Source organism: Equus caballus, chromosome 29 (genome assembly GCF_041296265.1).
Source record: "Equus caballus isolate H_3958 breed thoroughbred chromosome 29, TB-T2T, whole genome shotgun sequence".
Classification (NCBI taxonomy): domain Eukaryota; kingdom Metazoa; phylum Chordata; class Mammalia; order Perissodactyla; family Equidae; genus Equus; species Equus caballus.
This window is the reverse complement of record NC_091712.1, coordinates 11,478,715-11,550,803: the sequence shown is the minus strand read 5'-3', so window position 1 is coordinate 11,550,803 and position 72,089 is coordinate 11,478,715. Positions and strand designations below refer to the sequence as shown.

General features: G+C 43.5%; 1 protein-coding gene and 1 pseudogene across 6 annotated transcripts; one reads left to right on the top strand and one right to left on the bottom strand.

The window, feature by feature from the left end:
* Positions 1 to 13,951: 13,951 nt before the first annotated feature.
* Positions 13,952 to 25,685, bottom strand: LOC111771226 (ral guanine nucleotide dissociation stimulator-like). Of its 6 annotated transcripts, XM_070254867.1 has the most exons (14): positions 25,519 to 25,685; positions 22,759 to 22,869; positions 21,788 to 21,893; positions 21,008 to 21,115; positions 19,822 to 20,012; positions 19,365 to 19,675; positions 18,379 to 18,594; positions 17,926 to 18,012; positions 17,370 to 17,415; positions 16,506 to 16,574; positions 15,992 to 16,068; positions 15,395 to 15,421; positions 14,903 to 15,024; positions 13,952 to 14,697 (listed from the first exon to the last, which is right to left on the bottom strand). In XM_070254867.1, the coding sequence occupies exons 5-7, from the start codon at positions 19,997 to 19,999 to the stop codon at positions 18,517 to 18,519; spliced, it is 567 nt and encodes a 188-aa protein (XP_070110968.1). In that variant the 5' UTR covers positions 20,000 to 20,012; positions 21,008 to 21,115; positions 21,788 to 21,893; positions 22,759 to 22,869; positions 25,519 to 25,685; the 3' UTR covers positions 13,952 to 14,697; positions 14,903 to 15,024; positions 15,395 to 15,421; positions 15,992 to 16,068; positions 16,506 to 16,574; positions 17,370 to 17,415; positions 17,926 to 18,012; positions 18,379 to 18,516. The 6 variants fall into 6 exon arrangements, with proteins under 6 accessions (XP_070110968.1, XP_070110966.1, XP_070110965.1 ...); XM_070254865.1 differs by lacking the exon at positions 21,008 to 21,115; XM_070254864.1 differs by lacking the exon at positions 25,519 to 25,685 and adding an exon at positions 23,271 to 23,474 and having other exon boundaries at positions 15,992 to 16,574.
* Positions 25,686 to 30,633: 4,948 nt separating this feature from the next.
* Positions 30,634 to 33,587, top strand: LOC100146859 (lon protease homolog 2, peroxisomal-like; annotated as a pseudogene).
* Positions 33,588 to 72,089: the final 38,502 nt, after the last annotated feature.

Here is a 72,089-nt window from a genome sequence, read left to right as displayed (position 1 = left end):
GTGAGAAAACATTGGAGAGAATGACTTCAACACTCAACAGACTGATTTTGAAAGAAAGAATAGATCTGATTATTTCCTACAACGTGAACAGCCTTTGTTTGTCTCCTATGGCTTGGCTGACTCCCAAAGTTGTCCTTTCTTTCCCTCCAATACCAGAAGTTGGAAGGAAAACCCTCCCAGCTACTGTAACATATAAGGACGTTACTCATTGTCTAAACACTGTATTCGTGGAGGACATTCAAACTTGGCAAAGTAGAGAAGATTGTTCTGTGCCATGCATTATGAGGTCATGATCATCAATGAAGACTGTCAGAGCCCTCAGTGGCCAAATGGTCCGCGTGGTGTCACTGAGTTGGAGATCTCTCCTTGTGTTCCAGGAGCAAACACATGAAAGATGTCGTAGACATACAGAAGGGAATGCTGTGTGAGGTCGTAGCAAGGGCTCTCCTCTTCAGACCAGGGCAGGGAACCCAGCACACCAGAGCGATATGGCCCCTGCATAACTGCTTCAGTGTTTTTTCTTCTTGTTGTTGTTTTTTTATCAAAATAAAGCATTGTTTGCTTTGATTCTCATTCAGAATTTTCTTGAAGATACATTCCATCCTTTGAATTATAGGAAATTCCTGTATTCCAATGAGGCGAGGACATGTTCACAGGAAAATGGAGCTCCCTTGTACCTATGAGCCTTCTTGTGCCCATCGAGAGGATATGGCAAGACAAGGATTTCCTCAGCACCCTCCACAGAGATCCACTGTTAACTCTTCCCACTCCCAATGTCCGATTTCAGCATGTCAGTTCTGGCACTCCAAAAATAAGTAACAGTTCTTCTAAGTGATCTAGGATCAACAGAAAAATTTTTCTGCTCAGGACATTATCCCTATAGTGGAAGCCTAGGCTGAGAAACCCTGAAATCCATCTTAATAAAGTTTCTGTCTGTTGTCTTATTCATTCCACTGCAGTAGAGATTTTTAAAAAGTTCTGGAACCTACCCAATATGTCCTTTCGGTCTCGGGTCATTTTCTCCAAATGGAGAAATTAAATCAGGGAAGGAGTAATTAAATCAGCTCAACGTGATATTCGTGATCATGTTGTTTAACACAGCCTGATCTTATGCACCCTTCCCAGAAAAGAGAGACAAATGATTCAGCAATCTATGAATATCTTTGGGGAGGCCAATGGCTCCCCAACTTGATGTTGGATCTTTCTTTTGCAAAAGGGGTAAAAAAGAAAAAATAAAATTCATATAAAATAAGAGAAGATCTGGATTCCATTTGCTTTAGGCAGAGTTCTTAAAATCTATATAGGAAGGAAACTCAGACTTCCTGTCCTGCAATGGTTGCCTTTGTGATTGCATTCCAAGTCTCCCTTTCGAAAATTATTGTTTCAAAAAATACTAATCCGTTATGGTAACACTGTTGAGGTAAGAAACATTATGTAGTGGTGGTGGAAATATAAATTAGGAGCAATTAAAATTTTTCTCAGTTCATGCACTCTTATAAGTCTAGCATAAGAAAATAAAAAATATACAGAAGAATTTTGTAGTATGAACATGTGTTAATACCAGCATCGTTTATAATTGCATATTATAGAAAACAACTAAATTTCCCAAAGATTGAGATGGTTAAATAAGTAATGAAACACCCTCAATATAATTTTGTAGCCATTAAAATGTTTGTGTTTATTTTTTTGTATGGGGAAATTATTTTGTTACAATAGTGAATACTGAAACTGGGTTATAATTGTATATTAAGTTATACTTTAAAATGCACACACACACACACAGAATTCTATAACACGCAAACAAATGTTCACATTGCTTTTTATTATACAAGCATCTTATGGCGATTTGTCTCTCCTTTCCTGGTTTGTGTGATTTCCACATTTCCTCAGATAATATTATTAATTTTTATAATAGAATTATTGAAGAACAGGTATTTCATGTCACTTCCCTCTCTGTTCCTTTTTGAGGTTCCTGGAGCCAGGACCCTGGAGCTGCTGGCTGTCCTACAATGCAACTCAATTCAACCAACTTCTGACACTTTTTACCTGGAGACAGCGTCAGGTTCCACAGGCTGAGGGTTCAGTCCTACCAGACTGTTACCCTCTAACTTCAGATGCCAATCCCAAGCCCCGGTTGTCACTTGCACTTCTGACCCACAGGCTATAGATCAGAGGTTCCCACAACCTCCTCCTTGGGTTCACTTTAATTTGCTGCAGCAGCTCAAAGAACTCAGAGAAATGTTTGACTTTTAAGATTACCAGTTTATCATAGAAGAATATAACTCTGAAACAACCAGATGGAAGAGATGCCTAGGGCAAGGTATGGGGAACAGGCACAGAGATCCATGCACTCTCCAGGCATGCTACTCTCCCAGCACCTCCACATGTTCACCCAGAAACTCCCCAAACCCTGTACTGTTGGGGTTTTCTGGAGGCTTACTCTCGTGGGCATGATCAATTATTAATTCCATTTCTAGCCTCTCTCCCCTCTCTCGAGGATGAAGATGGTGCTCAAAATCCCAAACTTCTAATCATGACTTGGTCTTTCTGGTAACCAGCCCCCATCCTGGAGTCATCCAGGGGACCACCAGAGTCACCTGTTGGGACAAAAGATGCTCCTAGTGCTCTCACCACTTAGGCTTTTACCAGGGTTTTAGGAGCTCTGTCTCGGAACCAGGGGCAGACATCAAGATATATATTTCTTATTATTTCACACTTCCAAACTCATGTTTACTCCTATTCTATGAACTTTCAGTGTCCACACAACATAACATTTTTTTTAAAACAATTAAACTCTTTATAGAGGTACTGGATCATGTTCTCAGCCTAGTTTTTATCCATTTTCAGAGACTGAAATACCGTAAGTAATCTTAGAAATATGTGTGTGAATGAGATTTTATTTTGCTGAACCTATAAAAGGAATAATATTGCAGTGGTCTCCTGTTTGTAGTACAGATGTGGCTAAAGTGCCAAGTGTGGAATCCTCGCTGAGCCTTGACACAGAGGGAAAAGATCTCTTTGAATGATTATTTCAGGTGAGAAGAAGGTAGAGCATCAGCACAAGAAGAACGGAGATTCAGAGTAGGAACTGTGGGCTGGGGAAACAGACACTCACACATTGCTGTGAAAACGTAAAATGGTACAGTCACAATGAGAAATTTTTCAAGTGAAAAGACACACAAGTGAAAATTCATCACAAGTGAAAATGCACACAGAAAATACACTTTTGAAAATTTAACTTACATGTAAGCCTACATAGAAGAAAACTGTAGTTTATGCAGGTTTAATAATTGGAGCGTTGCTTGTAAGAATAGAGGAAAATCCTTAATGTGTGTTAGTAGAAGACGGGTTATTTAACCTAGGGTGCAGCCACACATACTGTGACCTAATTTGAAGCTGTGGGAAATGATGACGCATCTAATGTACTGATTTGGAACCACATGTGTGTGAAGAAAAAAATAAATACTTAGAAATGCATATATGTATTTGAGATTGCATATTAACATAGTATATACTTATATATTTATATACATATACAGGTAGGTGTGTGTATTTTCAGCATCTGCCTATTTGTATATGAAAGTAACTTCTCTGCAAGGATACACACCAAAATTAAAGAACTGTTCTCTCTGAAGTGAACTACTGTGTGTCTGAGTACTTGGAAGGAAAGTTTGCTGACCTCTTTTACCTTTTGAACGGTTGTGCTATGTATGCATTACATACTTAAATATGTTATAATGCTGATAACTAAAATGTGGGCCTCCTTTGAGGAGAACTTTACATTTCCCATTTGCTCAAGTTCCTCATGAATTTAACTACTGTAGGGGAGCAGAATTTGCTACCCCAAAATGTGTCTCTTTGGCTTGATCAATTTTAAGAGCAAAAGACTTTGACCTTTCCCATAACTGTCTAAAAGAATTCTAGATGGAAGGCCTGTTCCAGGAGGGAGCTCTCACAATGGAAACTACAGTGTGATATGAACGAGGTGTGACAGACAGCGAGGAACCCAGAGAGGCCCGGTGGATCACAGTCCTCTCTGTCTCCAAAGTCTCTGCCAGATACGGCAAACAATTATTTACCAAACATTTACTTTTCCATCTCCACGTGAATTGCCCCTGGATGTCTCAAACCCCCACCACCAACATCCCCTGTGTCTTCAGCTTGAGTTGGTAATTAAGGTGGTGGCTTCAGCCATTTTGGTGAGTTACTCAGTTTTCCTAGGTTTCTCCCATGCATGCATGTTATTAAACTTTGTTTTCTTTTTCTCCTTTTTTCTGTCTTATGTCAATTTAACTCTTCGAACAGCCAGAAGAACCTAGAAGAATAGAGGGAAAATTCTTTCCCTCTCTATCCTATGTAGGGATTCAACTTCTAATAGCACATTCTTTCCAGATTTTGGAACTCTGGCCGCGGTTTATCCATGCCTGCATATGTCTGAGGAGCATAGTATTTGTAGTCAGATACTCATGAACAGGCGTTACAGATTACAGATGCTTCCCTGTCTGTGGCCTCTGGGAGCGCTCAAGCCCACCCAGGCTTAATACAGTAGAGAAGGGTGCAAACATGTGCTGTATCGACAGTCAGTATCTGGAGACAGTAATGTGAAACGGAAAAAACGTTGTGAGCTATTAGGAAATATAGATAGGTCTCTGGCCACAGTTCCTGACACAGGGCTCCTGGACCACTGGTAAATTCCTAAGTGCCAAGAGCAATAGAAGCTTCTTTTGTTCTAACTAGTCAACTCTGGGTGGGCTCCTGTGTGGCTTTTGGATGCAGGATGGACACCAGAAAGACCAAGCTGTGATTAAAAGCTTGGGATTTCCATGCCCCCTTTCTCCTCCAACTTCTCTAGAGAGAGAGGAGGGGCTGGAAGTGGAGTTAATAATTGGTCATGCCTATGTGAGGGAGCCTCCATGAAATCCCAATACTATGGGGTTTGGGGTGCCTCCAGGTTGGTGAACACATCTGCCTGCAGTGGGAATGATCCATCCCGACTCCACAGGGACAAATTCTCTCATGCTCGGGACCCTCCCCAACCTCACCCTGTGTGTCTCTTCATTAGGCTGTGCATCTGTCTCGTTTATCATATCCTTCAATAAACTGGTAAACATATATAAATGTTTCCCTGAGTTCTGTGAGCTGCTCTAGAAAATTAATCGAACCTGAGGAGGAAGTTGTGGTAACCTCTGATTTGAATCTAAATTGGACAGAAAATGTGGGTAACCTGGGGACCTACTGCTTGCCATTGGCATCTGAAGTAGGGGGCGGTGTCATGGGACTGAGCCCTCAACCAGTGGGATCTGACGCTATCTCCAGCTACAGAGTGTCAGAATTAGGTTAAATTGTAGAACGCCCAGCTGGTGTCCACGGAATGGCTTGGTGTGGGGAAAACCCACATAGATTTGGTGAAGTGAGGTGTTCCGTGTGAAAATTAAGATGAGACACTGGGTAAAGGAGAACTGTGAGCTTTTTTCCTAACACGAAGGCGTTGCTTTTCGTTTTCTTTTCAAAGAACTCCTGCAATCAATGATCTTGAGAAAGCACCTGCATTCACTCTTCTCTTTTCTACAAGAAGTCATTAGAGGTTAAAAAGCTCAGCTCTGAAGGAAGCTTGTCTGACCTGGTAACATGGCTTCAGCACTTAGTAAACGTAATAACTTCGTAGATGTTATGTAATCTCTTCTGTCCTCAGAATCTTCAGCTCTAATATAGAAATATAACAGTAAGCACCTCCAGTGTTGCAAGTGAACTGAACATTAGAGAGGGGATACTGCACATGCTACATACACAAATATAAAAATGATTAGATTATGAACCCAATGTAGCCAAGAATACAGAAACTTCTCAGTAATGCAGTGTCCTCCAAGATATAAAAGAGATGTAGCTCCTCTCAGGGGTCTCTCTGGTGGGAAATGCAAAATGAAAATGCATAATGGGGGAGGCATTGGCTACCAGTGACACTGCTGGGAGAGGCAAGCCAGCGCCTGTGGTCTGTGGACCCCCACTGGGCCACTTAGGAAGGAGTCTTGGGAGGGGAACACTTCCTCACCAAGAGGTAAGGAGTCTGCACAGCCTATGCTGGACTTGTCACCTCTTCTGGGGCTATCTTTTCCCATTCCAGGCTCAATGTTTTCTCCTTCGTTCTGCTTCAGCTTGGGCATCATATGGCAGCTTGCCAACTCCACTGCTATACTTGTCCCCTGCAGAGGCGGGTCAGGCTCTTTCTTCTATGGCACGAGAGAGGTGTGTGCAGGCTAACTGCCCTGCCTCAGCTGCCAGGAAGAACCCTCTTGCCATGGGGGACCAATGCCTACCACTGAAGCTGTTCTTGCTCTGTCTCCTCTGTGTCAGTAAGGCATTGTTCCACCCAGTGCTTGGCTGCGTTGTGTTTTCCTTGGAGACTCCAATACTAAGACGCTGTGGCAGAAGTGTTTGGGTTTCTGCCTCTGGTGATAGGCAACACATGCCGCTTGCATGGCAGACACCATCCACTCAAGATAGACTGTCATCATCTCTGACATAGTCATCACCTGCTGTACAGCAATCTGTTTATACATAGGGCTTATGGCATCTTTCAGTAAAAATATATATAAAAACTCAATCCTCAATAAGATATATGTGTGCACAACCAGATACTATGGAGTTTTCACTCAAAACTCAATGTTAGGTAGACCACAATTTATCTGACAGAGGGCATAGTCAGTGCCTAGTTAGCCCTCAAGATCATCTCTGCCTCCACCTTCCTGTCATCCCAGCCATCTCTTTTCCTGCAGTCCATTCTGTTTCAGCCCTTTCATACACAGATGGCAAATGAGCACACAGAAAATGCTCAACATCCTTGCCATCAGGGAAATGCAAATTAAAAATAACAATCAGATACCAGTACATGCCTATTAAAATGGCCAAATCCCAGAACACTGACAATTGCAAATGCTGAGGAGGACATGGAGCAACAGGAACTTTCATCCATCGCTGTTGGGAATGCAAGACAGTGCAGCCACTTTGGAGAAGAGTTTGGAAGTGTCTCACAAAGCTGGACATTCTTGCCCTAAGATCCAGCAATTTCACTGCTTGGTATATACGTGAATGAATTGAAAACTTATATCCACACAAAACCTACAGACAAATGTTTATATCAGCTTTATTCATTATTGGAAAAGCTGGCAAATAAACAAGATGCCCTTCAAGAAGTAAATGGATAAACAAACCTTTGTCTATGCAAACAATGGAATATTATTCAGCAATAAAAAAGAAGTGAACTATCAAGCCATGAAAAAGAAATGGAGGAATCTTAAATTCATATTTCTTAGCAAAAGAAGTCAATTGGAAAAGGCTGCACTCTGTATGATTCCAATTATGTGCCATTTTGGAAAAGGCAAAACCAAGGAGATGGTAAAAACTTCAATAGTTACCTGGACTTGGGCAGAGGGAGGGAGGAATGAATAGAGCACAGAGGTTTTTTAGAGCAGAGAAATTATGCTGTATGATACTGTAACAGTGGATAGATGTCCCTATACATTCATCAAAGCCCAATAAAGATAAAACACACAGAGTGAACCCTAATATAAGCTGTTTAATTTATAATATTGTATCAATGTTGACTCATCAAATATAACCAATGTATCTCACAAATGCAAGATACGGATAACAAGGGAAAGTGTGTGTGAACTTGGGTATGAGGGGGGATATTGGAACTTGCGCTGTCTGCTGAATTTATATATATATATATATATAATTTTTTTTTTGGTGGGGAAGATTGCCCCTGGGCTAACATGTATTGCTAATCTTCCTCTTTTTGCTTGAGGAAGACTGCTGCTGAGCTAACATCTGTGCCAATCTTCCTATATTTTGTATGTGGGACACCACCACAGCGTGGCTTCATCAGTGGTACATAGGTCTGCACCCGGGATCGAGCCTGGGACACCCGGGCCACCAAAGTGGAACATACGAACTTAACCACTATGCCACTGGGCCAGCCCCATGCTGAATTTTTCTGTAAACTTAAAACTACTCTAAAAAGTACAGTCTATTAATAAGAAAATTAAATCCTAGAACAGGGAGTTATTTGAGTACTGATGGCTTTCTCCTTGCTAGGACCTAAGTTTGGTTTGGGTGTTTCCCATCTCATGGACTCAGGTGCCATGGCCTTTTCCTCTCATCTGAGAACAGCAGGGAAGAAATTGAATGCAATCCTGTCACTGCTCAAAGTGTAGCTTAGTCATGGGCTGGATTGCAACCCTGACCCAGAAAGTTCCCTTGGGGCTTCTGGAAGGAAAGTCCTGTCTAGTGAAAAGGGGTATGACAGGGCATATTTTCTCTCACTGTCTTTGGACATTTGGGGCCAAGAATAGAATAGTCTTGAATAGTCTTGTGACATTGGACAGAACACTCTCACTATGAGAGAAAATGAATATCTACCACTCCTGGAGTAGTCATGAGGTTGTTGATAGAGCCCTTTCATCCTTGAGCCACAGGGGCTCTTGACACTCTGTTGTGGGAGATAATGAACTCTGTATTGTTTTCTGAAATTAAGGTAAAATTCACATCACGTAAAATTCACTGTGAAAAGGTGAATCACCCACAATTCAGTGGGGTTTAGGACATTCCCAGTGCTGTGCAATCATCACTGCTGTCTATACCAGAAGATTTCATCATCCTAAAGGAAACCCTGTACAAATTAAGCAGTCGCTCCCCATTCCACCCTATGCCCAGCCTATGGCAATCAGGAAGGGACATTCTATCTATTGATCTGCCTTTTCTGGACTTTTCGTATCACTAGAAACATAGATATTTCTCCTTTTGTGTCTGCCTTCTTTCACTAGCATAATGTTTTTAAAGATTATACACACATCAGCAGTTCACTTCTTTTCATGGCTGATTCCTATCCCATTGCATGGATGTCCCCATTTTTGTTTCTCCCTTCATCTGTTGATGGACCTTGCACCTTGGACTATTATGCGAACGGCTGATGTGAATATTCCTAGACAAATTGTTGGTTGTGTACCTGTGTTCGATTTTAGGGGATAAATATCTAGGAGTGGAAGTGCCAGGTCATATGGTTATTCTATGTTTAACTATTTTAAACAAACTTCAAATTCAGGTTGAAATTTACTCCACAAAATTGAGTCTCGGCACCAAAAATAGCAGCCATATTTTCTGTACTATTGGTAGAAAAACCCAAAACAATTGCTTTGGTAGGTTTTCCAGGTTTTGCTTGTAAAGCAAGATGAGACAGTAGATATAGTCATGGAGAAAGACAGAAGAAAATAGACAAATCAGTTGCTGGTATCCATGACCTCTGACTCTGTCTTACCCTGAAATAGAGCTGTTCCGCATCCCCGCGACAAGCTTATGAAGACATAGGCTCAGCACAGGAATGTGAATAGCAACCAGCAGGCAAAATTTTCTGCAGTGACCCCTCAGTGCTTCCTCAAGGGCCCCTTCTAATCATGAAGATTTCCACTGTATGAGCCATCCTTCTTTGTTTCTTTGTATGCCCTGCAACTTCTTGCAGAAGACTGAGTATTTGGAATAGGATGATGTGACAATTGTGGATGTCAGCTTCTCCCCATCCCCAGCATTTCTTGTTTCTGCTTATTACAATAGTCCTTGTTAGTTTCTTTAGTGAATTTTCAGATCCTCTCCTGCGAGTTCTGTATTCTTTGTCATGTGTGGCCCCTGAAGTCTTTGTCCCCTTAGCCCAAGGGTCAGCTAGGTTTCTGAGTCTACCGGGTCTTCAGATGTCCTCCTTGGGAAAGAGGGTGTGTGAATTCTCTATGTGAGAGGGAGAGCAATCATATCCTTTGGTGAAAAGAAAGAGAGTGTGGTGCCAGCATCCACTTCTGCTTTCACTCTGGCACACAGAAGACTATGTTTCCTAGACCTTTTGGTTTTGGAAAGGATGTGTGGCACCTTCCGACCAGTGGCATCACTTTTAAGCCAAACAATAAAAGAGGATGTGTAAGACACTAGGTGCTCTTTCTGTCCTTTGGTGGCAACTGAAGAATGCATCAGTCTCAGGTGGTGTACCAACAAGATCGTGGGGCCTCCATCAGCCTTGCCCCACATGACTTAGGAAGCAGGGGTCCCTTCACCTCAACTATCAATGTATGATGTAAATCTGAGGAGAAATACATCTTTAGTAATGAATTTCTCAATTGTTGTGTTTATTACCAGAGCATTACCTAAGTTATCCTGGAGATTACAATGACCTACCCTCTCAGATCGTCTAACAGATAATTCTTCCAGACCAGCATTTGCCAAATCTCATGATGCTGTGTTCAGCATTAATGTCTCCTGATTGCTGCTTGTCGCAGATGGGGCCCTGGAAAGAGACTGTGACGGGGAGGATTCCATGTGTAAGGTTTAGGGAAGGGTTCTGGGGAGATATCCCCATGGAAGTTAGCAAGGCGGGGATAGTTGAAGAAGAAGCTGAAGCACAAGACAGTTGCCACTGAGTCTCTGCCAACCCTCAAGGATCTCTGGAGCTGGCACGGCCCTTTGGTGTTGTCCCAAATTGAGACCAGGCTTCTTATTCCCTTATCGGCCAGACATGGGCCTCTGGCTGTCCCTCGAGAGGGCTGTGTCCTAAGGTTAGGTGGTTCCCTATGCTGTGGGCATGTCCTGTGAGGGAAAGAGCTGTGAGCTGTCCTCAGCCAATGTTCCCAGGAGCAGTGCGGTGGATGCATTGGCCTTGAGCATGACCCTGGGCTGAGTCTCAATGTTTCCCTGGCACTTCTCCTTCACCATCATCTTCCTTCCCAACCCACTTAATAAGCTCACAAACTGAGAAATCCTTGGGATGACATACGTAGAGCTTCTGCCTTTCCCTATGATTGGATGAGAGAACTCACTGGTGAAGACCAGAATCTCTCTCTCCAGAATCCAGACCCCTTACCAAGGGGCTTTGGTAGATCTCCAGAAGTGTTCCAACCTTAGCTGCAAATGCTGAAGTTGTTCCTAAAACAGTGGCCCCAGATTTGCTCTAGTCTGGTGGTTGTAGTTAGAGAGAGTTCAATTCCCTAAGGAGAGTCAGAGTGGTCTCCAAGTTCTTGTGGTCACTGGGACAGGCCGTGTAGACATCAAAACCTAAGGGCATGTTGAGGAGTCAAGAGGGGTTCTCCTTGGTCTCCTCAATGGTGAAGGGAAGACCAGTACATCTTGGTACTTCTTCCAGAGCCACCACAACAGAGGGGGCAGCAGTCGGGTGAATGGTCCAATCATGTCATTCAGGGATAAATCCTAAGGCGAGCCAAGGGAAAGACAGTGTTTGAGAGTCAGTTTTCCCATTCAGAGATCCTCCGGTCTCGGCAATTCGAGGTGGTATGAATATGGTTCCCAGGGCTCTGGAATACTCTGACATGAATCCCTCACTGTGATGAGGCAGATCACCAAGAGAGGCTTTCAGGGCACTGTGAGTGGGGTGAGGTGGCAGTTCGCTGGATGGTATGGCTGTCAATGGGAGAGATTTTTCTTAGCTCCTGTAAATGTAAGATGCATCAATGAATGGACCACGTGGCAAGATATTCTTGAGGGATGTGAGTGAGGAATACAATCCCATGTCATGCACCACTTTGGAAAGACTGAGTTCACTGCTAATGTGATCTTGTTTTCACTTACATTGGAAGGCGAGATGCAAGCACCCATCCCCACCTTACACCTGCCACAGTTTAAACAGAGCCCGGCTTTCCAGTTCCTCAAACATTTTGAGGATTTCTCTCTGACACTATATGCACCTGAGGTATTTTAAGAGATTCACATTATTTTCTCTTCCATTTAGTTAGCTCTAAGGAAGCCAGTTTTGGTAACTCATACTTTGCTTCAAAAATAAACTTGCCATCCAGCTTTTCTAACTGCTTTACTCACGGACTTCAGCAAACAATTTCCAATTTGGAAAGCCAAAGATGGGATAACTTATCCCTCCTCTACCACAGCTGTACCCATGTGACTTACTGAATGTTGCTACCTGCCGGGTCGGCTCTCAGAAGCATCCCAGCCCTGGAGGAGACACTCGTGGGACACCCGTGCCTTCATCCTGGCCCTGGACTAGCCCTGGGACCTGCCACAACTCTTTCTCCCTTGAGGAACAGCACAGCCTTCCCCGCCTTCCTCTGGCAAGTCTCTTTCCTGGGTGGCTGTGCTGCATCAGCCAGGGCCTGGGCTGCCAGAAACCAGGATTTATCCTCAGCTTCTGGTTGTGCTGAGACGGCCTCCCTGGCAGAGTCCAGCCTGTCGAGTGTCTGAGTGACACTTGAAGCCATCAGGAAGGAGGGGATAACTCAGAAGTGACAAGCGACTCATCTGGTCCTTGCTTAGATGGTGTTTCCTGGGGATGAAGCTCAAAAGGCCAGGTGGTCACCCTTTAGCTGTTGGTTATCAGGCGGGTTCTCCGGTTGAGCCAGACCAGTGTCTGTTGGACACACACATGGGGAGCATTTCCGGATTATACTTGGTGAGGCTGTGTCCATGCACATCCACAGAACATTAGTTTGGTGGCATTGCCCGCAGGACCCCCACCTCACACCCTTCTTAGGCCTCATCTTTCCAACTTTCCAACAGGAAAGGTTCACACCTCGATGACAGAACCACCGCACAAGACTGTGGAAAAGACCCCAGTCACCCCAGGGGCTGCGTGCTTCATGGGCTCGGGCCCAGCTACCACTTCGGAAAAGCCAGTCAAATTACACCAGAGTGTGTAAACTGGTGATTGTCCAAGACCATGGACCTGAGAACCACACAGGCCCAGAGGTAACCCTGGGCAGCAAGGAACACTGTGGGGTCATTCCTGGTCAGGATGATGGTCTGTTGTCCTGGAAAACCAGAGCTCACCTGGGATCCATCAGGTCCAGCCTGAAAGGAGTGGCTTTGATGGACCTGACAGAAAGGCTAGGGACATCTAGGGACTTTCTGCCCTAAGAAATAATTGCATGCGGAAGTGCAGGAATGTTGAAAATCCTAGTTCACAGGGAGCACCAGGTTCATGGAGGGAGACCCGGCTGTGGCGCTAAAAGCTGCCTCCCCAATCTTTCCCCTTGGAGAGAAAATAAGCAAGAAATGGGAATCAGAGTCACGGACCCGAATCGCTGGAGGACCAAGCCCAGGTCAAAGGTGGACAGGGAGACCCTAGAGGGGCCCAGAGAGGGAGAGTCCTGCCTGCCCTTAGTCCATTTGCACAGGACCTTCCTCTAGTCTCGCCCTCTCCACGTGCACATTTTGAGGTTTTACAGGATTTTCCCCACTTACAGTGGATGCAATTCCAGGGGATGAATCAGAAAACAAGCTTCTCATTTGGGCAAGAGGAACTGGGAAATTGTTCCCTCGTCCTCGAAGTGCAGAAAGGCAGCCACAGTCCTGGGCAGGAATTGTGCTAGGCACAGGCCAGGGCCAGCTTTTTTCTTGTTGAGGAAGGTTAGGTCTGAGCTAACATCTGCAGCCATTTTTGCTGAGGAAGACTGACCCTGAGCTAACATCAGTGCCCATCTTCCTCTACTTTATATGCAGGACACCTGCCACAGCGTGGCTGGACAAGGGGTGCGTAGGTCCGCGCTCGGGATCTGTACCAGCAAACCTCAGGCCGCCGAAGGGGACCATGGGAACTGAACCTCTGCACCACTGGGCTGGCCCCAAGCAACTGCTACTTTTAAAGACACCCCCGTTTCCGTGGCTGTTGTTCTGCCAGAGAAAGTCCCTCCAACATCTCAGCCCCGGGAGATAGGAGGGGCCAATTCTGCTCCAGGACCAGGTGTACCACACTGCAATGATCCTGTGCTCTGAGTGAGGGGGACACGGGACTGTCCTTCAGCAGCCAGGGACGGCACTGGCACTTCTCCCTTCACCACATACCCTGAGCTGAGGACTCTGCGATGTTTCTGAATTGAAGGAGGAATGTGAGATTCTGGATCTCATTTCCATGAGCACAGAGAGCGAAAGAACCACACGCCCACTCCCAGGCTGAGAAAAAACCAGAAATTTAATAGAATACCCAAACTTAGCATTTATCATTGACAACAAAAACATGGCCCCTCTAAAGAGGGAAAATAGGCACTGGGGAACATGTGTGAGGGAGATGGTGGGATCGTCCACTCCCTTGTGGCCTTCAGGGACCCCCAGGAAATGGATCACAAAGTTTACATTCACATCAGCATCTGAGAGTTGGCCCCGTGCACCTGAGTGTCCCCGCTGTGTCCCTGGTGTAGTTCAGCTGGTCTAAGGAGCGTCATCTGCCACCACTGTTGGGCTCTTTTTTGGGGGCCTAGTGTCTGGATAGAGCGTGGAATTTCCTACAGGGCCTCCCCCAGAATCACAGCATACTCTCCCCCTTCCCTACACCCACTGTACCCTGTGACCCAGCCTCGGTGCTGAATGATCAGCCAATAGCACCCCATGTCCCTGACACAGGGGCTGATATTTAGTGTCACCCACTTCACAGAGGAACAAACCAGTCCCAGAAATGCGAGGGGAATCACCCATGACAGGACTGCTCAGCGGTGGAGCTGGGGCCCCAGCACCACAGCTGTCCGACTCCCCGGGCCCAGACTTGGCCTGAATCTGTACTGAGCCCCTGGATTCAGCCACTGCCAGTCCAGACACTCACTCAGCCCTGGGCTGGAAGATGAGTGGCTCTTCTTGTCTTTGAAGAAGAGTCGAATCTTTCTGGTCCACTGGTATTGTGGCTCCAGCTGACAGGACAGGCAGTAGCTACAGGACAGAGTGGAGTTGTGGGCTCCCAGGAGCCACACCTGAGCTGTGCCTCCCAGAGCCTCCCAGCAGCTGGAGTCCCAGGGCCCTAGGCTTCGCCATGCAGCCAGATCTGAGGCTGACCATGCATCCACGGCCATGGACACTGGAGCTGGTCTGCAGAGAGAGTTTGCCCTGACATCACCCAACTCCTGCCCCGCCTCACCGCGCCTCCTCGCTCAGGGGCTCCATGGCCTGGAACCAGGCCCCAAAGTGCTGATCGGGCCGCACGGTGTACAGATTTGCAGCCTTCTAGACCAGCTTGATGTCCTTGATGAATTTAAATTCCTGGGACAGAGGAAGGACAGGATGGAGACATGGCCTGGGTGGGGGACCCTGCAGGGCTCTTGGAGGGGGTGAGGAGGGGGACAAGGAGCCTCTGTGGGGCCTTTGCCAACTTGGGAACTCTCCTTCCCTACAATTCCAGTCAGGACATGCCTGTTCTCACAGTGGCCAGAAATAAATCCTCTACCAGGAAGGGGTCCTTGATGCCAGCCCTTCCCCACCCGCCAATGCCATAGGATCCCCAGCTCTGTATATAGAACTCTGCAAATAAATGTCAGACCCCAGGGATTGAGCTAGAGGGCTTCTTATGTAAAGGGGGGCTCTCTGATTCCCACACACCCACTCTCACCACAGTGAGGCCGCAGCTCCTTACTTCATTCCGACAGCTGAGCACATTCCCCTGGAAGGCAGACAGCCAAAGTCCATCAGAATCAGCCCCCTTAGGCCAGAACTAGCCCCCACCCTCTTCCAGTGTTGCACTGCTGCCAGTGTGCAGGCCCTTCCAGAAACCGTACTTGGACCTGGGCCAGGCTCTAGGCTCCAGACCTTGGGGCAGAGAAGCTGAGACCTTGTAATCTAACCCTCTCTGATGACACATGGGGAGACTGAGGCCTCAGGCAGGAAGGGACAGCTCAGCTGCTGATGTGCTTCCTGACTTGGAGGGGCCCAACTTCTCTTCCCTCTTGGGCAGGGCCAGAGGGAGAGGCTGAGTCCAGCTCAGACACCACCTCCTGTGGCCACACAGCCAGGCAGCTCTGAGCCTCAGCTGCCCAGGGAGCCTGGATGGTGGCCTAGGCAGAGCCTCCCATCACTGGTTGCTGAGATGGGCCTGATGCCCTGGCTTCCACAGGAGGCTGGGCGGCTCTGCAGAGGACCTTTCCAAGTGTGAGAGCTCAGGGCTCAGGCAGGACTCTCTCCTCCCAAACCCTCAGGAGCCTGGTCCCATGGCCCCACCTCCAGGCTCACTCACCTCCACATAATAATCCATCTCATCATGCAGCAGCTCCAGGTACCTGAAGATCATCTCGAGGGAGGGGATGACACCCACTCCATCAAGGTGGGGATGGTGATGAGTTCCAGCACTCAGGTGCCCCCATGAACCCTCCCCTGAAACACCTTACCCAAGCCACCTGCCCACCCCAGACTCCTACATACAGTAGCCTAGAACCCTCAGGAGCCCCCACCACACACAATTCCCTCCTCCCCTCCCCTCCAGGAACACCAAACTCCCCCAGTCATGTCCCAGGGCTGGCTGAGGGCCAATCCCATGGGGTGTGGCCCCTGCCCCTCCCAACCCCAAAACCATACTGCTCCCAGCCCTTCCAGGCCTCATCCTGCTCACTGCCAATGCAGGCACTTCAGGCTCGGCAGCCACAGCAGATGGACTGGAGAAGGAAGGCCCCTCTCCTGGGGGAGGCATCTAGCTGGGATGGGGAGTGCCCTCTCCTCTGACTCCTGGGCACCTCCCCCACAGGCACCCTCACCTGCTGACGCCACCTCTCCCAGGCTGCATGGCAGGCCCTCTGTGCAGTGGCCAACACGGAGGTCACCTCCTGTCAGTGCCGAGGACAGCGTCAGAGAGGTCCTGCTCCCTTCCACATGTTCCCCAAGGTCCCTGTCCTCAGACCCTGGCCATCTGGCTCCAGTCCTCTGCTGCCTATGCTGTTCCCACCTCCAGTGTGCTCTGATTCTAGACTAGTCCTGGCTCCAGGACTCACTCCTGTGTGACCTTGGGCCTGCCCAGGCCTCCCTGAGCCTCTTTCCTCATCAGGAAAGAGTGGGGAGAACTCTACCTTCCTCCAGCGCTCTCCTGAGGACTCCGTGTCATCTGACTGTCATCACTGCTCTCCCCTCACCTCTCGAGGAGAAGCCAGCACAAATCTCCTCCCATTCCTGTACTCCCTTGGACGGTATCACCCCACCGTGAGGCCTGCACCACGTCATCTAGCTCCATTTCCCAGAGGAGGAGACTGAGGCCCACAGAGGGGCAGAGACTTGATCAAGGACCCACTGAGGAGAGGCCACTCTCCCTCCCAACCAGATCCCTGTCCCTGCTGCCTTCACCCCTCGCCCTGCCCCACCACTGACCATGGTCCCGACCTCTGCACTCCCAGAGTGTGTCCCAACAACAGCCAAACTGAGACATGGAGGGAGAGGGCAGAGGGTGTTGGTGGGGGCCGTGCAGCATCTCCTTCCTGCCCCACCGACAGGGGTCTCTGAACCCCAGGATGGCCTTACCATAGCCTCACTTCCTAGGATGCCCTCAGGATGTTCCCGGCCCCCCCCTCCGCACCCCTCCTCTCAGATCCCCAGCCCCGGGTTACCTTCAGGAACAGTCTCTTGCTCACCTGCTGCTCTCCCATGCACCACTTCTTAAAGGTGTAGGAACTCTCCCTGGGGGAGTGGGGAAAGAAAGAAAGAAAGACTATGGGGTGGTTGAAGGGCAAATCCCGTTTGTTTGAGATCCCAGAAGATCCAAACAGCCTGGGGCCTGGATGAGGGATTTCACTGGGTTGCTCTGAGCCCCGAGGTCCCCATGGGACTGGGGAGGGGCCTCTCCTGTTGTCACCTGGGGCCTCCATTCCCATATCTACCACACAGATCTGTTTTGAACACTCTTGGTTTCAGTTGGATTGAGATTTCTGTTGCTGCAAAGGAAACACTTGAGAATCTCCAACTGGGCTCAAGTCAGGATCTGATATTGAAGGAAATGAATTCCTTGGCAGAACTGCTGGCCTAAGGGCCCTGAGAGACTCAGAGACCCAGGAACCAGATCAGTCTGTATCCCAGGTATTCACTGTCTCCCAGGTGGTCTCAGCTGACTGCGGGTGTCATGGAGACCCAAGGCCGGCTGCCAGGTCCACCTCACCCTCGTGGTGCTTGGATGGAGAGCAGCCTACCCACCTGGAAACTTGTCCCCAGGTCTCTTTGAGATGCTTAATGGCAGGGCTCTGCAGAGCAGAAAGGATCGTGTGGAAGGATGAGAAGTTTCTGAGGAAGGGAAGAGATTGAGCTGTGAGGGGGTGCTGGAGCTCTCCAACTCTGGATTCTGTACCCTCATGGACTTCTCCTGTCCTGGATGAGACAGATGCCCAGGAAACCCAGGGAGGGCACACCTGGGACCCGACGAGAAACACTGCCAGGCACAAGGATTTTTAGCTCAACACAAGGAAGGAGCACAGGAAGGAAGTGAACTTTCCACCACCAGGACCTCAAGTCAAGGTCACTGTGGCCCTGGCAGGAGGGTCTAGCGACAGTGCAGGGACTCAGACCACAGACTTCAATCTCGACAGCTGAGAAACAAGAGGCAATTCCCATGACTCCAGACAGGGCCTCCATGGGCCTCCCATGACTTACCTCGGCCACATGAATCCACATCTCCACCACCCTGGCCCTTTCCTGGGCTGACATGTCCTGGGCCCCGAGGCACGTAGCGATGACACTGTTGGTCAAGGTGTTCGTCTGTGCCACAGTGTCACGGATGGTGGGTGCCAGTTACTCGCAGTCCCTGTTGTCTCGCTGGGACCAAATGGAGCCCAGGCAGTGGGCAGGCACTAATTTCTTGAACAGCTCCTGAGGAAGATTCAGAGTGTTGCCAGCACTGCCTCACCCCAGCTCGGCATCCATGGTCCCCCACAGTCCCAGGCGGGTTGAGGACAGAGCGGGAGCTCAGGAAGCAGAGGATGTGACCTCTGAGGTGTGTGGGACTCCCTGGGTTTTGTCTGTGTCCACTGAAGGTGCCAGCACAAGATGACCCGGGATACAGTGCTGTGCAGAAGGGAGGGCATTTGCTCCCAGCCCCATCTCACTTCCTCCAAGCTCCGGAACACTGCCCTCACCAGCCCACCCCAAGGGACATCTTCCACCCATCCCAGACCCCCTAGGGTCCCAATCCCCAGTCCCATGCACATTCCCCCGAGGCAGGGAGAAGCACCGTCTTTGTGTATTGTTTCCACTGGAGTCAGTACACATCAGGTGCCTGATACATTCTGAGGATTTGAAGGCACCCTAGGCACATGCATGATCGGCCCAAGGACCTGGCAGCACTTCAGTGAGCTCCCTCCCTCACCAAAGGGCCAGAGGCTGCCCAACTTCCCCTCTGTTCCACCTCATTCATCGGCACAGCCACCCCATGCAGCAGGTGCCCTTAGTGTCTGGCTCTGCTGTGCACGTGGGAACAGTGGGTGCTTGGGGTTAAGAAAGTGCCCAAGTCACAGTGTTGGTAACGGGGGAGCAGGAATGTGGACCTAGATCATCAGGTTTTAGATCACGGAATCACAGGTGTGGGGCAGTTCATGGCACTGGAAGGCACGGCCCCCTGCCCTGCAAGCCCCGCTGCTCACTGCCTCCATCCTTGTCAACTGCTCTGCCAGCAGCTGGGGAGGGAAGTCCAAGAGGTTCGGCTTCTCCTCCCTCAGCTGGTTTTCGGTGGTCACAGCACAGGGTCCAGTGGGCTCTTGTTCAGGAGCTGGCACTGGGGCTGAAGTTGCTAGTGGCCCTTCCTCCAGCCCTGTAGGGTCTGATGCAGGGCATGCTGCCTCCAGCTCTGCCACAGGTGGTGGGGCTTGAGCTGGAGCTGGCTCTAGCCCAGGGGCTGCCTCTGGCTCTGGCTCTGGCTCTGGCTCTGGAAGTGACAGGAGCTTTGGAGCTGGCTCTGGAGTAGGATAAGGAGAAAGTGTCACCCACACACCTGAAAGTTCATGTGCCTTTCCAAAGACAGGAAAGACTCCACTGCCTTTAAGGAAATTCCAGCCCATGAAGCCCAGCACAGACAGTCTTCCCACACTGCAGTGCCCTCACCTTTCTGCTCAGGATCAATGGCCTTGAGAGGCTCCAGGTGACCGGGCAGATGGTAGGCTTGGCCCTCCGGGTCTGAGCCACCAAAGCTGATGTGACCAGTGGCCGGCCTCACCATCCAACAGGGAAACTGCAGGGGCTCCCTGAAATCCTGCCCTTGGTCCCGCCAGCTTCCCAGCATCAGATAGATAGCACTGTGGGGAGACAGATGGGCCATAGTGTCCGAGGCCCGACCTTTCCTTAAACACTGCCCTCCCAAGGCACCCTGGTTAGCATCTGGGCTCTTGTGCCAGCCCATTCCCTCTAGAGGACAGCCCAACCCCAGCTCTGATCCATGGCTGGCCGTCCTGGCAGTGGCAGGACTGCTCATCCAGCAGGTTGAACACACAGTCTGTGGGAGTCTCTTGTTCCCACTGACACTCTTCTCCCAAAGGGTCTGGACACAGCCCACCCCACCCAGCCCTCCATGCACGTGGGCAGCTGGACTGAGGACGGAGGCAGAATTTGAGCAGCTTGCTCAGGCACCTCCTGCTCTGGACCTGGTGGTGGTGGTCACAAAGAGTGGATGTGGAGAAAGGGAGTCAGAAGGAGCTGGGAGTCTGGTGGGAATGTGTCTCTAGGGGACAACTCAGCCCAGCCTCCATTCTGGTTCTGAGGGGCCCTGGGACCATCCACAGCTCTCTATGACTCCTGTCCTCCTGGAGTGGAAGCCACCAGAACTCAGCCCTCCCATGGGAATCTAAAGATGAGTGAGATGCAGGGTTCTGCCAGGCCTGCCACAGCCACAGCCTCCGTCCTCTCCCCGTACTCTGTTATCTAGAGACAGGAGGCCCTCCTTCTGGACCCAAAGATCACTCACTTTTTTTTTGGATTACTTGTGAATTGATGTTATCATAGTTTACAAAATTGTGACGTTTCAGCTGTACACTATTATTTGTCAGTCATCTTATAGGTGCACACTTCACCCTTTGTGGCCACCTCACTCCCCCTTTTCCCCGGTAACCAGTAATCTGTTCTCTTTATCCATGTGTTTGTTTATCTTCCACAACTGAGAAGAACCACACAGTTTGTCTTTTTCTCTCTGTCTTATTTTGCTTAACATGATACCCTTAAGGTCCATCCATGTTGTTGTCAATGGGACGATTTTGTCATTTTTTACAGCTGAGTAATATTCCATCAGACCACTCACTTTTTTAGTTGGTCCTGTGGAGAATCATCCCACTCACAAGGGGAGAAGGTGCTTCCAGAACTCCCATAGGGTATGAGGACATCACACGGGATGGATGGTGGACGGGACCTGCTACCAAGGCCAAATATGACTGTCTGACACTCAGACTAGACTTGAAGCCCAGGGAGAGTCTCTCCTTCATTCAGTGAGTTACACTCAGTGTCTCCAGATGTCATGCCAGAGTAGGTGCTTTATATACCTTGTTGATTGAACTCCATCCAGCACCATCCTAGATATATGAGGTGTCCTGGGACCACCCCATTGCTCCAGAGATCCATAAATTGCTACACCAAGGACAAACAGCAAGGCCAGAAGGATGGAATCTCAAACTCCTTGACAGGGTGCTCTGCATGTGCTTTCCCAAACTCAGAAAGGCCACAAGCCAGTGATGGCACAGGAAGACTACTTTTCATGGGACACAGAGAAATAATCACCAACAACAACCCCAGCATGGCCCATATCCCTCTCAGAGTCAGGCAACAGGGAAGCACCTGGATGGCTGATCCCATTCGTCCCTGGGAGAACCCTAGCAAGTTCATCTTCCCCCACCACACTGTCCACAGGAGCCAACTGAAGCTCAGAGTGATGTGGTGACATTCCCAGCTGACAGTGGGCGGAGTCACCACTGTGCTCAGTAGGAGGAGGGCAGTCACTTGGGAAACAGCTGGTCCAGGACCCGGTGGGTTGTGCCGAAGACCAAGTAGTTGCTCGTGGATGTGGTACCACTGCAGGTGACTCTACCTGGGAAGGCTGGTACCGGGGACTCTGACAGGTGCTCCATCCTGCCTGTCTGGAGGGCATGCATCCTGTAGGCCTCGGTTAGACAGAAACTGGACTCACCTTCACGCTAGGTGGGATGAGGAGAGACATAGAGTTAGTGGCACCACCGTGAACCAACAGGAGGCTCGAGGTCTGCAGCTCACCCAGGAACTCCTAGCACCCGCCAGACATGTGCCACAGGAGAGACAGGGGCTCCCACACTCAGCAAGGTTCTTGGCTTTCAAAGTACAATCTGACTTTGGGCGGGCGAAGGATTCAACATTCATCTCCCTCGAGGCCATTTGCTCACTGAGGAACAACTGACCTCCCTCTGTGAAGAGCACCAGCCCAGTGAATCCTCAACAGACACCCACTCTCTAGAGAGGAGAACAGAGGCTTAGGCATGCCAAGTGGCGTCTCAAGGTCCTGTGGGTGAGAACTGAGAACTGAGAAGGACTGAGGGACATTCCTCTAAACTACCTGAGGCTTCATCAGACCCTGACCTGGAGGGAAGTGTTATGTGGCCACCTCATCCCTCCCCAGTCTGGAAGCAGTGCACAGGGCAGTGACACACTCTGAGAATCCCTTTGACTTCAAAAACATGCTGATGGTTATTTCTCTTACATCAAAGGGAATTTGGAGACCCTCTTGATCGAGGTTCCATGTTCCAAAAAAGGCAAAATTCAAAGATACTCAGGGCCTAGTGGGAAGTGACAATGACATCAATGTTTTCTCTAATCTTCCTCAGAAAATGCAGAGTGCCCTCCTACCCTCCTACGCAGCTGGTGTGGAGAAGCGGAAGTCCAGATTCCTTTGGGAATGGGACTGTGGGACACTCAGGTGGGACAGCCCTGTTAGGGTCCCTGTAGAATGGCAGTTTGAGTTTGGATTCTAGGCCGGCCGTGGTCATCTCAGGGTCCTGGGTGGGAAGACCCCTCTGTGTCCACTCTCACCTCAGAGTAGCCCTCGTGATTGATGGTGGCGCGGTGCTGCTGACCCCTGTCTAGACAGATGGAGTACCCAAAGCCATCCTCCAGCTCTTCGAGCACCTCCTGTGTGCAGCTCTGCAAAGACAGTGCCAGAGAACTGTGCCGTGAGGTCTGAGGGGCCTGCCTTGACTTGGCCAGAGGAGGAAACCCCAGCACAGATCAGGTACCAAGCAGCATCTGCATAGACCTCCAGCCAGGGAGGGAATGAGTTCACACCCAGAGGGCTCGGGACTAACCTATGGGTAGAGGAGCTTGGTAACCAGCACTCACTCTCCCATCCTGCTAGCGACCACCTAGGCTGGGAACATGACACACTGCCAGGGTTCTAATGCCAAGCAAACGGCTCCTACCCAGGGTGGGTCCCCGCTCAGCCCCGCCATCCCTCACTCACTCCCCTCCGACACACAAGGACGCTCAAAGTGGTGTGGGGGTGGCATCCAGTTGTGGCCTAACCCGGGTGGCCTGCCCTGTGTTACCTGAGGGCTCCTCCTGACAAATGGCCAGAGGCAGTGCAGGTGAGGGCCAAGCCAGTGGCTATAGTGACTGAAAACGCTGTTTTTCTTGGGTTCCCTGAAGCCAGAGCCTCCACAACTCGGGAGAAAACAGGAGAATATGCTGTCCTCTTGAATGTGTCCATTCAAGTGAGCTCTGTAGGACACTATGTCTAGAATGTGGGCACCTGGAGACCAGTGTGCTAAGTTCTGTTGGGGTCTGTCTCCAAGGAAGTGAGGTCACTTCCTCAGGGTTCCCTTACCTTGGCCCCTTCTTCAATCACACCCACCCAAAACCCCTCTGGGATCTTGGCTACTCACTCTGGTTTCCCATGTCCTCTCCATAACTGCACACCAATACCCATCACAGCGCCCCACTCAGGACCTTGATGGAACCAGGGTTCCAGCTTGAGGACATGCAGCTGAGTTCCAACCTCTTTTTTCCTACAAACTCTGTATCCTGGAAACGCCATTGTGCCTCCCAGGGCCTCCTCAATCACCCAACCCGCACGATGGGGACGATGCCAGAAATATCTCCCTTGTGACATCCTCAGGTGTAGAAGAGACAATAGCAACAACCCCTGTGGTCTGGTTTCCACGTGTTTGATGCACACACTTAGAGATGAAAGAATGATAAGAAGGGGTGGGATGTAGTGTGGAGTACCCCTCAAAACAGGCCTGGTTTCCAGCTCTGTGACCTTGAGAAAGTCACTGCCTCTCTGGGTCTCATTTTCAGGTCTGCACAGAGGGAATGATCGGCCAACAGACAGGCAGGATCTCAGATTTTCAGCCCCTGCTTCAGAGAGACCTTGAGGCAGAAACACGCAGCCGAGCCGTGCCCCCTTCCTGGCACACAGAATTTGTGAGATGTTAAGGATTTGTACTTTTTGGGCGCAAGCTCTTGGGGCAATGTCATCAGAGAGTGATGGCAAAAAGCACAGTCTACCAGTGCCCACCACCTGGCCCTGCCGTGCCCCCATCTGCCCTCCTCTCCCTTCTCAGGCTCCTTCTGGCCACACCACCACCTTTCTGCCCTCCTCTGGTCCCACTCACTTTTTCCTGTGAGTCTCTGCACAAGTGGTACCTTCTCCCTGACACTGAAACTGTTACCAGACACAGGCAGCATGCCTCTCATCTGTCACTCTGCTCACAGCAAATGTCACCTCATTTCCAGATCTGCACCTTTAAGAGGTGGAAATTATGGGAAATTCAGATATTTCTGTTCACTGGCATGAAACCTTGCATGGTCTCCTGTTTGACTTAGAATCAGACCCAACTGCCTTTTGTCGGCCTATGTGGTGGGCAGCCTCCACCACGGCTCCCGGTGCTCACTGTCTTCTGTTGTGTGCATCCTTCTGAAACCACACAGTGGTTAGGAACTGGCTTCTGAACAACAGAATGCAGCCAAGGTGATGGGATGGCACACTACCAAGGGCTAAGAACAAAAAGCCTGGCCCTTCCTTCTTACTCATTTTCTGCAGACCCCCCTCTTTCCCTCCTCATGTTTCCATCTCCCTCTCTCTCTGCATCATATATCTCTGGAACTAGGGGAGCAAGTGTGCATGTTTTCAGTTGCCATATGTAGAGGCTCCATAGGAGAGAACGGAGGGAATGATCGGCCAAGGATGGGCAGGAGAACCTGAGTTTGAATTTGGATTCTGGGCCGGCCCTGGTCATCTCAGGGCTCTGGGTGGGAAGACCCCTTTGTGCCCACTGTCACCTCAGAGCAGCCCTGGTCACTATTGTTGGTGCGGTGGAGCTGCCCCCTGTCCAGGGAGATGGAGTACCCGAAGCCATCTGCCGGCTCTTCAACCGCCTCCTGCATGCATCTCTGCAAAGACAGTGCCCGAGAGCTGGGCCAAGAGGTCTGAGGGGCCTGCCTCAACTTGGCCAGAGGAGGAAACCCCTGCACAGATCATGTACACAGTAGCATCTGCGTAGAGCTCCAGCCAGGGAGGGAATGAGATGACACCTAGAGGGCTCGGGACTAATCTATGGGTAGAGGAGCTTGGTACCCAGCACTCACTCTCCCATCCTGCTAGCGACCACCTAGGCTGGGAACATGACACACTGCCAGGGTTCTAACGCCGAGCAAACGTCTCATGCTCAGGGTTGGTCCCCGCTCAGCCCCGCCATCCCTCATTCCACTCCCCTCCAACACACAAGGAGGCTCAAAGTGGTGTGGGGGTGGCATCCAGTTGTGGCCTAACCTGGTTGGCTTTCCCTGTGTTACCTGAGTGTTCCTCCTGCCAATTGGCCAGAGGCAGTGCAGGTGAGGGCGAAGCCAGTGCCTATAGTGACTGAAAAGGCTCTTTTTCTTGGCTTTCCTGAAGCCAGAGCCTCCACAACTCGGGAGACTACAGGAGAACATCCTCTTCTCTTCAGTGTTGCCACTCACGTGGGCTCGATAGGATGCTACGTCTAGAATGTGGGCTCCTGGAGACCACTGTGCTAAGTTCTGTTGGGGTCTGTCTCCAAGGAAGTGACGTCACTTCCTCAAGGTTCCCTTACCTGGGCCCCTTCCTTCAATCACACCCACCAAAAACCCCTCTGGGATCTTGGCTGCTGACCCTCCTTGCGCATGTCACCTCCAGATCTGTACACAAATAGCCAGCACAGATCCCGACACAGGACCTTGAGATGAAACCAGGGTTCCAGCTTGAGGACATGCAGCTGAGTTCCAACCTCTTTTTCCCTACAAGCTCTGTGTCCTGGAAATGCCATTGTGCCTCCCAGGGCCTCCTCAATCACCCAACCTGCACGAGGGGGACAATGCAGGAAATATCTCCCTTGTGACATCCTCAGGTGTAGAACAGACAATAGCGACAACACCTGTGTTCTGGTTTCCATGTGTCTGATGCACACATTTAGAGATGAAAGAATGATAAGAAGGGGTGGGATGTAGTGTGGAGTACCCCTCAAAACAGGCCTGGTTTCCAGCTCTGTGACCTTGAGAGAGTCACTGCCCCTCTGGGCCTCATTTCCAGGTCTGCACCTTTAAGAGGTGGAAATTAGGGGAAATTCAGATATTTCCTTTCACTGGCATGAACCTTGCACAGTCTCCTGTTTGACTTAGAATCAGACCCAAGTGCCTCGTGTCGGCCTATGTGGTGGGCAGCCTCCACCATGGCTCCCAGTGCTCACTGTCTTCTGTTGTGCACGTCCTTGTGGAACCACACAGTGGTTGGGAACTGGCTTCTGAACAACAGAATGCAGCCAAGGTGGCCAAGGTGATGGGATGGCACACTACCAAGGGCTAAGAACAAAAAGCCTGGCCCTTCCTTCTTACTCATTGTCTTTAGTCCCCTCCCTCTTTCCCTCCTGTTTCCATCTCTCTCTCTCTCTGCATCTTATATCTCTGGAACTGGGGGAGCAAGTGCACATGTGTTCAATTTCTCTATGAAGATGCTCCATAGGAGAGAACGGAGGGAATGATCGGCCAACAGACAGGCGGGAACTCAGACTTTCAGTCCAAACAAACCCTGTCAACATGCATGTGAGTGAACTTGGGAGCAAACCCTCCCGGAATCGAGCCACAATAGAGCCACAGCCCCTGCTTCACAGAGACCTTGAGGCAGAGGCACCCAGCTAAGCTGTGCCCCATTCCTGGCACACACACTTTGTGAGATGTTAAGGATTTGTATTTTCTAGGTGCAATGTCTTAGAGCAGTGTGATCAGAGAGCGACGGGAAAAAGCACAGTCTGCCAGTTCCTGTCTTCTGGCCCTGCCTGTCCCCATCTGCCCTCCTCTCTCTTCTCAGTCTCCTTCCAGCCACACCACCATCTTTCTGACATTGTCTGGTCAGACCCACTTCTTCCTGTGAGTCTCTGCACCAGCGGTGCCTTCTCCCTGACACTCAAACTGTTCCCAGACACAGGCTGGTGTGCCTCTCATCTGGCACTCTGCTCACAGCAAATGTCACCTCTGTGAGGCCTTTCAGAGCCTCCCAGGCACAGGTTCCATTGTCACAGATCTCTCACCTGCAAGGGCATCTCACGATGTCCTCCTTCTTGGTCTCATCTGGATAAAGTGAGTCCATGAAGGAGGGCTTTCTGCTTGGCGAACGCACAAGTAGCTTCTTCCGGTTTCCTCAGGATCATGACTGTCTCTTCTGGGCTAAATGTTTCCCCTCCCAAGTCTATTGTGAAAGGAAACTCTCATTCCCTTGCTTTCAAGGGTCTGGTTTCCCCAAGAACACAAGGAGACTCCCCTCTCCCTGGAATGCAGCACCAGCCCCTACACCCACACCCAGAAAATTAGCACCCAGCTTGAAACACCACCAGATCCTGAAGTCAGTTCCTGCTGAGGCCCCCCATCCATTTTGTAACCCCATGGTAACTCCTGAGCTCACCTTTCCCCTGAGACACAGCTCCCAGCCTGCCCTTGGCTTCTTACAGGAACAGTGGGATTTCCCAGAATCACTCCCAGCCTGGGCAAGAAATGTTTTGAAATGTTCTCTATGTATTTTCCAGGACATGGGATATGGGGAGAAGTCATTTTGGTTGTGTATGTGCAACAGTTTTGATGGGAATAGCATCTTTTTCAGACAGAGATCAAAGAGTGGGCCTACTGGGTGTAACAAGAAAATGGATACGCTGAGCCATCGTCTTCATGCTGTGAAGTCTTAGAGAGCAAAGAACATGGTTAAGAACAGAGAATATGGAGCCAACATCTTATGTTCAAATTCCACCTCAATCACTTCCTAGATATTGGTAGAGGACAAGGTACTTACCTCATTGGTGTCTCAGTTTCTTCATCTGTTGTTGGCAAGAAGGATAAGCGTACCTAATTTGTGAGGATATGGAGAGTGTTAAACGAGTTAATGTTTCAAAACACTTGCAACATCCAGCACATTACATGCCCTGTATGCATACATTATAAATGAGATGTAAAAGTTCTTCTGATGCTATCTGTTTGCTCCAGAGGGGAGACTAGGGGCTGGAAGGATGTATACAGCACTCCCTGAGACAGGACGAATCGAGGAATGAACAACACTGTTAAAGGCATTACCAATGGCAGATCCGCCTCCCTGTGGACATTCCCAATCACAATCACACCCAAGCATCCCTCCTGTGTCCTGCATCGTCTTCTGGGATTCTATCCAGGAACCACGGGGGCTTCTTGAACCCTGGGACCCACACCCACCACAGGTTCTCTTCTCTCTGGCAGCAAACCCCAGGCCTAGTCCTAATGGCTGCAGCCCACAGGCTCTGAACTCAGATCCTTTTCTTCACTTGAGGGAGAAGTGCCATTCCCAGAGCTGGGCACACAGAGTGTCAGCCTTGGAGGAAATGCCTCCCTGGCCAGTGGCAGGTGGAAGAGCGCCGTGACGGAGTAGGATTTGGGGAGAGTCCTCCAGGTGTGGTCAGAAGGGGCCCAGCCAGGGCATTTGTTAGCAAGGTCTGGTTGGTGGACCTTGGTGGCAAAAGAGTGGTGGGGGAAGCATGTTTCAGAGGTCCTGGCATGAGACAATGCACAGGATGGTCATGAAGTCAGAATCAGCCTAATGAGGTCCAACTCAATGCACTGTCATCTGTTCCCTGACTGGCTCACTAATCCAGGAGTGTTTTACAAGAATGATATTCATGTTCTATCATCTTTTCATTGCTTTGTTAGAGCTATTATTCTTTACACAACTTGTATATTTCTACCTAGGAAAGGAAAAGTGAGTTCTGTAACAACCATTCTTGCAAAATTCTCCCCAACATATTGAATCACTAACAGAATCCACCGCTGGGAACCTCACAGAAGATTTTTCCACTTTCTGTAGCCTCTCGTCCCTCGATGTCAGGAAGGACCTTCTCTGGGAGTCATGTCCCATTTTGGAGGAGAAACACACAGATTGGAAACCTATTGTGGCCACATTTGAGGAACACGGAGTGAGAGGAGGGAGAACTCTCTGGCACTTTTTACCTAAAGTTTGTATGTTTTCAAGATCAGAGGCATTGGAGATGATCTGAAGTGTCATGTCATCATCAAAGGTTTGGCAAGTTTGTCTAAACTTCCAACAGACCTGGTCCAGACACCTTGGAAAACCGTCGCATCAGATACTGTCTTCTTCCCTTTTGAGAAATCTTTATTTTTAAGTCACCAAATGATGTGCAGTTCCCCAGGGTTTTGTGCTTTCTTTAGGTGTGTCGCATGAATCCAAGAGTCTATTATCTTGAGTTTTGTGGCAAAAAGCTTGGCTAGCAGTGCCCGATCAAGGAAAATACTATCATCTTGGTTGAGTTTTGTTCGTTTGAAATTTTTGATAAATTGTTCCTTGTTTTCAAGTTGTTAAATTTATGAGAATGGAGCTGTTTATATTATTTTCAATGGCTGAAGAATCTGCAGAGATCTATCCCACTAGTGTGTCTCAGGCCTTTGAGGGTGAAGAGGCTTCCCCAAAGTTTCTTGTGGCCGAACCCTGTTTGCAGTTGGCCCCTAACAACTTGAGTGCATCTGGGATGGGGAGGAGACGGAGACTTCCAAGAACAAGTTGGTTCTTCTTGAAGGAATGCTGAAGATACCAAAAGTATGGTACTTTGACATACAAATTATTTTGAGCCAAAAGCAATTGAGAGCCAGCAGATGCAGGAAAAGCTCTTGATCTCCACCTTGACTGCTTTAAATGCAGGATAGACTTCCTCTTTGGAAAGGAAATTTATGTTTATAAAGGAAATTTCCATTAGTAAAAGCATCTGCACCAGAAAGAGAACAACTCTTAGAGAAATTTTTTTGAGGAAGATTAGCCTTGAGCTAACATTCCCCACCAACTCTCCTCTTTTTGCTTAAAAAGATTGGCCCTGAGCTAACATCCATGCCCATCCTCCTCTACTTTATACATGGGATGCCTGCCACAGCATGGCTTGATAAGTGGTGTGTAGGTCCACACCTGGGATCTGAACTGGTGAACCGCAGGCCACCAAAGCAGAATGTGTGAATTTAACCAGTGTGCCACCAGGCCAGCCCCTAGAGAATTTTTTTTTTTGAGGAATATTAGACCTGAGCTAACTGCTGCCAATCCTCCTCTTTTTGCTGAGGAAGACTGGCCCTGAGCTAGCATCCACACCCATCTTCCTCTGCTTTATGTGTGGGACACCTGCCACAGCATGGCGTGCCAAGTAGTGCCATGTCCACACCCGGGATCAGAACTGGCTAACCCCAGGCCACTGAAGTGGAACATGCGCACTTAACCAGTGAACCACCAGGCCAACCCCTAGAGAATTTTTTTAACTGAGAGATTTATCTGCATAACAAGGTAAGCTTTATTTACTATACATTTTTTCCACTCATCTTCCCATAATTTTTCTTCAGCCACTTCCTGCTGCTCACCTAGATGGCTTCCTGCTTCCAAGCTCCCCCATGTGCACCCAGTGTGGACTGGACTTGCAACTTGCAGTTGGTGTGGAGCTGCCTGCTCAAGGGCTGCAGAGCACCATCCTAACTCTCATCCCCAACATGACCTACCTGGCCAGCAATACTCAGGATCTGCCACCACTGCACAGGATTGGGGCAGCTGCACTGATGGTTCAGATTGTGGGCAGTACCCAGTCCAATTCCCACTCACCTTTGGTGACCACATGCCGTGCTGTTTGCAGATGGTACAGATTTAAAAGAGAAGTCATATCCTGTTGTTAAAGTGGAACTGTTGGACTGACTTGAGGAATTTTTCAACACCTGTAAAACTAAAGAGAAGCTAGGAGAAGTATCAGAAGAGTTCTACAAAAATGAACTACTATTGATTGAAATGTTGAATATTCATGTCCCTGCAGTTGCTAAATTGAGATGTCTTTTAGATAGTTCTCCTAGGGAAGATTTACTAGACATTCTGACATCACTTATCCAAAAAAGCAACAAAAATGCTCCAAATTTTAGATACTGTGACTCTGCAGGAACTGTCCAAGATGATGATACCACTGCTTGTGAAACAAATGCAAGAATTGAAATTGCTTTAAAAAACCAGAAAACTTGGGGCCAGCCTGGTGGCACAGTGGTTAGGTTTGCATGTTCTCCTTCAGTGGCCCGGGGTTCGTCAGTTCAGATCCTGGGTGCAGACCTACGCGCCACTCATCAAGCCATGCTGTGGCAGGAGTCCCACATATAAAGTAGAGGAAGATGGGCATGGATGTTAGCACAGGGCCAGTCTTCCTCAGCAAAAAGAGGAGGATTGGTGGAAGATGTTAACCAGGGCTAATCTTCCTAAAAATAATTATAATAATAATAATAATAAAACAGAAAAAAGAGAAAGATGATAATAAATGCATTATATGAATATGTCTCAATAGGATTTCACACATCCTAGGTACTTTATTTATTTATTTTTTTTTGAGGAAGATTAGTCCTGAGCTAACATCTGCTGCCAATCGTCCTCTTTTTGCTGAGGAAGACTGGCCCTGAGCTAACCATCGTGCCCATCTTCCTCTACTTTATATGTGCGATGCCTACCATCACATGGCTTGCCAAGCGATGCCCGGGATCCGAACCTGCGAACCCTGTGTTGCTGAAGCGGAACGTGCACAATTAACTGCTACACCACCGGGCTGGCCCCCATCCTAGGTACTTTAAAAGAAGAACATGAGGAAGAAGATAATCATGATATTGTCATGCTAGAAAAAAAAGTGAGCATCCAATATGTCAGAAGAAGCCCATTAGGTCTGTGTCAAAAAGAGAAAAAGACTAAAAAAATGCTGCAAGCAATGCCAGAATATGTTCAGATTAGAAATTTTTTAGAATTTATGGTGGAACTTTCTGGGACAAAAGTACAACTGACCATCCAGACATTCAAGAAGCCCAAATTCTTATGGATAATAAGCATTTTGCCTTGAAAAATTGAAGGAAAGAATGTTGGAATATTAGGCTGTCAAACAGCTGAAAACCAATCTGAAGGGCCCATTCTTTGCTTTGCTGACCCTCCTAGAGTTGGCAAAACAATGTGGGAAAATCTGTGGCCAAGACTCTAGATCGAGACTTCCACAAGATTGTATTTGGATGAGAACGTGAATAGTCTGACATTTGAGGGCAGAGGCACACCTATGTTGGCAGTATACCTGGTCATACAATCAATGACTTGAAGACTGTTGAGGTTAACAATCTTGTGTTTCCATTAGATGAGGTTGACAAATTAGAAAAAATTGTGTCCAGGTGATCCTGCAGCAGCTCTGTTTGAGGTATTGTATCATGAACAAAACCATAGCTTCACAAATCATTCTCTAAATGTGGGCTTTAAACTCTCCCAAGTTATTTTAATAACTAACGCCTATACTGCTGCTACTACTCCACCTGTCTTCTTGGACAGAATGAGGACATTCAGGTGCCAGGGTATACACAAGAGAAGATAGATTGCCAGCAAGCACTTGATCCTAAAGCAACTGGAACAGTATGGGCTGAGTCCTCAGCAGATTCAGATCTCTCAGGTTACTCCTCTTCACATCTTCCCCAGGTGTACCAGAGAGGCAGGGGGTCATTCTCTGGATAGATAGTTTGGAGCCATTTGCCCAGCTGTTTCTGTGAAGGTGGGAAAAGAACAATATAAGGAAGTCAAGTTGGACCATTTTGATGTGAATGAGAAAGAAGTTTACAGAGAAAACATCTTAGAAGATGCAAAATCTGAATCTATCAATGACAGCAGTTACTTGACACTACCATCTGAAACGCCAATTTTGATTTATTTCTATGCTCCAAAAGACATCTTTGGGCTCCGGATATATAAAATGGGCATTTGAGTCAACCAGGAATGGCAATAAGTTTGGCTTGGACTCCCTTAGGTGGAGAAATCATATTTGTGGAGGCAAGTTGAATGGATGGCAAAGGTCATTTAACTCTAACTACTCAGCTAGGGGATATCATGAGAAGAGTCTGCCCATCTTGCTATTAGCAAGCTCTCAGCAATGCCAAGAAATACCATCTGACCTGTGCTTCTGGAAGTTTTGATCTTAACAAGACAGACATCCATGTGCACTTTCCAGCTGGAGCTGTCACAAAAGATGGACCCCATGCTGGAGTTATCACAGTGACTTGTGTTGCCTCACCTTTTAGTGGGATGCCTTTACATTCAAATGTAGTCATGACTGGAGAAATTACAGAGGGGTCTTGATCTTCCAGTGAATTAAAGAGAAAGTGCTGGCAGCACACAGAACAGGATAGAAGTGAATCATCATTTCTCAGAGGAATGAAAAAGACCTTGAAGAAATCCCAGGCAATGTATGATAGGATTGAAGATTTGTCACAGCAAACTGCCTGGATGAAGTTCTTAACGCAGCTTTTGATGCTGTCTTTACTGTCAAGACCTACCTGCTCTCTTAAATAGCATTTTGTAGGCCCAAATCTCAACTTTACAGAATTTTCAGTTATGACGTGCCAACAGCACTGACAAAATTGATTTTATTCACAGCAGTAGGGGTGAGTAAACTGTCTCTAATTTGTGAACACAATCACAAGAGCGATTATGAACTTCACTCAAGTGTCGGTTAGTGTTTATTAGAGAAACGCTAATTTAATAAATTGGTAAAAATTGAAAAAAATCTGAATCATCTGGCCACCTTCTTGAGTCTTGTATTTTATGAAATTTGAGCCATAGTTAAATTACTGTGTAATCAATTTATTTTCTTTTGTTAATTTGTCTCACATAAACTTTATCTTCAGAGCAGCCACAGAACCTAAAAACCTAGGAGGTAGTCATTTTGTCCCCTCCAGTGGGCAAAGTCCCTCTTGCTGCTGCCCAGCAGGCTTGGTACCTCCAGGGGAAGGAGGGAAGTCTCATGGGTGACAGGGAAGGAGAATCTTATCTTGGTTTCCTTTGTTAGTGACACTTTCCAAAGACCCCCTTGGGAGTGTTGCTGTGCTAATTTGGAACAGTTCCTAAGACTCATTACATCTGGAGGAGGACAAGCCTACCTGGGCTGAGTTCTGTTGGCAGATCAGGATCTGAAATTACTGAATCTGGGTCTCCTTCTAAAGTTGGGGGGTAAGACACCCTGTCACTGTGTTGTTCCTCCAGTCCTGAAGTCCCAAGTCAGTTTGCCTTCTTCTTACCACCTTTCAGATTTCTCACTAAATTTCTTCTTTTATAGTTGTCCAGGTTTTATGGTTGAGCTTAGCATAGAGGACCATCTTGTCTCTGTGTTTGTTATGCATTTATAGATTATTTTGTACTTTTCTGCATAGAGGTCCAGGTCATTTCTTGGTAATCTTTTTTTGTTTATCTTTCCTTATTTCTATTGTAAATAAGGTTTACTCATCTATTATATGCTGTGGCTACTGTTTGTTGCATGAATACTACTGACTTTTGCACGTTAGTTTGACATCCTGCTACCTCATTGGATGTTTTAGCTGTTGGCCTTAGTTTTAACATTGATTCTCTATGGTTTGCCATGTTTAATATCACATCATTTTTAAAGGGAGCACATATAGGAGAATTCACCAGCCAAGGGGAAGCAGGCCTGTCATAAGGAGTCACATACAGTTCACACCTCCCTCTGTTTCCTTCACTTGTCCTCTGTGGTATTTTCACACCCTTCAAGTGAAGGCTGAGCAGTTGCTGTGTACAATTCATTCTTTCATGGAACAGGGGCACAGTCAATTACTTCTTGAGACGGGGGGGCACGTTTGTATGGAAAAGGGAGAGCCCTCCACTAAGTCCCTGGGGGATGGGAGGGAAGGGGTCTGGCAAGGGGTTGCCCAGAAGATTATGCAGGTGGATATGGTTGCCGACTGAATACTCTGCTTATAGCGAGCTTGAACCAGACTGGAACTGCTGGCTTCCAAAGATCCAAGAACAGGCAAATCCCGCCTCCTATGTATCATCTTTCTCCCCCGCTTGCCATTATGCCTTAGTTGATTTTGTAGCCAGATTATAAGGAAGACTGAGTTGCAGCCTGCAGAATGGACTTTGAAGCAGCGTCTGCTGATTGTTATCATACTGTCTTTGTCATGTGATGTGAGAGAGGCCAGGACAACCAGATGTTAAGCTGCTACGTGAGGTCAGAGAGCCTGTGTGGGGGGTAAGGGTCTGCCTTTTCCACTGTCTCTGTTTGGGTGTGTTTCTGAGACTAGTTTTTAAGTTGATTATGGGAGAGAAGCTTATATAAGATGCTTACCTCCCTGCATTCACCCTCCCCTCAAAACTTGAGGGAATCTGGTTCTTCAGAGAAGCTTTCAGGAAGAGTGAAACAAGACCATAGACAAGATTTGGATTTGGAGCTGTGCTGGAGTATACACTGAATAGTTTTCAGGTTTGTGGTGAGTTCTCCTTCCTTAGCATAGGAAAGAACTTGTCTAGTGTCCTGGCATATTTGGGGCCATTATCACCAGCTTCCCCTGGTGAGCGATCAGAGAGACCTCTCCTTATGACGCAGACATTCCCAGCTCTGAACTGTTTCTACAGTAGGCCCCAAAGCAGCAAATTGTTGACATTGCAGAATTTCTGCATTCCACAGTTTCCTCGTCTGCACCTCTACCTTGTACTGGGGGCTGTGATCTTTTCCAACCTCTCAAAGGATACTTTCCTTGGTGTAAGTCCATTCAGCTGCTATAATAAGATTTAACAGACTGGGTGGCTTAAAAAACAAACATTTATTTCTCACAGTTTCGGGTGCTAAAACTACAAGAGCAAGTCTTGCAGATCTGATGTCTGGTGAGGGTTCATCGATGACCATAGTCTTGTTGTGTCTTCATATGATGGAAGGGGTAAGGGAGCTTCCTGGGCTCTCATTTACAACAACATTAATCCCTTTTAAGAATTGCCTCCTTATGACATAATCATCTACAAAAGTGGCTAGTGTCTCCCCATAGCATTATATTGGCAGCTAGGATGTCAACATATTCATTTGAGGGGATACAGATATTCAGTCCATAGCACTTAGTTCCACAAAAGGGCTCAGATTTGGGCAGAATCTCCACACATGAATGGAGTACATTAGCAGGTATTCACACATGCATGCATGATCTCCCCTCTTTTTGCCACAAAAATAATTTCATCTGTGGCGTTTTCCTTTAATAGTCTTCATTTTATCCCAGGATGGAAGAACTGTCATTCTAAGACTAAAGAAGGAAGTTCCACCCCAGAGTGAACCTCATAAGGCAGTATGCCAGAGTGTGACCAGTGAGAAGAGGGGCATGAATGAGCCCAAACTGCCAAGTTGAATTAAAATCCCTACAGAGAAGACTGGTTCAGAAGTCGGGGCTTAGTAACACAATTGGACTCCATTTCCCATCTCACCCCCTCCCCACCACCATCTCTTTTTCAGGTAATGGTGTCTGTCCCAGGTAGGCCGAGTGATGTTTATGATGGGCTTCATGGTGCTGGCAGAGAGCTGAAGATGAGGAGGTTTTCCCTCAATATTTAAGTGCATATTAACATAATTATTGCAATCAGCAGCAATAACAAATAAGATAACACATTCAAAGTCAAAACACAAAAGACATATCGGAAGAAAATATGGACAACATATGTGATGGGAAAAGGGTTGGTATAAAGAACAAGCCTTTTAAAACTCCAAAAAATTCAATAGGAAAAGATGAACAACTAAATAAATAGGAAAAGAGAAATGGATACCAACATGCAATTCACAGAAGAGGAAGATCAAAATGTTAGCAGACATTTTAAAAGCATGTCAAGCTCTCTAGAGGTCAAGGTGATGCAAATGTGAACAAACAAGGAGGGATTCGAGTATCCCCACACATTACTTTGGCAGCAATTAAAATTCTAACACTGCTGAAATTTGTGTAAATTGGAGAGACCTATTTTGGGGAATAATTTGGCTCAAGACTTGATACCCTGTGTACTAGATTCGACTCTATTTTAATACAAGGAATAGTCCAACACGTGCAATGGAATGTTCCATAAAATTGATAATCACAAACAGAGCAGCATTAATGAACCTAAATGAAGAACACAAACTTGAAGTTGAGTATTAAAATCAAAAGATAAAAGAATATTTTATTGCCATAACATTTATAAGAAATCTCCAAATATGAAACTAAGAAGCATACAGTTTAGTAGGATATCTTGTAATCTGTATTGGTATTTTAGGTGATTATAAGTAAAAAGAACCATACTGGAGGCTAACAATGGGGTTACTTTGGAGTATTATTTTAACTTTGGTTTTATGCTTTTATTCTTTTGGATATATTATCAAAAGTGAAATTGCTGAATTATAACATAGTCCTATTTTAATTTTTTGAGAATCCTCCATACTGTTTTTCACAGTGGCTGTACCAATTTACAATCTCACCAACAGGGCACAGGCATTCCTTTTTCTCCACATCCAGGTCAGTATCTCTTAACTGTTGTCTTTTTGACCTTGGTCATTCTAAAAGGCATGAGATAATATCTCATTGTGATTTTAATTTGCATTTTCCTAATAATAAGTGAGGTTCAGCATATTTTTATGTACATTGGCGTTTCGTATATCGTCTTGGGAGAAGTGTTTATTCAGATCCCTTGCCCACTTTTTAATTCCGTTGTTTTTTGCTATTGAGTTGTACGAGTTTTTATGTTTTGGATATTAACAGTTGTATTATCAGATACATGGTTTGCAAATATTTTTTCCAATTCCAAGTGTTGTCTTTTCACTTGTTTGCTGGTTTCTTTTGTCATTCAAAAGCTTTTCTGTTTGATGTAGTCCCACTTATTTTTTATTTTGTTCCCTGTGCTTTATGCGTCAAAAAAATCCTTATAGAAAAGTTTATTGCAAGATCCATGTCAAGGAGCTTTGTTCCTAAATTTTCTTCTAGGAATTTCATTTTTTCAGGTCCTACATTTAAGTCTAATCCATTTCAAGTTAATTTTTGCAAGTGGTGTAAGATATGAGCTCAGTTCCATTCTTTTAAATGTGAATATGCAATCATCCCAGCACCACTGATTGAAGAGACTGTCTTTTCTCCATGGAGCATTCTTAGCTCCTCTGTCAGATATAAGTTGACCACACAAGCTTGGGTGTATTTCTGGGCTCTCAATGCTCTTCTGTTCATCTGTTTTTATGCCAGTACTATAATATTTTGATGACTATAGCTTTATACTATATCTTGAAATCTGGAACTGAGATTCTTCCAGCTTTGTTCTTCTTTCTCAGAATTTCTTTGGCTATTTGGGGTCTTTGGTCATTCCATATAAACTTTAGGAGTGTTTTTTCTATTTCTGTAAAAATTGCCATTAGAAACTTGATAGTGATTCCACTGAATCTATAGATAACTTTTGATAATATTGACATTTTAACAATATTAATTCTTCCAATTCATGAATACAGTATACCTTTCCACTTGCTTTCCTTGATTTCCTTCATCAATGTTTTGTAGTTTTCAGCAGAGATCTTTCACCTCCTTAGTTAAATTTGTTCTTATTTTATTGTTTTTGATGCTATTGTGAATTGGATCAATGTCTTTATTTACTTTTCAGAAATTTTACTGCTAGTGTAAGAAATGCTACTGATTTTGTATATTAACTATGTATCCTATAACTTTACTCAATTTATTGATTAGATTTAACAGAATTTTGGTTGCATCTTTAAAATATTCTCTATATAAAATCATGTCATCTGCAAGTAGGAACAATTTTATTTCCTTCTTTCCAATTCTGATAATTTTTGTGTCTTTTTCTTGCCTGATTGCTCTAGCCAGGATTTCCAGTACTCTGTTGAATAGGAGTGGTGAGAGTGAGTGCTCTTGTCCTGTTTCTAATCTTACAGAAAAATCTTTCACCCTTTTGCTATTGAGTATGGTGTTAGCTGTGGACTTGTCATATATGGCCTTTAATACGTTGAGATATGTTCCTTCTAGGTTTAAATTGTTGAGTTTTTATTATGAATGGATGCTAAATTTTGTCAAATGCTTTTTCTGTGTCTATTGAGATGATTACATGATTCTTTTCTTTCATTCTATTAATGTGGTGCACCACATTGATTGATTTGCATATATTGAAGCACTCTTGCATCCCAGGGGTAAACCCAACTTTAACATGGTGAATGATGTTTTTAATGTGCTGCTGAATTCAGTTTACTAGTATTTTATTGGTAATTCGTGCATCGATATTCATCAGGGATATTGGTTTGTAGTTTTCTTTTCTAGTAATATCTATTTCTGGTTTTGGTATCAGGTTAATGTTGACCTTGTAAAATGAGTTTGAGAGTGTTTACTTCTCTTCAGTTTTGGGGAAGAATTTGAGAAGGATTTTTTTAAAGTTTGGTACAATTCACCAGTGAAACTATCTGATCCTGGGTTTTTCTTTTCTGAAAGATTTTTGATTACTTGATCAATGTCCTTACTAGTAATTGGTCTATTCAGATTTTTTACTTCTTCCTGATTCGTTCTTGGTAACATGTATGTTTCTAAGAATTATTTTTAATTTCTTCTAGGTTGTTCAGTTTGTTGACATATAGATAATCATAGTAACCTGTTTTGATCCTTTGAATGTCTGTGGTATCAGTTGTAACGTCTTCTCTTTTAATTCTGATTTTAGTTATCTGAGCCTTTTTTTTTCCCTTGGTGAATTTAGGTTAATTCCTTTTTAATTTATAATTTTCGTGATTTAGGTTCTTTCTCTTTTCTCCGTGGTTAATCTAGCTAAGTGTTTGCTTATCTTTTTAAAGAATCAACTCAGTTTGGTTAATCTTTTCTATTGTTTTTCTGTTCTCTTTTATTTATTTCCGCTCTAATCTTTATGATTTTCTTTTTTTCTGCTAACTTTGGGCTCAATTTGTTCTTTTTCTTGTTCCTAAAGACGTAGAATTAGGTCATTTACTTGGGATCTTTCTTGCTTCTTAATGTAGGTGCTCATTGGTTTGAAGTTCCCTCTTAGAACTCTTTTTGCTGCTTCCCACAAATTCTGGTATGTTGTGTTTCCATTTTCATTTGTCTCAAGAATCTTTTTCATTTCCTCTTTGATGTCTTTTTTGATCCATTGGTTCTTCAGGATAATGTTATCTAACTTCCATGTGTTTTTGGATTTTCCAGTTTTCCTCTTGTGTTGATTACTGGTTGTGGTCAGAGAAGATAGTTGGATGATTGCAATCTTCCTAAATTTACTATGACTTATTTTGTGGCCTAACATACGATATGTTGAAAAATATTTCACGTGAGCTTGAGAAAATGTGTATTCTGCTGTTGCTGGACAGAATGTTCATTATATGTTTGTTAGGTCCATTTGATCTATAGTGTTGCTCAAATTTATTCTTTTCTTATTGATTCTGTCTGAATGATCCATTTGTTGTTGAGAATGTGGTATTAGAGTCCCCAATAATTATTGTATTGCCGTTTCTTTCTCTTTTTAGGTCCGTTAGTTTTTGTTTTATATATTTAGCTACTGAGATCTTGGGTGCATAAATTTTTACAATTGTTATATCTTCTTGATGTGTTGATCCCTTTATCATTATATAATAATCTTATCTCTTTTTATCATTTTTAGTTTGAAGTCTATTTTGTCTGTTATAAGTATAGCTACCACTTCTTTTTTTTTGTTTAACTTTTGCTGAAATGTCTTTTCTCATCCCTTCACTCTCAGCCTATGTGTGTCCTTAAAATTATAATGAGTCTTTTGTAGGCAGCATATCACTGGGTCTTGTTTTTATCCATTCACCCATTCTTTATCTTTTGATTGAAGAGTTTAATTTGTTTAAATTTTAGTAATTATATATAGGTAGGACTTACTATTGCTATTTTATTAATGGTTTTCTGGCTGTTTTATATATCCATTGTTCCTTGTTTCTTTTCCTTTTCCTGCTGTCCTTTTTTTGTGTTTTCATGTTTTTGGTAACTGTATGCTTTGACTTTTTATCATGTTCTTTTGAATAATTACTACCAGATTTGTCTTTGTGGATACCATGAGGCTTACATAAAATATCTTAAACTTATAACATCCTATTTTGAACTGTTAACAATTTAACATCAATATATTTCATATACTTTATATTTTGGTTTCTTCTCCTCCTCAAATTATAGATTTTTGCTGCTACAATTGAAATTTTTTTAATTTTGTGTAACTAATGACAGATTATTGAATTTTTGATTATTTTTGCCATGTTGACTTTTTTACCCTGTAAACTAGAGTTGTGAGTTATACACCACTATTACCATATTGCAGATTTAACTATGGCTATACATTTACTATTGCCAGGGAGATTTCTACTACTTTTTTGAGTTTTAATGATTTTTTTTTAGGAAGATTAGCCCTGAGCTAACTACTGCCAATCTTCCTCTTTTTGCTGGCCCTGAGCTAACATCCATGCCCATCTTCCTCTACTTTATATGTGGGATGCCTGCCACAGCACGGCTTGACAAGCAATGTATAGGTCTGCATCTGGGATCTTATCTGGCAAACCCCAAGCTGCTGAAGCAGAACATGTGAACTTAACTGCTGCATCACTGGGCTGGCCCCCAGTAGTTGTATTTTTTATATTTTAAGGAAACATTTTAGTGTTTCCCATAATGGCTGATCAATTACATTGCCAGCAACAGTGTTCAAGCGATCACTTTTCTCTACATCTTCACCAACATGATGTATTTTGACTTTTTGGTAGTAGCTGTCTTAACAGATTTGAGGTGATGTCTAATTGTTGTTTGGATTTTCATTTTCCTTATGATTGGTGAAATTGAGCATCTTTTCATATGTCTGTTGGCCATTTGTGTATCTTCCTTAGAAAAATGTCTATTTATGTCTTTTGACTATTTTTTAATCAGGTTATTTATTTATTTATTTATTTAACTTTTGAGTTGTATGAGCTTCTTATATATTTTGGATAGTAATCTATTATGGTATATATGATTCACAAATATTTTCTCACATTCAATAGATTACCTTTTTATTTGTTGATTGTTTCTTTTGCCATGCAGAAACTTTTCACTTTGATGTAGTTCCATTTGTTTATATTTTTCTGTTTTTGCCTATACTTTTGTGTCAAAACCACAAGGTCATGGACAAGAACAATGTCAAGGAGTTTTTCTCTGTTTTCATCTAAGAGTTGTTAACTTCAAGTCTTACTTTTAAGTCTTTAATCCATTTTGAGTTGATTTTTGTATATGGTATAATATGGAGTCTAATTTCATTCTTTTATATGCAGATATTGTGTTTTCTCAACATCATTTATTGAAGTGACAATCCCTTCCCCACTGTGTATTCTTAGTGCCTGTTTCTTTTTAAAGATTGGCACCTGAGCTAGCATCTGTTGCCAATCTTCTTTTTTTTTCTCCCCAAAGCCCCCCAGTACATAGTTGTATACTCTAGTTGTAGGTCCTCTGGTTGTGCTATGTGGGACGCCACCTCAGCATGGCTTGATGAGTCTTCTTCAGTTTCTTTTATCAATATTTCATAGTTTTCAGTGTACAGATTTTCACCTCATTTGGTAAATTTATTCCTAAATATTTTATTCTTTTTGATGCTATTGTAAATGAGATCTTAATTTCTTTTTCAGGTAGTATATTGTTAGTGTATAGAAATGTAACTTATTATTGCATATTAATTTTATATCCTGCAACCTTATGGAATTCATTTATTGGTTTTAACAGTTTTTTGTGGAGTCTTTAGGGTTTACTATATGTAAGATCATGTCAACTACAAACAGGGAAAATTTTACTTCATCCTTTCTTATTCAGATGCCTTATATTTATTTTTCTTTCCTAATTGGTTTGGCTAGGATTTTAGTACTATGTTAAGTAGAAGTGGCAACAGTGGTGCCCTTGTCTTGTTCTTAATCTCAGAGAGAAAGTGTTCAGCATTTTCTGTTGAGTATTATGTTCGCTGCGGGCTTGTCATGCATAGTCTCTATTATGTTGAATTGCATTCTTTCTATATCTAGTTTGATAAGTCTTTTTTCAGTTTTATTGAGATATAATTAACATACATCACTGTATGAGTTTCAGGTGTACAGCATAAATGTTTGACTCACATATATTGAGAAGTGATTACCACAATAAATTTAGCTAACATTCATTATCTCATACAGATACAATAAAAATAAATGGAAATAAAATAGTATTTTTTTCTTGTAATGATAACTCAGAACTTACTCTCTTAACAACATTCATATATATGATACAGCAGTGGGAAGTATAGTTATCATGTTTGATCCTGAAATTATGTTAAGTGTTTTTCACATACTTTCTCTGTATCTATGGGAATGATTGTATGATTTTTATTCTTCATTTTGTTAATATCACATTTGTTGATTTACACATATAGAAACATCCTTTCATCGCAGGGATATGTCCTACTCGATTATGGTATACGATCCTTTTAATACGCTGTTGAATTCAGTTTGCTAGTTTTTGTTTGAGAATTTTTGCATCTATGTTTATCAGCAATATTAGCCTGTCATTTTCTTTTCTTCTAGTGTCCTAATCTGGCTTGGTATCAGGATAATTCTGGTCTTATAAAATGAATTTGGAAGTGCTCCTTTCTCTTCCATTTTTTGAAACAGTCTGAGAAGGATTGGTATTAATTCCTCTTTAATTCTTTAGTCAGATTCACAAGTGAAGCCATCTGATCCTGGACTTTCATTTGTTGGAGGATTTTTGATTACTAATTCAATCTTCTTCCTTATATTGGTCTGTTTGGCTTTTCTACTTCTTTTTATTTCTATTTTTTTTGTTCAATTCATTTATACTAGACAAAACCAAACAACAATTTAACTATTTCTCCCATCTCCTTCCTCCCACCCCTGGCTGCCACCAGTCTGTTCTCTGTATCCATGAGCTTATATCTATCTATCTATCTATCTATCTATCTATCTATCTATCTATAGTATATAGCATACATATCTAGCATACATATTATATAGTATATACATGGTATATAGTAAATAGTGTATATAAATAGTGTGTGTGTATAGATATATTCCACATATACGAGAGATCCTACAGTATTTGTCTTTCTCTGTCTGACTTACTGTATTTAGCATAATGTTCTCAAGGTCCAACAACATGGTCACAAATGGCAAGATTTCACTCTTTTTTATGGCTGAATAATATTACATTGTATATGTATATATCATTTCTATTTCTTCATGACATTCTTGGTAGATTTTACATTTCTAGAAATTCATCCATTTCTTCCAGATCATCTAAATTGTTAGCATATAGTTGTTCATAATAATATATAACGGTCCTTTTTATTTCTGTGGTATCATTTGTAATGTGTAATCTTTCATTTTTGATTGTATTTTTTGACCGTTCTTTCTTTTTTTCTTGATTTGTCCAGCCAAATTTTCACCAATTTTGTTTACCTTAAAAAAAATTTCTCAGTTTAATTTATCTCTTTTATTGTTTTTAGTCTCAGTTTTATTTATTTCTACTACAAACGTAGGACTTAATTTATTCTTTCACTAGTTCTTTGGAAACTTCAAGGTTAGGTTGTTTGTTTAAGATTTTTTAATGCAGACATTAGCTCCTATAAAATTTCTCTTATTAACTATTTTCATTCCATCTCAAAAGTTTAGTATGTTGAAGTGTAGCTTGAGATTTTTAAATTTTTTATATAAATTTATTATATTAAACAGAGTAATTTCAACTAAAGCTTTCATGGTAATAACCTTATATTAGTCAACTTTCTCTTTCATCAGTCCCCTCTTTTTTAGTGTTAAAAAATATACAAGATGTTTCCATTTCCAACATAAAAACAAAATAAATTTAAAAAGGTCTAAGTTTTTGGAATTGTTACATTCAATGACTTGAATGAAACTCCAGAGAATTATGCTCAGTGAAAAAAGCCAATCTTGAAAAATTATATAGTGTATAAAACTCCTCTCATATAATATTTATGTAATATTCATAAATTCATGTAATTCATGATGGAATTAGAGAGTTGAGAATAAATTAATGATTTCCCAGAATTAGGGGAGGGGGTGTTGGTATGGCAGTAAATGGCAAACTGATGGACTCTCATGGTAATGAACCTGATCTGTATCTTGACCATAGTGATAGACACTCTAACCTACATTCATAATAAACTTGCATAGAACTAAATGCACACAGCTACACACATACTTATGAGACAAGTAAAACTAGGAAAATCTGAGAAATATTGATAAATTTTATCAATGTCACTGTGTTGGTTATAATATTGTACTTTAGTTTTGTAAGATGTTATCCTTTGGGGTAAAAGTTACTTAGTATCTCTCTGCATTATATCTTACAATAGCATATGAATCTCAAATTATCTCCCAAAAGAAAATAGTTTAAATTAAACAACAACAACAAGTATTTATACATACAGCAACATGGGTGAATCTCAAAAACATGTAGAATGACAGAACTCTTACACAAAACTGGATATCATAGAACTCCACTAGTATAAACATCCAGAAAAGAAACTAATCCAAACTGGTAAAAAGTCAGAACAATGCTTAAGCTTCTCAGGTTTGGGGCAAGGATTAACGGGAATGGGCATAGGAGGAAGAAATTTTCTGCAGGATAAATTCAACACACTACGTGGGTGTATGAATTTGCCAGAATTCATTGAGTGGTACACTTAAATTTATGTATCTAACTGTATTTAAGTAAAAATATAGCATATGCAGTTTTACATACCAATTTTTTAATTGAAAAAATAGAAATAAAATTTAAAAATAAGCAAACAACTCTAGCTAGTTAATATTATATATCTATCCTCAGATGTTCAGGGGCTAAAGTGTACCAGTTTCTCAAATTCACTTTGAAACAAATAAAATAAATAAATAAAATGGACTAAATGGAGAAAAGCATTCATAAATATATAGATATGTGATAAAGCAAATAAAACAAACAGTTAAATGAAGATAGAACTATAAGCATTGACTGTATATAAATCTTTCAACTTATTCATTTATAACATAATTTTCATACTACAATGTTGGGAGAAAAACAAAAATATCAAAAAATATATAAAAACAAAGGATGTAAAGATTTTTAATAACTCAACTACACAAATACACAATTTATTAAGTGACTATTGATTACAACCCATAAATAAGTTAAAATAAATTGAATATTTATAAGGAAAAAATAAGAAAGAATTACACATTTAGAAATTTAGAACAAGTCTTCTAAATTGCTATAGGTTTAGGAAGATGTAAAAAGAAATATATCAAGATATATGAAAAAGAAGGAGATACTTCTCAAACTTGTAGGATATGACTGAAGATATATTATAGAAGGGACATAAATTGCTGCCTGGATGTAATATTTAGTCACAGAAATACATTTACAGAAATGTTAGGCAATATATCTGGGGAAATAGATATCTGAGAAAAACAAACTAAAAATAAAGTAAAACAAAAGTCTTGTGCCATATAAAAAATGACTAATTTACCATAAAGTAAAATTTAAAACAAATAGCAAACGGGTTCTAGAAGTTAAGGATGAAGATTTTATAAGAAACACAAAGGAAAAAAAATGTATAAGGAAAACTGGGTGAAAATGCTAGATACAAAAATTAATTGTTAAAGAATATATAACTAAAAAAAGTGTTAATTAACAGAACAGACATAACCAGTTACTGATTATGCTGCTGAACTGTCACATAGTGTAACCCTCTCAGCCAACATCCAGGTAAACAAATTGCTTTAACATAATAAGCATTACCAAAATAAAGTAAATAAGTAAATACACAGGAAGAGATATTTGAAAAAATAATGAAAATTTTTCCATTTGAAGTAAGATTATATTTCCCCCTCAAAATTGATATGCAATGCCAAACATAATATATTAGAAAAAAATCTAAACACGGGCATATTTGTAAAGTTTAAGACCATGAAATGTAAAGAGAAAATTCTAAACTTTCTCAAAAGAATGCCTTACAAAACAAAATAATTATGGTCTCATCTGACTATTCCATGGCAACACTGATTCTATTTTATCCTCATTTTTGCAATAAGGAAACTAAAAGCTTCAGTTATTTTCCCAAAAATACACTAAATGAGAGAGCCTGTCAATGTTGTCGGAATTTATTCCTAAGTAGTTGGATCCCAAGTTTCCTATACTCATCGCCATATAAACTTGTGTGTGCTGCTCTATATACATGACTTTTATTTATCCCTCAACTAGTATCTATCCGGTTGAATGCAAGTACAATATGGCAAGCAATGTCCTCATCACTTTGGATACATCAGTGAAGAACAAAGAGAAAAATGCTTACGGGTGCATTATATTTTAGGTTGAGTGCATGTGTGTGGGGGAAAGGCAGATACTAAACATAAACATAATAAATAGGTAAATTCTATTGTATGCTAGAAGATCATCAGTGCTACAGAGAAAGGAAAAGTGGGACAAAATTGAGGCCAATCAAGAGTGACGGGAGTGATAGTGGGGAGCTCATGCTAGGCCCCACTGAGTAGCTACCTTTGCAGCACAGACTGGAAAGAAATGAGGGAATTTATCCCATAGATTCTTAGAGAAAGCGCAGTCTAGTAAGAGAAACCTCCAAGTGCACCAGCCCTCAGGCATGACTGTGGACAGTGTGTTCTGGAATCACATGGATGCCTGTTTGCTTGGAAGGAAGAGGGGAAGGTGAGAGCAGTGAGAGATGAGGTCAGAGTGTAAGTAGGAACTTCATTGGTAGGGTCCTGGAGGACTTCATGGGGACCATGGCTTTGGCTCCAAGGTTGCTGGGAAGATGTTGCAGGGCTTTGAGCAGGGGAGTGCCATGATCTGACACTCACATAGGACTTGGGCTACTCTGTTGAGGGTAGGTTGCTGAGGGACATGCACAGAAGAAAGGAGATTAGGCAAACATTTCAGAAAATCGAATGAAAGTTATGGGCATCTCAGAGCAGAGTGGTAGCTATGGAGGTGGTGAGAAGTCACCAGATTCTGGGTGTGTTTGGAGGTAGAAGCTACAGAAAACCTGGTGGATGGGACACAGAGTGTGTGCAGGGAGAACCCTCATGGGTGACCTCAAAGATTTGGGCTTGAGGCACTGAAAAAAGTCACTGCCATTCAAAGTACTGAGGAAGGAGGTGCTGGGGAAGTATGGGATGGGGGATCAGGATACAGGTTTGGACTTATGATGTCAGAGATGTTTAAGAGCCATTCAAAGTGAAAGGTCACCTAGACAGGTAGATGAGTGACTGAATCAGCAAGCAAATATATGTGAAATCTTTAGGAACCATCAAAACAAAGGCAAACAACCCCCTAGAAAAAAAGTGTACAAAAGGAATGAACAATAGTGTAACAGAAATTATGGATGACCAATAAACATATCAAATAACAGTGAGTATAATTAATAATTGTGGAAATGAAAATGAAAGCATTAGGTAGTATTCCACACTTGCTATTTTTTGGCAAATACTTCAGTGAGCGAGCAGACCAGGCTTGGACGATGATGTGACGCACAGTGAACACAGATGCATTGGGGGTAGAAGCATAAGTCTGTGCAATCACTGAAAACTAATCATGAATTACCTTATAAATGTTCTGCAATCCATTTATTTTTGTCTTAAGTGTTCACTGTAAAACAATTTCTACTTTCACAAGGAGACTTGTCCAGATACACTCATTGAACTCTTATTTGTAATTGGAGAAAATTAGAAGAAAAAGACCTGAGTAGATTGTTTAAACAATGTAAAACTATACAGAAGCTATCATTTTAAGTGATTTATAAACATCAGCACATCAGTGTATCCCAGGACAAAAGGCAAGAAAAGAAAGGACAAAAGAACACTTTCAGTGTGATTCTTTGAATATAAAGCTCAAAAGAGACACACACATATTTGAAGATACAAACACATATGATGAGGTTATAAAGAAACCAAAGGATTGACCGAAACAAATTTAAAAATGTAGCTCTCTGAGAAATGTAGGAAGAGGCCATCAGGGGTTTGAATGTATTGCTGATGTATATTTCCTATATATGTGATGATCACAGGTTATTACATTCTATTTTAAATGTGTAAATATTAATAAGATGTATTCTCTTGTGTGTACAACATATTTTATAAGAATTAAAATAATTTTAATTTTATAAGTTTTGAAAATCAGCACAAAACCACTAAGGAGACTTCACCTTGTGGTTCTACTACACTATATTAATGAGTACACTATTGTCATCCCATTTTCGATATACTTGCAAACACAGACATGCTTCTGTTAAGCAAATGATCCACTCACTGTGTTCCAGAAATAACCTAAATATGGCAAGCACTCAATAACATTTGCACTAAAGTAGACCAGAAAGTATCAGTTGATTTGAACATTCACAGCAATGGGAAGTCCAATGGCTAACAAATACAGGAGGAGATGATCACTTGAATACCTAATCCATAGACAGCAATAAAATATTACTTTATTCTCACCAGAATGATGATAAACTTAACATCAGGGTTGTGGGATCCAAAACAAGCAAAAAAATGATGGAGGATATATTACTGTAGATGTGACAAAAATTGCATAAATTTGGACCAACTTGTGGAAGAACCTTAAACAATTTCTGCTCCAGACACACACCAAAGACTAATAGTATGCATATCAAATACATGTGTATTTACATGTTAGGAGAAAAGTTTTCTCCAACAGGAAACTCTAGTTAAATACATCTGCAGATCTGAAACAGGTGAAATGTTGCAGAATGGGTGGATCTGAACTACAGGCTCTGTCACTGGGGCAGAGGGAAGCAGCTTCCCAGAGATAAAGATGAACTGGAGCAAGACCCTTTATGTGACATCAGAGGACGTGGTGGGATTTTGCCTTATTCAAAGGGCTAATACATATTAATCAAACTGATATGTGTGGTTAAGCTTTTAATGGGAAGTTTTGAGGTCAGGAATTTGAGGAGAAAGGCTCAGTATTACTGCAAAGGAAATAAGACAAACTGTCTTCTGGCTGTGGACCTGCTGTGTCCACAATATCTGAATGGGGAACAAAAGTCAAGTCATGAATCATGGGAATCAGTTTTGAGTCTGAACCGCAGATGTCTGCTGAGAGGAAGTTATAAGCTGCTAGACAGAAAGGGTAAGCACAGATAGTGGGAGACAGAATATAATGTGTAAATGAGTTTGTCTGTGTATTTGTGTGACACAGAGAGAGAGAGATCCACATACTTAAGCCTAATGTTAAAAAAAAAAATAACCCAAACTACCATAGAAATAGGAACTTGTTACAGGTGGAAATTATATTGCAGATAAGAAAAGTCTTGCAATATACACATGCACACTTGAAATTTAATGAAATAGAAGTATAACTTCTATTTTAAAAGAACAGGAAATTTTGAAACAAACCAGGAAGGATGGAAGGAGAAACATGAATGCAAAATAAACAAAACCAGAATCTTGGAAATGTAAAATATATGCTCTGAAATAACAAATAAAATAAATGGAATGCATTCTAGAATCAACAAATCCCAAGAATAATTTAGTTTACTAGAAGACAATAATGAGATATCTGCCCAGTATGTGACAAAGAAAACAAGGTAAGAAATATATAAAGCTGTTACAATATGGAGAAAATGAAGAGCGCATGCAGGTAAGGGGTAATAAAAATTAGCTATGAATTTTGCAACCTTTAATAAGATAGACAAAGACTAACCGCCATACAGTATGTTAGAAAATTGTATGACTTTCCAAATCATAATTAATTATTTGAAGTATTATTAACATCTGTTATATAATGTTATAATACTGATAATTATGTTATTATCTTAAACATTTATTGGATCCAAATACTTTCTTTCAAATTAGCACAAGGTAAAACGGGGGTGCAGAGATTGTGGGAGGCCTCAAACATGTTTCAATCCAAACGCTGTCTTTAAGTAGCTGGGAAGGTAGAAGCCTACGTAGAAGATGATGAATATAATCTTGCGCTGGTGCATTATCAGAGCAGTAGGAAGGAGAGACAGCTAACGGCACTTTTCTTATCCTAGAAGTTCTCCAAGATAATCAATAATTTTCCTTCCATGAGTGCTGAAATTGAAGTGCTGACTGAAATAAGTCAATTCATCCTATCCTATGATTTTCGTATTTTTTACTGACTTGACTGAATGTTTTACCAAATTGATACCATTTGCTGGGTTTTGTTTTTGAATATTCTAGCCTCCATTCTTCGGCTTTATGAATAAGTGAAATGTGTGTAAACTTTAAACAATCAAATACCTTCTTATGAAGTAAAAGAGTTGAATAATATGTATTTCTACATCCAATAATATACCCAAGTATATTTTTATTTCAGTGATAGTTTTGGCGTAAATGCTGACATGGTCAAAATATTAAAATAAAGCTGTTATGAATCTGGAGTGACGACTTCAAGATCCTAAAATAAGTGGTAATGTCGGAGAAAACAGTGCATCCTTGGAACGATGAAGTTATTCCAACCGCCAATCATCAACCCCTTAGGATAGATTCTCAGGCTAACAGAGTCCTCAAGACCCACACTCAGAACAGGCCAAAAAGGCTGAGAAACTTCAGAATCCCAGTGGGAGAGGCAGTGAAGGCTGCTGGGCTGTTCCAATTTCTGAGGAATTAAGCTTGGGGATTTCTGGGTGTAGGATGCTGTTTGCACTTTAAAATCTCTTAAAATTGCCAACCAGATGGTTTTCAGCTTTATTATGTAGGTTTTTCCCAAGCAGAACAATGATTAAACTAGATACTTCAATGGGCATCACAGTTTCTCATGTATTATAGAACCCTCTGCACTGGCACAAAATTTCTCAAACTTTATGCAAAGTTGTTCAAAGTTTCTCATCTGTGTCCCCCATTAGGCAGAGCAGGCACACATCAGCCCACTGGCTGGACAGTATTTTCTAACTGGACATCTCTCATCGTGGTTGAGGGCTGACTTGATCTCACCCCACAGACCCTCTGTGGGGCAGTGGAGGAGGCGACCTTGGCTGCAAGTCTTCAGCTGCTGCCAACCTTCTTTGGTGACAGCCCAGGTCTGGCTGCCAGTCTCCCACATTTATTAGCTATTTTGTCCCCAACCTAAAGAGAAATAAAATATTTATGTGTAATAAGGAGGCATTTAAAACACAGTTTCAGGCAGCATCATGCCTTTCAGCATCATGACAAAATTCCTATGACAAAGTTATTTCACCTGAACTGTAACATCCAGTTAGAATTAACAAGTGAGTTCAGCAAGGCTGCTGGATAAAATATTAATATACAAAAATCAACTGTATTTTTATACACTGCCAATGCACAATCTAAAAAAGAAATTGAGAAAACAATCCCATTTACAATGGCATCAAAATTACTTTGGAATTAATTTAACAAAAGCAGGGCAAAACTTATACTCTGAAAACCATAAAACATCTTGGAAAGAGATTAAAGAAGACCTAAGTAGATGGAAAGCCATCTCATTATCATGACTCAAAATAGTCAATGCTATTAAAATGACAATATTCCACATATTGATCTACAGATTCTATGCAGTTCTTCTGAAAATCTCATCCAGCTTCTCTGCAGAAATTAACAAGCTGAAGAACTTTAAAACAGAGCACTTAGAACATGATCTTAGGGGCTGACCCCAGGGCCAAGTGGTTAAGTTCACGCCCTCCACTCTGATGGCACAGGGGTTTTGCTGGTTTGGATCCTGGGTGCAGACATGGCACCGCTCATCTGGCCATGCTGAGGCAGTGGCCCATATAGCACAAGCAGAGGCACTCAAAACTAGGATATATAACTATGCACTCATAGGATTTGGGGAGAAGAAGAAGAAGAAAAAAAGAAGATTGGCAACACTTGTTATCTCAGTTGCCAATCTTCAAAAAAAGGATGTAATCTTAAAAAGTAATTATTATATATAATAAATCATAAATTAGCAAGTTTGTGTCTTTTTCCTCCTGCATCCCAACAAAGACAGATAAAGGTGAGTCATTTAGGTGACTTTTTCCTACTCAATTTCTGCCTCTGTACTTTTTGTAATTTACTGTCTTCTTCCAGAAATTCTGAAATGACTCATAGTAATCTAAGTAATCTTATCCAGAATTGGCTCAGATATCAAGTTACTTGCTAATGAATGCACTGATAATATCACTGTAATGATAACATCATTGTAAAGCAAGGATGCATAGTCCTGTTGGGATGGCTGCCAACACTTGCATGGTTCCCATTGGAATAGCTCCCGCATGCACCACATCAAAGAGCACAGCTAGATGCTGTTTACTCACAATATCCAATAATAAATATCTTGAGTATAATCTCTCTAGTTCTTGTTTTGACTGCATAGATAATGATAATAGTACTTTTCTAGGCAATCATCATACAAAAATTATAGCAATGATTAAAATATCATATTCTATTTTCTTAAAGTTGTACCAGTAGATATCTACATTATCCAATCTGCAAACCTTGTCCAAAAGAGTTGAGTTCATTCTATTCATTCAGTATACATTACCAGACAGAAGGACCTTGTTAAGAATTGAGTATGGAAATAGTGTTTTGTCAATTTTTCTTCTGGGTTGACAGAGTTAATAATCCCAAGGCCACTTTCCCAGGCTGTGGTACCCCTTTCACTTAGCTAAATTGGTTTTCAGCAGCTCAGCAGTTTAATTTCCAATCACACTGACTGTTATTGATAGAAAGGTTCCAAGTCAACCACTTTATTTAGATGAAATAGAGTATAGCTGAAGACCTCTCATGATGGTAAGTGTGAAGAAATAGATAATTCACATCTTGTGTTTTAATTATACTGCTCTTCTTTGGTCATTATTTATTTACCAGGCTATTAAATAAACCTAAAAATGGCTGTTGCAGGTATATTATAGCAGAGAAAAAATGAATTCAATATATAAGATTGAAAACAATGAGAGTCTTCATGGAATTTATGGTTATAGGGTGTAAGTAGGTGGTAGAGGAATTCCTGAGAAGGTAATATTGCACAGATTTATATTTAGATTATTTTAGGAAAAGTAAATGAAAAACTATCACCAACTTATTTGGTCTAACCATTGTTGACTCTTAGCTCAGATAATGCCAGAATTTGTGTTTCAGGAAATGAATTTGCAATAACGTGGCATAAAATGCAGTTGGGCAATGCATGTAAAAGCACACCATGGGGCTCACTAATAAAATTCTCAAATTATGACTGAAGCTGAGAGTGAACACTGAGTTAGGGTATCACTATGAGTACTTGCATTGTGGTTCTCAGGGCTGTTGTTAAAATACAGAGAGTTGGGCTACAGACAGAAAAGAGAAATATGAAAATTTAAATTTTAGCTACATAGAAATATTTAATCAAAAAAGGGAATTTCTATTAAAAATAAACAAATATGTTCCAGCTTCATAGGAGGATGTATAAAGATGATGGACAGGGCATAGCGCTGACTCTTACACCACCACCAACAAGAACACCACCACCTGACAACCTGCAAATCCACATGTACTTGAACACACCAGTGAGCTAATGACAGGGCAGCCAACTGACCCCAAATCTGAGAAGAACAGGTGTCTCTGAAAAATGGCATGTGAGCACTAACTTACCTGGGGCAGGTGTTGCCTGACACCAGTGGGAGGAATTGGCCTAATGGTTTTAATGACTTAGGAAGGCTGTGTGTGGGCTGGTGAGAGAGTAGAGAAACCCAGGGCCACAGACACAGGCTATCCACATCCACTGAAAGACTGCACTTCAGGGACCTAAGAGGTGCTCAGGGAGAGACAGACAAGTACTGAGGAGTCCTCTGGGTGCAGGAGAGGCAGCTACTTCAAGGTCTGACAACCCCCCAGGATCCGTCTCCCCTTTTCTGCCAGAATTGAGATTGTGAACTGAGGGAGCCAGAATAAATGCACTGCTACCCCTGGAGCAGTGGAGAAGAGAGGAGATGCTCTCTTCCCCTGGTTAGGGGCAGGAAGACACGCAGGCCCAGCTTGTTAGAAGCCTCTTGCAGCTGACCCCTGGAAGGCCACCTCTGGGATCCAGAGAGAAGGTGATGACTGCCTGAGGCTCGGCTTAGACAGAACTGAAAGACTCCCTGACACGCACACAGCCAAACTAACATGCAGTGGGGTCCAGTCCTGGGAGGGGCTGGGGCGTGCAGAGGGGCTCTCCAAGACACAGTGCAAAGGGAAGACTGAAGCTGAGGATGGAGTAGACATTGAGGAGATCCCTTTGAGAAACCAGCCACACCATGGACACAGATGTCCCTACAGGAAGCCTTGGCAGACTGAGTGTAACCATAGCAGCAATAACATGGAACCCAGCTGGACTCCTGGGGAGACTCACTCAGTGCCACACTGAGAAGTAGGGCAGAAGGAAAGCATGCATTTCCAGGCCTAAACCTATCTACCTCAATTCCTACCACCCTACACAAGATGTCTGGGTTTAACAGAAAGGTATGGAGCATACAAAAAACAAGGAAAACACATTCTTATGAGACAAAACAATCAACAAGCGCAGATTCAGCAAGATTTTTTGTAGAAATTGAGTAGCCGATTTTACTGTTTTCATGGAAATGCAGAGAAAACAGAACTGCCAAAAAAAATTTGAAAAGAACAAATCTGACTCGTGATCTGATTTCCAGATTCACCGTGAAGCTACCTTATGAAGACTGTGGTATTGGAGAAAGGATAGACACATAGATCGATGGAAGAGAACAGAGTTCAGAGATAAGACTGCACAGGTATAGAGCAGGAGGTTCGGCCAGGTTCTAAAGCAATTCAAAGAGGGAGAGAGAGTTTATTCAGCGAGTAGTGTTGAAGCATTTTTGATATGCATGTGTGAAAAATGAACCTCTTCCCATACCTTCTACATTAGACAAAAATGAACTTAAAATAGATTTTAGTCCTAAATGTAAAATCTAAAACTGTAAACTTTCTAGAATAGAAGGCAGCAAACCTTGGTCCTGTGGCCTAGTCTGGCCCCAGCTCATTTTTATATGTCCCAAGAGCTAAGAATGATTGAATATTTTTTAAAGCATTGTAATAAAAAAGACAGAGAGAGATCAACATGCAATGGAGATCGTGTATGGCCTGCAAAGCCAAACATGTTTCCTATCTGGCCCATTTCAGAAAAAGTTTGCCAATCTCCATTGTAGAAGAAAGTCTTTATGACCTTATGGTTGGCAAAAATTCCTTAGATATTACCCCAAAATGTAATTAAAAGATAATCTTAATAGGATAAAAACGAAGCCATACATAGGGATAAAGTATTTTCAAATCATATATCCATAAAAGGAGTTGTATCTAGAATATATAAAGAACTCCCAGAGATACAGGAGGAGGGGAACCCAAATCAGGTGAATACTGGGGGATGTGCTTCGTTGGGGCACCAGGGCACAGAACTTCACACCTGGTCAACACGGTCTATGTGTGAAAAACAGCAGGGGCATCAAGGGCCCAGTGGAGACCTGTGTACTGGCCCTGCATCTGGGCTCAGGGACCACCAGCAGGTGTGCACTGTCCATGTTCCTGAGTCAGGTCATCACAGACTGGGAAACCCAGTCCTTGTCTAACTGGCTGACAGGGATCCACACTGGGACTCCCAGGGGGTAGGCACTGGGAGGGCTTCCTGACTTCCCCAGCGGCAGCCTGGAAAGGCTGGTTGATGCTCCCTGTGGGGTAAATTTTGATGAGCAGGAGGTAGTTGTTAAGTTTCTCCACGTGGAGAGACTCTCCTGCGAGGTGGCTGACCATCAGGTCTGTCTGCAAACACAGAGCAGTCAGCTGCACTCATGACCAACTGGGTTGGTGGATGCAGCTGTCTGTTGTTCTTGCTCTCCATTATCCTATGTCTGATTTCTCCCCATTCCTCCTTCCTGATTCCCTGGTACTGCATCCCCATAAAGTGTGATCACATAAACTTCCCCTAAGTCGTGTTTTCTAGGGAACCCTTACTAATACAGCTTACAAAGATAATCACTTAGATGTTGATGTATGTTTTTATATATTTAAAAAGACAGAACCAACCAAAAATGCTTAAATCTTATGGGTGGGACTGCGACAAAATAGTAGGAAGCTTTTAAGTAGTTAAATGGATCAGAGCCACAGATGAGAGTGTGGGGATAGACCTCCTGTGGATGCCGTGAAGGAGTTGTCCAGGGGAAATTAATGGCAGAGTGATGAAGTTGGAGTCTCAGTGTGGATGTCAAGATCAGTTTTCCTGTAAGAGACGGGAGTACTCTTTGGTCAAACCAGTGACTCTGTAAATATTGACCAAGTTCTCACAGGGTTGGAAAATATATTAGGGAGTGAAGACACACACTGCTACAATGAGTCACTTCCTGTTTTTTGGATATTTCCAAAAAAGAAGAAAAACTAACACAGTCATTGGATACTGTAAACTATAAGGTGAAGAAAGTGTCTTAGAATCCAATGGCCTCTGTAGCCCCTAATTTCTCTCCTTCTTGGGCTGCCTACAAAACAGGACACTGATTCTCACAACCAAGGCAGAAGTAAAGCTGATTCAGGAAATGAGTCTTGAAATAAGAGGCAGGGAAACACAGATGACAATGATACACAGCACAAGAGAGGAGAATGGCCTGAAACTCAATTGAGAAGAAAAAAATAAACGGGGATGGTGAGAGAGAGGCTAGACAGCTGCAAAGCCTGAAATAGGAGCAAACTCCTAACTGTCCAATCAAGGGGCTGAATTCCACAACTGTCCCATAAACGAGGACTCATTGTCCCAGAAGTCCTACTTCTGAATCCTCTATGAATCTCGAGAGTTGAACCTGTATGTCTCCAGGGCCCAGAGGCCGTGGTTCCAGGATGTGGTATTTGTCTGGAGACCAGAGTCACCACCTTCAGATCCTGTTCATTCTCAGGATGGAATGTCTTTGCTATCTTCTTACCATCAGACCCTTGAAAACATGGAAGATACTTAAAGACTCAGCACTATCGTGGAGAAAACTCCACGCAGACTGGGCTTCCTGGGGAGTAATTATGATGAGGGAGTCCAGTTACTTTCCACAGCTATTCTAAACAGGAATTGCCTTGATGAAGAATTCCAGAGTAATTTTATACCATTGTAAAACAGGTGATCAAGATGAGGGAACAGGTCCCAGTGAGCTGGCAGCGATGGGAATGGGGACCTGGGCTTGTTGGGTATCTGTGTGCTTGACTTTCCCAGGGGAGAGCCATCTTGGGTTCATCCTGCTTCCCATCTTCCCATCTTTCCTCCTCCATCCTCTCCAGCCAGCCCATCTCACTGCACAAGAGGCACCCTTGGGACCATCCCATGAATTAGACCCTCCTCTCACTGCAAAGACACTGTCTAGACAAGACCCTTTGACTAAGAAACAGAAACCGAAGACTTTTGCCCTGATGCCAATTTTTTAGATTCTAGTGTCTGGCTTTAGAATAACAAATGTTCTGAGAATAATCTTGCTTCTGACTGATCTCGGGTTCCTGACAGCATCTGGCCTCTGTCCTGCTGCTGCTGTTCAGTGGACATTTAAGAAAGGCATTAACAGCAGCCTGAGAAAACAGATGTCTCACAGTCAGGTCATCTTAGAGTAGTGGTTCTTAACCTGTTGGAGTGAAAGGCTATATAAAAATCAGAATAAAATGGCAATCCTTATTCTATGAAAAAATGAGCCTTGTTCCCAGAGACACTCACAATTTTGCATACAATTTCATAGGTTATTAGACCCTGCCCCATGCTGATCCACCCTTTAGACACAGACTGGGTGGTTTAAATCACAGACATCTGTTGTCTCCAGTCTGGAGGCTGAAATCTGAGATCAAGGCGTAGCCTTCCTCCTGAGGCCTTTCTCCCGGGTCTATAGATGCTGTCTTCTCCCTGTGTCCTCACATGGTCATCCCTCTGTGTCCTGATCTCTTCTTATAAGGACACCAGTCCCATTGGATTATGGTCCACCCTAGTGACCACATTTTCCCTTAATCACCTCTTTAAAGCCTCCAAATACAGTCACCTTCTGAGGTCCTGGGGTCAGGGTTTCAATATAGGAATTTAGGGGGACACAACTCAGCCACAACAGTGTGAAACACTCATGAATCCTATCTTAGCCACTGCCAGACTCACACAGAACCTGTGAAAACGTGCAGAACCTGGACTTTTTTTCTTTCTTGAGGAAGATTCACCCTAAGGCAACATCTGTGCCAGTCTTCCTCTTTTTGTATGTGGGATGCCACCACAGCATGGCTGACGAGCGGTGTAGGTCTGTGCCTGGGATCTGAAACTGTGAACCATGGTCACTGAAGCAGATGGTGCTAAAGTTAACCGCTAGGCCACATGGCCAGCCTCCAGAAGCTGGACTTTCTTTTTTTATTTTTTTTTTTGAGGAAGATTAGCCCTGAGATAACTGCTACCAATATTCCTATTTTTGCTGAGGAAGACTGGCCCTGAGCTAACATCTGTGCCCATCTTCCTCTACTTTATATGTGGGATGCCTACCACAGCATGATGTGCCAAGCAGTGCCATGTCCGCACTTGGGATCCCAACCAGTGAACCCCAGGTTGCCGAAGCAGAACACGTGCACTTAACTGCTGCACCACCGGGCCAGCCTCAGAAGCTGGACTTTTGATCATCACTTTCTCATTTCACCTTGGGGATTGAGGACTGATCCTAGAGGGGCAACATTCTCACTGGGGTCTCTCGGCCACTCTGCGCTCCTCCAGCACGGATCTCTGCCCAGACCTTAGGGACCGTCATGCAGCCGCTAGTATTCCCCATGTGCCACCCAAATTCTGAGCAAGGCCTCAAAGCCCCTCAATACCCTCTCCCAGCTGATCTTTGAAGGCCTCCACCTCAGCCCTCCACTCTCTGAGACACCCACCTCTGTGGCCTCTGTGCTCCTAGCGTCGCTGCCCCTTCCTCAGTTCACCTGTCACCACAGTCTGCTCTGGGAACCCGCCCCCCCCGGAGAGCCCATTTCTTCCCCTCCACCCCCAGCTCCCACAGGTCCCTGTAGATGCTTCCTGGCAGGATCATGTCTTTACCCCCATTGCTTCCCTCTTTCCTTCTTGGAAACATGGGATGAGGCCTTGGACTGGCAGAGTGTTAAACCCTGTTGTGCCTTTCATGCTGTTGTAGTTTAGCAAAGAAAAAAGATGTCACTAGAAGAAAGAATCAATTCATCAGACTCATTCTATTCCCTGGAATCAAGCAAAAGCCTATTCAATCCAAGAATGTTTCTCATTAATAAATGCAAAACTTGCAGAATCCCTTTGTTCTTCCTAATGGACCTTGCTTTTTACGAGCTCTTTCTACATTTCCCAAAGGTAAAGGCAGTGTGTGTGTGGTGGGAGTGCAGGATCCAAAAGAATAAATAAGTATTTTCTGCAAAGAGTGGTGAAAGAGAACACAGCAGGAGGGCTGAGGGCTTGGTTATTGATGCCACAGCTCTGGATTACAAACTTGAATGAAGCCATTGTATTCTGTAGGCAACAAGAAAAAATATACAGGGGGGGGATAGAATCCTCAGATAAGATTCTAGTTGCTGAACCCATCAGTGACATAGAAAGCACTGGCTGTCATGTTAGAATGTGCATTGAGTCTAAGCAGCCCTGAGTCTGTCTCTTCAATCTCCCCCCAAGAAGAGAGCTGGGTGGGCAGGGGCAGCAAGAAGGGAGGGGTGTCGAGAAAGAGGTGGTTGCTGTGTGCCCAGAACAGTTCTGCTGGGGATGGGGGTCAGGTGGCTGCGGGGTACTGTCTACATCCCCTTGACCTTACTGACATTGTCTGGTCCTGCCCAGCACACCGAGGGCCCAGGAGTGTCCTGGAGTAACTGACTCTCCATGCAGCAGAGCAGACACTGGCTGGCAGTGTGGAGGAGGTTCCAGGTCCTGGGAGCTGGACTGCAGTTGGGAATGGCACCTGTGTCACAGCAGGGCTCTGAGATCCCCAGGGTCCCCAACTCCCACATGGGGGTGGGTTAATAGTGCTGCCAGCTTGCCCATGTCTGTGAGCGGGAGACTGGGGCATCGTTGGCAGGTTTCAGCAGATGATGGCAGCCAAGGACACAGGTCTCATCCTGGAAGAGTGGTTGCACACCTGGGTGAGTTCACAGGATGTCTCCACAGGAAACTATGGGAGGAAGGACAGATTGTCCTCTGTGGAAGTTTAGGTCCTGGTGCCTCATTTGTTCCTGTTGGTGGGGAGGCCTCCCTTTAGCCCAGCTCAGGGTCCATTTGCAGCAAAACAAACTGGCGACAGAGTCATGGATTTCCAGTGTCAATGAGGACACAAGCAAGGGGCACACCCTGGGGGTTGTGAGGTGGGCTGGCCACCGTATGGAGGAGGAGGTGGGAGGTGTGGATGGAGGCATCCCACGAGGCCTCAGCAGGAAAGTCCATGGCCAGTCTGGAGATTTCGGCAAAGAGGAGCCTGATGTTCTCTGCACTGTGGAACGGGGATCATCTACGTCCCCAGACTTCCCACCCAGATGGCTGCTGCAAAGATCAGGTGAAACCAAGCCAGATGCTCTGAAGCAGCAGCACCACATCCTATGCTGGAAGTGTCTGACCAGGCAGCTTCTCTCCTCCCTACTCTCTTCCACGAAAGAATAAGGGGAAGAGTTGAATTCAATCTAATTCTTGGAAACTGAGTAAAGAGAGAAACATGTAAGGGAGTATAACCCCAGAGGGTGGTGCTCCAGCCCTGTGGGGATGAGCCACCCCCTTCTGTGTCCCCAGAGCTCCTGACTGCAGAGCCCCAGCCTCCTCAGATGCTGCGAGGACAGACTTGGAACCTAAAATTCACACTCACATGCCCCATCTTCTGCCCACTGAGAGGCACATGGGACTAGTCTGCATGACCAGCAGCATCCATTTCCCTGACCAAGGGCACCTTGCTGTGCTGGCCAGGGGTTCACAACAACCAGCAGCAGGAGCTGGAGGATAAAAGCCAGATTTGTGGTCCCTGTAGAGTGACTGGGACGTATTCACACATCTTTCAGAGGGTTCCTGGGAGTGTCCATCCCTTATCATCCACAGGGTAACTAGTTCACTACCCGTCCCGTATTCCCACATCACTCCTGTCCCAGTGTCACTTCCAACCCTGGCATGTTTCCTGGTGTCACCTCCTGTACCCAAGCCTTGTCTCAGGGCCAGCTTTAGGGAGAAGGCAACAGACAGAAGTCTCCTTTAACCTTTTCTGTTGCCAGTGACACTTTGCTGTGTCCTTGCTGCCATCCGCATAACACATACATTTTGGGGCAGACTTATTCTTAGACTAGGGTTCTAAAAGTCATTTAGGATTCTCTATTATAATTACCTGAAGCCATTCATCCTTCTCTTACATCTGGGCAACTTTTATACCTGAGAAAATGAAATGCACACCTAGCACTATAAAATTTTATTCTATTTTGCCTTTCCTTAAAATTGATGAGTCTTTCACTTCCTCAGTCCCAGACTCAGTATCATGATGATTTACTTAGTTCCCATGTTGGGAGAACAATTTATTAAACTGTGAAAAAATTACTCAGTATTCCAATCACACTGAGTCATCAGATCTGTGTCTTCATTTGTCTAATGCATGTATTTGCTTTTTAACATACTCAGATGTCTAAGGCAGCTACTTTACTTGACGGGGATTGTGGCCTGAGAGGAAGGAAATGAGACATTTGGAAGCATTTGTTTCTAGAAACTCTTCAGACCCTTCCTCACAGTCAAGGAGAGAACCTGGGGCAGGATGTGCTACTGCTCATCTCATAACCTGGGCCTGCCCCACTGAACACAGACCCTGTGGGTCCAGAGCTGTCCACCAGCCTGTTCCTGGATGAAGGACAAGTCTGACCTGTGGCCAGCCCATCCCCAGTGGCAGTGACAATGCAGTAAGGCAGGGTTCCTGTTTAAAAATTTGTCTGGAATCCCAAGACTACAGAGCATGAGGCTGAGCATGGCCCCTTCTCAGTGGGGCCCATGAAGGACTTATCCCATGAGAGACTCATGGTGTGAGACACAAATCCTGATTATCATGAGTTTGCTTCTAGAGCAAACTTAGGGTCTAGTTTTCCAAATTTGCTGAAGAAAACAACTCAAGCTTTTGTTCCGTGTTTTGAAGTGAAGGGTGGTGTGAGACTGGAGGGGAAGGTAAATCATGGGGCACACTATGGCTGCTGAGGGCACGCATTCCACGATTGGACAGAGGGTGTTGGGCAGCCGTGAGTGACCACTTCTGACACTGCCCATGTGACCAGCTGCTTAAACATTTAGGTTGCAGTTTCCATATATATACAATGAAAATATACCTAGATTGGGTTGTGAAAATTAAATATAAAACCTATGTATGTGCCAGGACTCAGTAACTATTCAATGGAGGCTTTCTGTATTTTTACTGAGAAATGATGAATATGGCATGTTTTTAATAAACTTCTTAAATGAAAGATGTTTTTGATTATTCTTTAATGCTGGTTCTTTGTAAGAATTGTCATTTTTCTATTTGAAAAATTTGGATTAAAATAAAAAAATCCTTAAACACGACTTTGTATTTTCCACCCTCAAAAACAACCTATCCTTTTAAGCTCATCAGGCTTATTATGACAAATGGTCTGGAGCTTAATCATGTTTTTATTTTATGTGGCAACTTCAGACTGTGCTTCTGTATGATTACCTGCTCATGTTGGTCACAATAGTTGAGTTTGAACAAGAATCCATTAAAAACATTTTTCTTTCTATTTGCTGTGTATATACTTTCTGATAGCCAAGCTGGTAATGATGAGTTCCAAAACTTGGACAAGCATCTTCACAAAGTGATGTTTAGACCCTGAACTTGCCTTCAGACATCACCTGGATGGGATTCCACCACATGGATGCCCCTGGGCCCACCCTGTCTGCATGGGCTGCCCATCAAGGGGGCACTGATCCAGGAAGCCCTGAGGCCCTAGAACTGGATGAAAATGCACCTTGTTTACAGCGGCCCCCAATTTACCCATGTTTTTCTTATCCTAACATTTCTACCTCTTTTTTCTAATCACAGAACAACCACAATGAAAACATCGTGCAACATATACAGATGTCTTAAGTTACCATTTTTATTTACTGCAGGGCAATGGACATTTCACTTCAAATGTGGGTATGTGTGGGAAGAGGTTTTCTCCAGTGTTAGCTAAGAACAGGTCATTTTGATGAGTCAGTGAAACATTCAAGTCCATGGAAATCTCCTCACTCAGTTGAAAGTGAGGCGTTGTGGGGTGACCAGCATCATTACGTTCCTATTTTCCAGTTGAATTTCCCACAGGATTCCTAAACAAACATGTGCACACTTGCTGTCAGAGGGGAGAGAAGCTGCACAAGTGGAGATTACCTTTCTTTGGGCCATATGCAGTGAGTGTGGAAAGGGGCTTGAAGCAGAGTGTCTTCAAAATAGTCTCCCTTTTGTCTTCATCATTTCCAGAGGACCGAGTTCATGGAGGAGCCATGAGTGTGTAGGGAGGCACATGCCTGTTTCCTGACTCTTGGCCCATTTTCCCTGGGTGTCATCTACTGACCTGCACTGAGGCCTATGTTTGCTCTTGCTCTGAAGACTAGCCAGTGGACGGTCCTCTTGATTGCATCACTGTGCACATGGACCTGATGGAAGCTCAGCAGCAGCAGGTTGGAGTGAAGCTAGTGTCCCCTGGCCTTCTGCCCCTGTCAGCCTTGGCATTGGCATTGTGTCACGCAGTGTTCTGAGAGGGCACAGCTGGAGGAGGGCAATGTCTTGCCCATGAGAGCAGCACCAGGCCATGGTCAAGACTGTCTTCTTCATCTGCCCTTGCTTTGGAGTAGTCATGCTGTTTCAATGGGATGGGCACAGATGAGCCAGTAGATGCCACTCCCCCATCTGCATAAGGCAGAGTCAGGATGGGCCTCCTCCCAGCTTTACAAACCACAACCAGATCTGTGTCTCTACCTCTGCTGTCCCCCAAGAGGAAAGGGGAGCACTGCTGGAAGGAAGAAGCCTCAAGAAGAGAAACAAAAGAGCTGTTAGTCTCCCGCAGTTTTAAATCTGTGTTAGACTAACAGCTTAATGAAGCACAATTTTTCAAAGAGAACTGAAAAATAATCTTAGAAAAAGTATACCTTCCATTAATTTTGCATTTAATTATTATTGTTTTTTAAAATTAGAAACCTAATCTGAGGCATCAGAGGTGAAATTGTATCTCTAGGAAGTTAGAGGCAATGTTAGTAGCTGTGGTCCAGTGTAATTTTAAATTAAATTAAGCATTGGGTTAGTCAAATAAAGAGTGCAGGGTTGATTCTGAGCTGGAGTTGGTGATATTTTGAGAATCGTACTCATTCTGCACTGTGAGGCAAACTGGTTATTATGCTTTAAAACAAATTAGAAAGCTTGTTGATAAGCTGGGGTTTTTTGTACTGCACTAAACAAGCAAACAACAGCAGCCAGACTAGAGTGTGTTAATGGACCATCACCGTCGACACTAAGGCACATGCCTGACTGCAATTTCAAGCGGTTAAGATTCATTAGATATTTTCCTTCTGTAGAAAGTTATGTATGACCAAGAGCCCCACCCTGGTTTCCCATTATGTGAATTTGGAACATTGGTCCCAGGCCTGGTGTGAGTTCTGACCTCTGGGAGAAGGGACACTAGTAAGTGAATCCAACATCATCCTCCATTTATGTTCAGTCACATGTCAATTAGCAACAGGGACACATTCTGAGAAATGCGTCATTAGGTGATTCTGTCATTGTGAGAACATCACACAAACCTAGATGGCGTAGGCTTCTACACACCCAGGCTACATGGTACTATCTATGGAACCACCATTGTATATGCAGTCCGCACGTTTTCTGTGAAGCTGTGTGTGTGGGGAGGGCCCGTGGGTGGGCGCTGCTCTCCTCCCCAGCCTCCCTCCCTCCTGACAAGCCAAGCCTGTCTTTCCGACCTGGTTGCAGCCTGTGTAGGGCTTCCTGCCTCTCAGGCAAGCTTGGGTCTGGCCTTCCCATGGAGCTTCCCTTCCTTCTGTCCTTCTGCCTACAGTCACCAGAAATCAGCTTTTCCTCTGGAGGTGCCCCTAATGTGGTGTGCAGTACCGATTCCGAGGTTGTGGCCAGATCCTGACAGCGAAAGATGTCCCGAGATGCCACAAAAGTGACTGTAGCCAAATACCCCTTTCCCCCTTCTTTGTAAGCTTTCCCTGTGGGGAATATGTGTGCAGGCCACCCCCACCTGAGATCTGTGTATCCCACCCTGGGTCCCAGGTCTACATGAAGAAGCACCCTGAGGAAGCAGTGTGCAAAGGCCCGGGGCTGGGATTGGCATCAGGAGTGTCCTAAGGGAGGCATTCACAAAAGAGCAACCAAGGGGAGGAAGGGCTTAGGGACCAAAAAGCAAGTAGACTGCGTCCTAGGACCAGCTGCAGTGGCAGGGGGGCTAAATCATCTGAGCAAACTCACAGAGGATGGGATGAGAGACAGGATTCCACCCCACAGTGAGGCGTGCATGGGGTTTTCAGATGAGGACTTGATGCTAATTTAAGCTAATTTGACAATTTGTGGCTTTGGGGAATTAGAGTGAATCCCATACCTGGTGATGCCATAAATATCCAGCACTTCAGATGTATGGTGAGATGCACAGGAGTGGAGCAGTGGGAAGAGGGTTAGATTTACCTGGAGGGGAATAAGAATCATGGAGAGCACTTGATTTTTACTGTGCATTTCTGGTGCTCCAATTGGCATTATTCTTACTAAATTTGAGTAGAGAATAATTTATTACTGATATCCAGCTTTTGATTGATTATACAAAGACAAAACAGCAGTGCTGGGTCTGGGACAGAGGAGGAGAGTGGCCTCAACCCTCCACAAGGTGGGGCCTGTGATTTCCACCTTTATGACCCAGCTCCCAGAGCAGCCCCTGCCTAACAGCACCTCAGGACCACCTGCTGAAGGATTAGTAGGGGAAAGATCAGGAAGACCACCAACTGCCCTGGTGGCCTGTGCTCTAGTCTAGGTGAGTCTGTTCCTCCTTTCCTGGATGAATTATAACTATCACGGTTTATAATGAAGCCCAAGTTTGCAGTTGGGTTTTTCAGGAGATGCCAGAGTGGCTATGATGTGATGACCCTGTTTGCAGCCAGAGCCCTCCGTTGGACAGGGTAGCCTGGCTGAGACACCCAAGGCCACCAGAGACACCCGCTGGATGGCACTTTTCTTCCTGAGACGGTCCAGCTGTCCACCCCTCAGGCATCCTTTTTGGACATTCTTGGCATTGCTGGGGCTACATGTGTTTGTAGGTATTAGTAAGTTTTGCTTCAGGTGCCTGAGTCAGTAATAATGAGCAAAATCATATAATATGTCAAATTGCTAGTGGTTTAGTTTGTTTGACTTAAATAGAACCCTTTTTCTTCAAGATTGGAGTACATTTCTTGGATAAATTCTTAGACTCTTACAATCTCCCAAAACTGAATCAAGAAGAAATAGAGAATCTGAATAGCCCAATCACAAGTAAAGAGATTGAAACAGTAATCAAAAACTTCCCCCAAAATATAAGTCCAGGACCAGAGAGCTTCTTGGGAGAATTCTACCAAATATTCAAAGACAATTTATTACCTATTCTTCTCAATCTATTCCAAAAAATTCAGGAAGATGGAAATATTTCTAACACATTCTATGAGGCCAGCACCACCCTGATCCCAAAAACAGACACGGGCAACACAAAGAAGGAAAATTACAGGCCAATATTGCTAATGAACATAGATGCAAAAATCCTCAACAAAATATTAGCAAACCAAATACAGCAATACATTAGAAAGATCATACACCATGATCAAGGGGGATTCATACCAGGAACACAGGGATGGTTCAACATCTGCAAATTAGTCAATGTGATATGCCATATTAACCAAAGGAGGAACAAAAACCACATGATCATCTCCATAGATGCAGAGAAAGCATTTGACACTATCCAACATCCATTCATGATAAAAACGCTCAATAAAATGGGTCTAGGAGGAAAATACCTCAACATAATAAAGGCCATACATGACAAAACTACTGCCAACATCATATTCAATGGGAAAAAACTGAAAGTCATCCCATGGAGAACAGGAACAAGACAGGGTGCCAACTCTCACCACTCTTATTCAACATAGTGCTAGAGGTTTTGGCCAGAGCAATTAGGCAGGAAAAATCGGTGTCATTTCTATACACTAATACTGAACTAACAGAACAAGAACTCAAGAATACAACCCCTTTTACAACTGTAACAAAAATAATAAAATATCTAGGAATAAATTTAACCAAGAAGGTGAAAGATATATTCTATAAGGAAAATCTATATATACAAGGAAAGCTATAAGACATTACTGAAAGAAATCACTAATGACATAAATAAATGGAAAGATATTCCCTGGACATGGATTGGACAAATAAACATGGTTAAAATGGCCATAATACCTAAAGCAATTTAAAGATTCAATGCAATCCCAATCAAAATCCCAATGACATTCTTCACAGAAATATAATGAAGAATCTTAAAATTCATCTGGAGCAAGAAAAGACCCTGAATCGCCAAAGCAATCCTGAGAAACAAGAACGAAGCCAGTGGCATTGCAATCCCTGACTTCAAAACATACTACAAAGCTATAGTAATCAAAACAGCAAGGTGCTGGTACAAGAACAGACACACAGATCAATGGAACTGAATTTAAAGCCCAGAAATACAACCACACATCTATGGACAGCTAATCTTTGACAAAGGAGCCAATAACATACAATGGAGAAAGGAAATCCTCTTCAATAAATGGTACTGGGAAAACTGGACAGCCACACGCAAAAGAATGAAAGTAGATCATTGTCCTTCTCTATACAAAAAAATAGACTCAAAATGGATCAAAGATTTGAAGGTAAGACTGGAAACCATAAAACTTCTGGAAGAAAATATAGGCAGTATACTCTTTGCCATCAGCTTTTAAAAGGATCTTTACAAATGCAATGTCCACTCACACAAGGGAAACAAATGAGAAACTAAATAAGTGGGACTTCATCAGACTATATAGCTTCTGGAAGGAAAATGAAATCAAGATCAAAATGAAAAACAACCCAGCAACTGGAAGAAAATTTTTGCAAATCATGTATCTGATAAGGGGTTAATCTCCATAATATATAAAGAGCTCACACATCCGAACTGGAAAAAATAAACAACCCAACCAAAAAGTGGGCAGAGGATATGAACAGACATTTTTCCAAAGAAGATATACAGATGATCAATTGGTACATGAAAAGAGACTAAACATCTGTAATCATCAGGGAAATGCAAATCAAAACTACACTTAGATATCATCTTATACCCATAGAATGGCTATAAACACCAAGACAAAAAATAACAAATGTTGGAGAGGTTGTAGAGAAAAGGGAACCCTCATGCACTGCTGGTGGGAATTCAAACTGATGCAGCACTTTGCAAAACAGTATGGACATTTCTCAAAAAATTAAAAATAGAAATGCATATGACCCAGCTATCCCACAACTGGGTATTTATCCAAAGAACTTGAAATCAACCATACAAAGAGGCTTATGCACCCCTATGTTCATTGCAGCATTATTTATAATAGCCAAGATGTGGTAGCAACCCAAGTGCCCAAAAACTGAGGATTGGATAAAGATGTGGTATATATATATATATATATATATATATATATATATATATATATATACACAATGCTATACTACTCAGCCATAAAAAGATATAATTGTCCCATTCACAACCACATGGACGAAACTTGAGGGCATTAAGCTAAGCAAAATGAGCCAGACAGAGAAATACAAACACTGTATGACTTCACTCATATGTTAAATATAAACAAATTTATGGACAAAGAGAACAATTTAGTCATTACTGGGGCAAGGAGGGGGAGGGTGAACACAAGGAGTACAGGGGTACATTTATATGCTATTTGACATATATTAAAATGCAACTGAAATTTCACAATGTTATAAACTATTTAGACCACAATAAAAAATTGTAAAAAAAAATTGGAGCACATTTCTGATGAGGGAAACGTACCACCTTAAAATGAGCACGCGCGGTCTGGTTTGTTTGCTTCCCATGGAAAGCATATCTACATGTGGACACATCGTGCCTGACTCAAGTGTTTGCATCCTTGAGGCATCTTCCGGCCTTTCAGAGGGGCTCCTATCAATCTGGAGGGCAGATCCCAGGAGGGCATGGGGAGAGGCTAAGTGGCTCCACATGGAAGCCATACTTGCTGCTCTGTCTCCATCCTGAATGAAGGAGGTAAGTTTAAACTCCTCAGAGTCATTTCCAACTTTCTGCTCAAAAGAGGAAATGTGCAGATGAGCTCAGCTGTGTCCTGGCAGCTGAGGTGCCTGGCACAGGAACAGCTTGGTGGCAGACACCCAGGGCTCACAGTGAGTGGAGAAAAGGGGAAACACAATGGTGTTTGATGTGAAATTCTGTCTGAGATTGCAGTGAATCTGCAGATTTCTTTAGGAAATATGGACATTTTAACTACATTTATTTTTCCAATTCATGAGCATGTAATATGTTTCCATTTTTTTATGGTATCTTAAATTGTCTTATAGTTTTCAGTGTATAGGTCTTTCACCTCCTTGGTTAAATTTATTCCTAGATATTTATTATTTTGTTGCAATTGTAAATAAGATTGTATTCTGGACTTCTCTTTATGCTAGTTTATTATTATTTATAGAAATTCAACTGAATTTGTAAGTTGATTTTGCACTGTGAAACTTTGCTCTAGTTGTTATTTCTAAGTTTTCTAGTGATTCATAGGATTTTCTATATGTAGGATCATGTCATTTATAAACAGTGAGAGTTTCACTTCTTCTTTTCCAATTTGGATACTTTTTATTTCTTTTTCTCACCTGATTACTCTGGCCAAATCCTCCATTAGTATGTTGAACAGGAGTGGCAAGAGTGGGCACCCTTGTCTTCTTCCTGTTCTCAGAGGGATGGCTTTCAGTTTTTCACAATTTAGTATGATGTTGACTCTGGGTTTGTCATATATGGCCTTCATTATGTTGAGATACTTTCCCTCTCTACATATTTTACGCAGTGTTCTCATAAACAGAAGGTGGACCTTTTCAAATGTTTTCCCTGCATTTATTGGGATGATCATGTGATTTATATTCCTTATTTTGTTAATGTGGTGTATCACATTGATTGATTTGCAGATGTTGAACTGTCACTGCATCCCTGGCATGAATCCCACTTGATCATTTTGTATGATCATTTTAGTTTGTTGTATTTGGTTTGCCAATACTTTGTTGAACATTTTTGTGTCTATGTTCATCCATGTTATTGACCTGTAATTTTCCTTCTTTTTGTTGTCCTGGTCGGGTTATGGTATCAGGGCAATGTTGGCCCCATAGAATGAGTTAAGAAGCATTCTTTCTTCTTCAATTTTTTGGAGTAGCTTGAGAAGGATAGGTATTAGATTTTCTTTGAATGTTTGGTAGAATTCTCCAGAGAAGCCATCGGGCCCTGGACTTTTGTTTTCTTGGGAAGATTTTGCTGACTCTTTCAACCTCTATACACATGATTGGTCTATTCAGCTTTTCTATTTCTTCTTGATTTGCTTTTGGGAGGTTGTGTGAGTCTAAAAATTATTCATTTCTTCTAGGTTATCCAATTTGTTGGCATATTGCTTTTCATAATATTCTCTTCTAATTCTTTGTATTTCTGTGGTATCCATTTTAATTTCTCCTCTTTCATTTCTAATTTTATTTATTTGAGCCTTCTCTCTTTTTCTCTTAATGAGTCTGGATAAGGGTTTGCCAATTCTTCTTATGTTCTCAAAGAACCAGGTGTTAGTTTCATTGATCCTTTCTATGTTTGTTTGTTTGGTCTCTCATTTATTTTTGTTCTAATTTTAATCATTTCCCTCTTTTTGCCTACTTTGGGGTTCATTTGTCCTTCTTTTTCGAGTTCTTATAGGTGTAGTTTAAGATTACTTATTTGAGATGTTTCTTGTTTGTTGATGTGGGCCTCTGTTGCTATGCATTTGCCTCTTAGAGCCATTTTATTGTATCCCATAACAGGTAGTATGATGTA

Bases quoted from the DNA above. Each gene is read 5' to 3' on its own strand.
- LOC111771226 (XM_070254867.1), bottom strand. From the start codon at position 19,999: ATGCTGGGAAGCTGGCGGGACCAAGGGCAGGATTTCAGGGAGCCCCTG. The intron at 19,676-19,821 runs GTGAGGGCACTG...ATCCTACTCCAG, and splicing joins CATTGATCCTGAGCAGAAAG to AGCCAGCTCCAAAGCTCCTG. The intron at 18,595-19,364 runs GTGAGCAGCGGG...AATCTTCCTCAG, and splicing joins AGTTGACAAGGATGGAGGCA to GAGCTGTTCAAGAAATTAGT.